Here is a 72,089-nt window from a genome sequence, read left to right as displayed (position 1 = left end):
CTTTGCGTTGCAACCATACTTTGATTTCAGAATAATAAGCTTTTACCAAATTTTCTTAATATTTTTTCCAAATAAAAATCATTTTTCGCCAGGTTTATTGGAATGTTAGCTATGGATGAGTTTAAGCTTCCAAAAGTACTGTTTAAAAACAACTTCTATTGCTGCTGTAAAAACTGTTGCTGATATAGGGTACTGATAAAGAGTTAAAAAACAATCTTTTTCTGTATGATGACCCAGAGTAAAGTGCCTTTTGTTTTCAGTCATTTTCTACTTAGCATTAAGATAAAGATTATAGTATTATCTCATACAATACACCATGTCCTTTGTTGAACACCTAATTTTATTTACTTAATTAGTGGTTTTACAGGTCATTGCATATAGGTGATATTAGGCTGTTGATACTGATGTCTTAGGTTTGATATGGATGGTAAAAGACCATCTTTGAACAATGATCAAATACTGAAACAGATTTAAGAGTTGCAAAGTTTGAGGGTGTATATCTAGATGTTTTCAGTACCATCCCAATGCATTGACCATAAATCTGAATCAAATAAGACATTCATAAAACCTAAATTTAATAGACAAATTAATTTTAATTTCTTTACAAATTTATGTATTTATCTCTCTTCCACAAAGTTTATTGATGGAGACAGCAGGGGATAAGGTGACACATTTCCAAATAAAGAATCTCTGAGCATTCATTTTAGGAGATGGCAAGGAACGACTACAAAAAGAATAGAAAGAAGTATCAATTTATAAAATTTCAATTATTCATATTATAGCATTGATTAAGCATTAATAAAATCATTATAGATCCTCATTGCATTACATTAGAGCTGAATTGAGATTTCATGAGTCGAAATTAACAAAACTCCAATGCTTTTATTGTCACTGTGCATATATAATATATGAAAAGTATAACAAAATGCATGGGGGTTGCAAATTTCAAGTACATGTCAAAAGCATAAAAAATCTGTTGTTCCACCTAAATAGGATCTTCTAACACTGCATCAAATTGGACTTCAACTCTTAAGTCACTGTCACTAAGGGGGACTGCTTCATCCAATTAAACCCCATGTGATCCTCCTATGTCTCCTTATCAATCTATATGGCATCCTCAAGATCAACATCATAATAGGTGGCCAGAGTTTATGGATCCTGATGTTGTGAAGGATTATGCACGGAAGCCAACTTTATTAATCATCTGTATATAAACCTGTTCCTTTTGATTGACTAGATGAAGTCATGTGGACTAATTCCTCTCCACAACAAAAGTATTAGAAACCTTCAAAAGGAGGTGAGTGACAAGCATCCTGAAGTCTAGCATATCCTTGGCATGCCAAGTCCACCATAGAGTTGGTTTGAGTTAATTTACCTCTGTATGTCCTCACGTCCGACTTACATAATGTTAGATCATGGAGTTCGGAAAAAGAAATCCATTGTTTATGAAGTAAATTCGCTTCCCCATTGATAAATATCTTTCAAAGGAACTTCATGAGCCCTTCTTTCAGTTCTTCATTAACAAAAAGAGGCACTCTCCTAAGCCTTGACGAATATCATTTCATATTTAGAGCATAGGTTGTCATACAAAGTGAAGTTTCATGGTGTTCCACAACTATAGAGATACTTGGAGAAGATTACAGATGCCTACAACCAGAGAGATATGCTCATAACTTTGATATCATCAACCCCTGATATAAAAACCATGCTTCAATGAGTTTTACATGTACTAGGAGACATTTTGAGGTTGCCTTCCATTGAATAGCATCCTTCCGAGGTCATTAATGGTGCTCTAAATGTACAATAGATAACACTCATCTCTATTGTCTGGGGTGTCGGAGTGAGGAAGATGTTGGGAGGGTTGGTGGGTGGAAGGGAGGAATCAGTGTCGTAGAAAAATTTCCATTTAATTCAAAGGCAAAATCTTTTTAAAGCTTTAAATTAAGTGTCTTGTTTAAACATGTGACTCCTCATAGATATTATGAAACATAAAATATGCAATAAGAAAGATAACATTAGAAATCACAAGCCCGCAAAAAAGTCGCAACACATTGTTTACATGAGCAGAAAACCATTAACGGAAAGAAAACCCACTCGTAAAATGCTTCACTGGCTTTATAAAGTGCCTCACCTGACAGAGAAACTAATTGGTTACACACTGCCTTACTGGCAAGATCAATCTGTCTCACTGACTTGATCATTTTCAACTTCAGTATACTTTTTTGATGAAGTCATTTATACAGAGCATCACTTTATTTCTCTAAAAATCATATTTCGCTTTCAATGTAATACATTTAATGTCTTAAAGATTTCATTTAATGGAATCTTAGAAATATCATATACATCAGTGATACAATCTGTTTTGCATTATAACTTTGCCCAGTCTGATATATATCATCAATCTTACCTTCATGACTTTGAATACAAGAATGACTACTTTGTTTACAAAATAAACTGTCTATTACAAATCATGTTTTTTAATATTCTGTCAAACAGAGTATATGTTTAATCGATAAATTTTCCACTCATCTAAAACTTTTCACATTGTGACTATAAATTCCATCAAAAACCTGATTCTACAAAACTGTTTTCTTAAACTGTTATAACTGCCATATCAACATTTTCATATATGGTTCATAACTGTCAAAGCATGCCATCAGAGAAACCCCAGCAATAACACATTCAAACTTTTAGGTTACAGCAAAAACTGTATAATATTTAGTAGCTTGATATTAGACACAGTCAAAAAACTACGGTTAGACAAAAACCAGTTGATGTCACCCGGAATGCCGAACAATCAGTGTCTGAAAACCATGCCTTGCAACTGTTTCTTCTTTTCCAAACAACCAATTTCAGCTTTGAAGCCCAAATTCATTACACCAATTATTCCTTCACAATTATAATAACCAAGAACATGTATTTTGATAGAATAATGCTTTCAACATGAACCTTCAATCTCACCATACCGCCAACCTATGAAATGTATTGTGATGGGAATTTTTTTCATGCCTTTGCCCTAGGTCACAAGGGTTCGCAGAAAAACAAACCTCAATTGTTTCTAAACATGTCCTTTTCAATGCCCTAAGGCATAATGAACCATAATCACATTTGAATGTCATCTTCACAATAATGCCTATAACAATTCAAACACATATATACACCTTTGCTGCCTTAAGAGCAATCCCTCATCAACACCCTCAAAGCAAGAGATACCAAACAAAACTGCCTTTTGTTACTCATCCCAAGTATTATGACTTACGAATCTTGCCCAGAGCACTTTATCATTGCCATTGTATGTCTCGTGAACACCATGATCACAACTTTATACAAAACTGATTTCACCGTTTATATCAAGATTAAGATGCAATGGTGTTTGCAAGTAAGTCAATGGTTAAGTATCTATTCTTGTATAACTTAAGTTATTGATAGCTTATCAATCTTGTATAGATAACTCATTGATAGCTTATCAATGAAACATTGATAAGACTATAATGTTCCGAAGTACAGAGGGATGAGACTGTACTGAAATGAACTACTTGATGCCCGTACAAGGTGTCTTGGTAGGGCCGTACAGTAAGCAAGGCATAGGAGTGACCATACGGAGTCTATGCTCTGGCATTATGGTAGCAAGATGACAGCAAAGGGGTACGGTGAATGATGGTCGTACGGTGGAGGGGGTCTATGATAGCCGTATGGTGGAGGGGGTTAATGATGGTCGTACGATGGAGGTGGAGGGGTGATGTATGGTAGGGAGTAGCAACCGTACGAAAGGGAGTTTAATGAGGTCGTACGGGTTGATGGGTAACCGTACAGTGAGGAATAGCAAGGTCATACAGTATGGAGAGTTGCAGGTCATATGATGTGGTGAGGGTGTGAAGAGGGATTGACTAGCCGGCCGTGCGAATGGGGGTAGAAAGCTGTACGGATGGGTTATGCCGTGGAATATGTGCTGCGTGTTGTGGATAGCAAATTGAGTACGGTTGGAAAGTGGTTCAGCCTCTCAAACATAAACTTGTAGTCCCGAATTCATCAGATTAAATCCAAACAATAATGAAAATCGAAAACGAATAATCCTTCAATATTAATATAAGCCAAAGATGGTGCTTTGATTTGCTAGATCCGAGCGAAGTGTTACAGGCGACAAAATAGGGTGAGGGTTGAATACCACCGAAACCGGAAAAACCAAATAGGGAAGGCATTTCACTTCCGAAATGGCAGCCAACAGAGAACTCCAATAGGAATTCGCAATACAGAGAAAAATAATCCAAATCGCATACCTACAACTACCTACATGTCGTGCTTAAAATACCCATTGGGAAAACCTTCCGAGGGTAAAGAAAGATAGCCGACGGCCAAACTACCTACGAAAACAATTAAATTAAAAATGGGTCCAACATATATTAAATCAATCAGCCCATTAACAAGTTTTAATTAAATACATTTATTTTATGACGAGGACATTACAGTCCTCCTATCCCAAAATTTTATTGTTCTTAAGCAAATGCAAATCCGACTGTAGGAAACCTTCTGTAATCAGCTTCTTCAGTCTCGAGTCAGGTATTAAGTAGATCTTCCTGCCAAAGTAAATGATGTTATCAATAATTTTGTATCTTTCATCGCATACACAACCATCCATCAACTAACATGCAAAAGTGTTCTTGGAGTACTCGACCAATAGATGGGCCCACCAATTATCCAAGGAATGAGGTAAGGTGTTGACTGTCATGTTTTTACTTGCAGTGTCTAGAATCCAATCATGACTGAAAATGGCCTCCATCTTCTTGATTCTCACTTCCCTTGATCCTTTATTTGACATTCCTCTTAGCAGTACCTTCTTGTCATCCGTCTCGAATGAAAAATCCATCCTTTTGAAACTTTGGGTGTACTGGTCAAGAGTTTCCAACCACTGGATGCCCAAAATGATATCAGTATCAACCAAATCTATGATAAAGAATTCATCTATCACGGTATAGTTTCCCATGGAAATTTCTAGCCGCGGGATCCCATGAGTGCAAGGAAACAAGGTTCCTCCTACAACCTTAACCTTAAATCCTCCATGCTCAACTACACAGAAGCCTTTACTAGTGACCAAAGATGAATTGATGAAATTGAGTGTGGCACCACTATCAATCATGATTGGGACTCGTTTTCTGTGAAGTGTGCCACGAACCCTGAAGATACCACTTCCAGTTGTTATAGTGACTTGTGAGGGTAGCAATGGAACCTCCTTTTTATATCAGGGCATTTATTCTTCCTACTAGGTAATTTCTTCGTTAGTTGTTGCAGGTATTTGTACTTCGTCGTTATCAGAAATCACCTCAATGTAATGAATTTTTCCCTTCCCAAGGCAACGATGACCAAGTCCCCATGGTTCTTTGCATGTGAAACAAAGCTTTTTCCTCCAAAGCTCTTGCCGAGAATCTTCATCAAGCTAAAGTTTTTCTAAATTGGCTCCTTGTCTTTTTCTTCTTGTGGGGATGGTGTTGATGTAGCTGCGTGAGTTTTGGAGGAAGATGCGGCCATGTCACACACCTTAATAGCTTCGTTGAGTGCACACGAGTTGAACCCTTTGACCTAGCCTCTCAAAGGCTCTCTCAGCCCATCCATGAATAACACAATTCGACGTCTTTCAAAGATGTTTATGACTAATACTGACAGCCTTTGGAACTTAGTGATGTAGTTGTCTACTATGCCCGTTTGCTTTAGTTGAGCTAGATCTTTAAAGTTTAGCTTAGGATCCTTTCCATTGAAGAGTCAATGAGTCTCTTAGTGAACTCGACGTAAGAAGTTACTTGGTCATGACCGAGAGTGACCAATCCATGATGCCACCACTCATGCGCCACTCCTAGTTGAAGTGTTGCGAATTTGATTGCTTCCTCTTCGAACATCGGATTGAGTTGGAAATAGGTATCTGCCTTCAGAACCCATGATTGTGCGATAATGGCTCCAGATCTGTCAAATGGCGATAAGTTTACCTTTCCAATTTTTCTCCTAAGATCATCATTAAACTAAATGTGGATTTGCCTGCCAAAATATCTCATTCTTAGATCAACATAGTTTGTAAGATATATCACCTTCCATATTCGTGTTCCGCCAATCTTCCTGAAGTTTTTCTTGTATTTCCTAAAAAGTGGGCTCTCTTTCTTTGCGCGGTGCTTTCGTCCTTGGAAGGAAGATGGGTATCAAGGGTCAAGAGCAAGAGAGTTGGAAGTTTGCCTTTCCTAAAACCGAATCGTCGCTATGCCCATTTTGTTCTCCTGTTGTCTTTCCCTCGGATAATTTTTGTAGTGTTTCCTGCATCAGCCTTTGGGTTTCATTGATTTGTATTTGATTTCTACTGAGCTCTCTTAAAAGATTCATGAGTTCTACCGTAGGATCCTAATTATCTGCCATTCTATCAATAGGGTTATTTTGCCTTCTCCTTCGAGTATAAACTTGCATTCACCTCCACAGGCTGGTAGAATCAAAAGCTCTAATACCACTGTAATGTTCCAAAGTACAGAGAGATGAGACTATACTGAAATGAACTGCTTGATGCTCGTACAAGGTGTCTTGGTAGGGTCGTACGGTATGCAAGGCACAAGAGTGACCATACGGAGTCTATGCTCTGGCCGTATGGTAGCAAGATGACAGCAAAGGGGTACGGTCAATGATGGTCATACAGTGGGAGGGGATCTATGATGGTCGTACGGTGGAGGGGGTCAATGACGGTCATACAGTGGAGGTGGAGGAGTGATGTATGGTAGGGAGTAGCAACCGTACAGAAAGGAGTTTAATGAGGTCGTATGGGTTGATGGGTAACCGTACAATGAGGAATACCAAGGTCGTACAATATGGAGAGTTGTTGGTTGTACGATGTGAGGGTGTGAAGAGGGATTGACTAGCCGGCTGTGCGGATGGGGATAGAAAGTCGTATGAATGGGTTATGCCATGGAAGATGTGTTGCATGTTGCAGATAGCAAATGGATTATGGTTGGAAAGTGGTTTCAATGTCTCAAACATAAACTTGTAGTCCCGAATTCATCAAATAAAATCCAAACAATAATGAAGATCGAAAATGAATAATCCTTCAATATTAATATATGCCAAAGATGGTGCTCCAATTTGCCAGATCCAAGCGAAGTGTTACAAGTGACGGGATAGGGTGTGGGCTGAATCCCACCGAAACTGGACAAACCAAATAGGGAAAGTCTTTCACTTCCAAAATGGAGAACAACAGAGAACTCCAACAGGAACTCACAGTATAGAGAAAAATAATCCAAATTGCATACCTACGACTACCTACATGTCGTGCTTACAATACTCGTCGAAAAAACCTTCCAAGGGTGTACAAAGATAGATGATAGCTAAACTACCTATGGAAACAATTAAATTAAAAATGAGTCCGAGATATATTAAATCAATCAGCCCATTAAAAAGGTTTAATTAAATACATATGTTTTATGACAAGTACATTACAAAGACATCAATTTCTCATTAATGACAAGATGTAAGATTTCAATACCTTCAAATTAAAAAGAACCTTTAATGAACCTTATGACAAAGGATGCAAACTAACTTATAACAACCAATAATACACAATATCAAAAATCCTTGTCATTGAAATCTGGCATATGCAAACAGAAATGTGTATTACCATGTTAGTGCCAAAAATTGATCATAGCATGTCAATACCAACCATAGCAATGAAGAATGCTTGTTGACCATATACCAATCAAGTTACCCTATGAATAAGCTTAATCCTATCTATATACCTAAAGCCACTACCTGTCCAAATTTTTTAATCTGTTGGCATACACATCACTATCAAATATGCAAGTATATACTAATGTCAAGTATGTGCCAACCAAAGATCACTTCCAACCAAATATGCAATAGTGTTGTGATACAAATACCAATCAAAGACCATGAACAAGAATGTGACAACCAAAGATATATATCTAAGATTTGAATGTGCCAAACAAGTTGATGCAAGAGCAACCTTGGGTTGTTAGCAATCTTGCATCACCTAGAAATATTGCCTTAAAGTTTGTTCCTATCAATCAATTTCTACGTTTTAGTGGTATTCCTTCAATCTGGCTCATTTCCTTCTGCAAACCTTAGGGATTGTTCTGGAAGCCATGTTTTACTTATGTCTAGGTCTACACCTCAATTGAATTCTTCGATGTGGAGATATCTAAGTTTCTTGTTTGAGCCTGAGTTCTACATGTTCTAACAATCAGTTGGATTTTTCTGATCGTGCAAAGTTAATCCCTGATTGGCGAAGCTTTGTGGCTCATATCACGATGTTCCTAGATCTTAGACCAACATCTCTCTTGTATCACGTATCATCTCAACAACCTGGCATCGAGATCTCTATGATTTGGGTCTTGACCTATATTTTTGTATTATGTTTTCTTGTTCTTAGAAAATGTGATTGATTTGGACCGACATGGTTCTTGTGAAGGCTCTATTTATTGAGGCATTTAATCTTTGTCTGGGGGGAGGAGATTTATAAGGAAAACCTTTGAGCACTGGGATTTTGGTCTGAACTTCTGTTGTAAAGCAAGCATGTGTGCCTAGAAGGTAAGTTGCAAGTTGCAATCCAATTTGAATGTAAATTCGTGATTATCCAAGAATGGAAACATCAAATTGAACATGTTTTCAGTTCATTATTGTCTTGTTGAATGCTTTTGCTATGTGACTCTAGCTGAAAGGTTTCGACCATCTCCATTGGGGAAACTCCTGTCATGAACACATCAAGTGGTATCAAAGCAAAATTGATGTTCTTGTGTTAGCAGATCCGTGTTCCTAAGCTTTCAAAGCCTTTGATGAGTTTGTTGTGGGGTGGCAAAGTGTGAACCTGACCCGCAATTGCAGAGGACTTACACAAGGGGATCATAGAGGAGTTGTTGGTTGAAAACTTGAAAGAGTGATTAAGTTTGCTAACATGCACCTAGGAGTAGCATATGATTGGTGGTATCATAGACATGTTTCTAGGATCATACCATGATCCAATCTTATGAAGAATTTGTCAATAGGCTGATTACACATTTTGACTAAAAGGACATAGAGGTGTACTATAGGGAATCAGCTTAGTTGAAGCAAAAAGGACACTTGGAATCTAATATCAATGAATTTTTTTAGAAAAAAATGTAATGGTTCCTAATATCCCTCAAAAAAGAGTTTGTTATTTGTGGAAGATCTAGGTGATAGGCTAAAAGGATTGCTTAAAGCCCATAAGCCCAGTTCTTTAGATGATACTATTGAACTAACATTGGTAAAAATTACAACACCCTACCAGCAAGAGAAGAAAAAATTCAGCCCTTGGAAATCTGACAAGAAGGGGCCAAATCAGCAAAGATAAACAAGTTTCAACCAACCAGAAAATACAACTTCAAAAGCTGATTAAGAAAGACAAAATGAACTTAGAAGAAAAAGATTGTGCTTCTCCTATAGAGAACCATTGGAAACGGGACATCGCTTCCTTGGAAAAGGCAAGCTACACTTGATTGAAACACGTTAAAAAGAGGAGGATCAAGCTAAGCCAGAGGACATATGTGAGGAAGAAGAACCTCAAGAAAACCAGCCTCAACAATTAGAACAAGAAGACAATACCGTTAAAGAGAGCTCGTGTACTGCTAGGTAGACCTTTCCAAATGAAAGGTGTTCTGAAGGGGCAGCAAATGATATGTTTAGTGGATAGCATAGCTATGCATAATTTTATTGATGAGGAATTGGTCAACAAATAGAATCTTCAAACTGAAAAATTTCCTGGAATTACTATTTTTGTGGCAGATGGTTTTCCTTTGCCTTGCACTACTATTATACCACAGCTAAGTATTCAAATGGGTCATTATGCTTCGATAGGTGATTTCTTTGTTCTTCACCTCAGCTATGTTGATGTTAATTTTGGGTCTTTTGTGGCTTTAATAATTAGAAAGATATGTTTATGACATCAAATAGATGCAGTTGGAGTTTTTGGTTTAAGGTAAGAAAACAATACTGAAAGCTATGGAAGACGGTGACCCAAGCGTAGTTTCAGCTAGAAGGATGGAAATTTTCTTCAGCCGTAATGATGTGGAATGGGCAGCCCATTGCTTTGTTTCTAATAAGTCTACTAAAGACAATAAGCCCTCTCACTATACTGATTTACACTTTGCGCTAAATAAACATGGTGCAGTGTTTGGGGATATTCCTCATGGGCGTCCTGATAAGGAATTTAAGCATGTGACTGAGCTTGAAGAAGGTTCACAGCCAGTTATCACCACTCCTTATAGGCATCCTTGTCATTTCAAAGAAGAAACTATAGAGACAATCAAGGAATAACTAAAAATGGGACACATACATCCAAGTTCCAGCCCTTTTACTTTACTATAGTGCTGATCAAGAATAAAGATGGCACATTATGTATGTGTATTGATTAAAGGACATTGAATAAAAGATTTATAAGAATAGATATCCCATGCCCAAGATAGATGAACTTTTGGGTGAGTTGCATGGTTTAGTTTTCTGTTCTAAGATTGATTTATAGTCTGGCTATCATCAAATAAATCACGGAAGAAGACATTCAAAGAACAGCATTTTGTTCTCACTGTGGACACTTTGAATTCCTTGTTATGCCTTTTAGACTCACAAATGCACTAGAAACTTTTCAGTCTTGCATGAATCATATCTTTCATGAACAATTGAGGAAGTCTGTGTTAGTATTTTTTGATGATATACTAATCTACAGTAGAACGTGGGATGAACATTTGCAGCACTTAGATGTTGTTCTAACTTCTAAGTATCATAGAGAAGCAGTCTTTGTTTGCAAAAGCTTCAATGTGAATTCGAGATGCCCGAGATTCCTTACATAGGAGATGTAATCGGAACCGAAGGGGTAAAAGTTCATCAATAAAAAATACTGGCAATCATTGATTGGACACCTCCCAGAAGCATATCTGATTTGAGAGGCTTCTTGGGTTTATGCTGCTATCACTAACGGTTTGTGTGAGGATTTTTCCACTTGGCTTCTCCATTGACTAATTTTACCAAGAAAGGGGCTTTCCACTAGTCTCCAGATGCACAAAATACATTTGATAGGCTCAAGAACATCATGAGCACATGTCCAGTATTAGCACTTCCTGATTTCACAGAACCTTTTATTGTATGTGATGCTTCTAGACCAGGAATTCAAGCATTGTTAATGCAGGATAAGCATTTCATTGTGTTTGAAAGCAAGAAGCTCAAAGATCTTAAAAAGTTATCTTCTAATTATGAAAAAAAGATGTTGGCTACCATGCATGCTTTAGCCAACTTCAGACAATATTTGGTAGGAGCAAATTTACTATCACAACTGATTTTTATAGTTTGAAGTATTTCTTGGAACAAAAGGATCTCAATGGAGGTCAACAAAAGTGCATAAGCAAAGTCCAAGCATATGATTTTGATGTAGAATATATTAAAGGGAATAAGAACATGGTTGTTGATACTCTTTCTAGGAGACCCACTCTTTGCTCACTCACAAAGATTTCAGCTGATTGGAATTCTAAACTATTGTCCGAGTATGCTAAGAATTTTTGTGCTTGTGATTTAGTAGATGGAAGAGTACAAGATGATAAATATTTAGTGATAGAGGACGTGATATATTACAAAAACAGAATCCAACTTGTATCTGAGTCTAAGTTGAAGCACAATATTTTAAGAGCATTACACAGTACTCCTCTTGTTGGACATCTAGGCTTCTTAAAAACTGATAGGCAGGTAAGAGAGATTTTATTGGGAGGGACTTGAGGATGATGTACTGCAACATGTTCGTGAATGTCTGATATGTCGGCAAAACAAATTTGAACATACTTTCCCTGCAAGTCTTCTACAACCACTACTTATTCCAGAATAGAAGTGGGAAGGCATATCAATGGATTTCATTACAAGGTTTCCACGAGTATAGCGAAAGGATTGTATATTCATGGTGGTGGACATGGTGCAGTGTTTGGCGATATTACTCCTAGATGTCATGATAGGGGATTTGAGCATGTGATTGAGCTTGAAGAAGGTTTGAAACCAGTTATCACAATCCTTACAAACATCCTCATCATTTCAAAGAGGAAATTAAAAAGACAATCAAGGAACTGCTGAAAAAGGTACACATACGACCAAGTTTCAACCCTTTTACTTCTACTATAGTGTTGATCAAGAAGAAAGATGGCACATTATGTGTGTGTATTGATTACAGAGCATTGAATAAAAGAACTATAAAGAATAGATATCCCATGCCCAGGATAAATGAACTTCTAGTTAAGCTGTGTGGTTTATATTTCTTTTCTAAGATTGATTTGCAGTCTAGCTATCATCAGATAAATCAGGGAAGAAGATATTCAAAAAACAGCATTTTGTTGTCACTATGGACACTTTGAATTCCTTGTTATGCCTTTTGGACTCACAAACGCACTACTAACTTTTCAATCTTGCATGAATCATCTCTTTCGTGAACAATTGGGGAAGTTTATGTTAGTATTCTTTGATGATATACTAATCTATAGTAGAGTGTGGGATGAACATTTGCAGCACCTAGATGTTCTAAGTATCATGGAGAAGCTGTCTTTGTTTGCAAACACTTCAGAGTATGAATTCGGGACATCTAGGATTCTTTACTTAGGGCATGTAATCAGGATTGAAGGGGTGAAAGTTCATCAGGAGAAAATACTCGCAATTATGGATAGGACGCCTCCCAAAATCATATCTGATGGAGAGGCTTCTTGGGTTTATGCTGTTATCACCGAAGGTTTGTGTTAGATTTTACCCAATTGGCTTCTCCATTGACCAATCTTACTAAGAAAGGGGCTTTCTAGTGGTCCCCAAAGGTAAAAAATACATTTGGTAGGCTCAAGGACATCATGAGCACATCCAAAATTAGAACTTCATAATTTCATAAAACCTTTTATTGTAGAGTGTGATGGTTCTGGACAAGGTATTGGAGTAGCGTTAATGCAGGATAGGCATTCCATTGTATTTGAAAGCAAGAAGCTCAGAGATCCATAAATGTTATATTCTACTTATGACAAAGAGATGTTGGCTATCATGCATGCTTTAGCCAAGTTCGGACAATATTTGGTAGGAGCAAATTTATTGTCAAACTTGATCATAATAGTCTGAAGTATTTCTTGGAATAGAAGGATCTCAATGAACGTCAACAAAAGTACATAAGCAAAATCCAAGCATATGACTTTGATGTAGAATATATTAAAGGGAACAAGAACATGGTTGTTGATGCTCTCTCTAGGAGACCCATTCTTTGCTCACCAAAGATTTTAGCTAATTGGAAATCTCAATTGTTGTCCGAGTATACTAAGAATTTCTATGCTTATGAGTTAGTGGATGGAAGAGTACAGCATGATAGATATTTTGTGATAGAGGATGTGATATATTACAAAAACAAAATCTGCCCTCTACCTGAGTCTAAGTTGAGGCCCAATATTTTGAGAGCATTACATGATACTCCTCTTGTTGAACATCTAGGCTTCTTGAAAGCTTACAGGCAGGTAAGAGAGAAATTTTCTTGGAAAGGACAAAAGGATGATGTGTTGCAACATGTTTGTAGACATTTGATATGTCCGCAGAACTAATCAAAACGCACCTTTCCTACAAGTCTTCTACAACCACTACTTATTCTGGAATAGAAGTGGGAAGGCATATCAATGGATTTCATGACAGGGCTTTGACAAGTATAGGGAAAGGATTGCATATTTGTGGTGGTGTTGACTAAATATTCCCATTTCAACTCTATTGGTACAGATTACATAGCTTCACAAGTTACTAATTTATTTTTTTGTAAAGTGTTCAAATTACACGGTCATCCTAAGATCATTGCCAGTAACAGGGATAATAGGTTTATCAACATGTTCTAGCAGGATTTGTTTCACTTGGCAAGGACAAAACTGACACCCAATACTAGTTACCATCCTTAGTCGTATGGACAGACTGAAATTGTGAACATATGAGTCGAAGGCTACCTCAGAAACTATATTTCAAGGCAGCAACGTGCTTGGGTCAAATGGCTACGTTAAGGTGAGTATTGTTACAATACTACCTATCATATGACTACTAGGATTTCTTCGTTAAGTGTAAAGACCCTACCCAAGATTCACCCTTAATTTGCTTCTAATTCTCAGATTTAGAATAGATCTTCTTTATATTGCATAAATATCATATATTTGGAATGAGAATGACAATATATTTTGTTATGGGATATACAATGTCTTTTTCATAATACAATATATCCTCTCAAAACTATAATAATTTCTTCATATATAAAGACTAAAAGTATTGAATTTATTTCCATCACAATAATAATAATATTAGAATGAGCTTATCCTTATCCACCTATTTATTTGAACTTGCCAACTTGCTTTAACTTTAATTCTTATACTCTTCCAAGAATATTCTTATATCCAATTTTTCCCTTTCCTAAATTTTATACATTTATACCCCCTTAACATTTTTTTATTAGCTTACATTCCCCTCTTTTTATTTCTCAACAACTTTATATCTTTTAAGGCTCCTTTGTTATAATTTCTATATGTATCTATCCACTTTATGGGCTGCCATGTTCCTTCCACATTAATTGGTTGTTATTTATATATTAAAAATATTCCATTAGAAACTCCCTTATTAGCTAGTAAAAAAAATTCTCAATTAATTGATTGCTTTTTATTCCTTGTCGAATCTTTCATTCTCTTTAGTGTTTGATTCCCCTCTTTGACTTCTATTCATTCCTTACTTCTGATTTAATTTTTAACTCTCCATCCCCCAAGTCTTCTTGACATGCTATCCGCACATAAATAGTCTCAATTGAATTGGCATCGTTATCTTGTGTGGGCCCCTAACCCAACGGGTGGCAGCTGTCCAATGCAATTTTTAGTTATATTTGAATGTAAGTTATTTTTAATAGGATATTATATGTATAATTAAAATATTATAATAAATGAATAAAGTGATAATAGTATTTAAATAAATTATTCGTATATTGCTTATTAATATTTATTTTTACTATAGAGTGTTATATATGGTTGAGTATATACATGTATTCTTAATGGTAATTATCTCATATATCTATGAGATATAATACTTGATATTATTTAACTCTATCTTTAATCGTATTAAAAAGATATGGCATTATAAATTTACTTAACCCTTTTAATCATTTATAATAGTTGGGTCATATTCTAAGAGGGGCCATGACAAGTCCATCTTCCCTTAAATTGCTTGCCCTTAAGCAATTCCTATTTCTCACAAGACATTTTATAACTTGAACTTATCCCTTAAAATCAATAGCTCTAATTTTCAATAAATTTCTATATCATTTTGAAATGTCTATAACAGGCATATGCATGAATATGTGAAGACATGAAGTACACCAATTGTGATGATCCTTATTAAAATACATGTTTTTGATGAGACGAGAAGTAAGAAAACATGAATTAGGAAAACGCCAACCATTTATTAAGTTGATATTACCAACAGTGATTCTAAATATTAAGTACTAAATGGATCTTTCTTGGTCATTTTTTCATTTCCATAATGAATGGTAGAATTACTGTGCCCAAGTATAAACAAGCTCCAATAGGCTCCCTCATGAACAAAATCCATTTTGGGGATCTTCTCCTCACTGTCCCCAAATTACTCCACCTTTCACGAACTCCCTCTTCATTATAAATATAGAAAACTCAGGTTGAATCTTGAAGAATTTATTGAGATATGTGAAGACAAAAAGCATACACAATGCATACACATAATACACATATTTCTAGATTCATTTTTATTTCATTAGAATATTTATTTTTTCTTTAATCTCTTACCCTACAAGATGGCAAGATCATGCTCTAATACCACTTGTAATGACCCTACTTAAGATTCACCCTATATTTGCTTCTAATTCTCGGATTTAGAATAGATCTTATTTATATTGCATAAATATCATATATTTGGAATGAGAATGACAATATATTGAGTTATGGGATATACAATGTCTACTTCATAATACAATATATCCTCTCAAAACTATAATAATTTCTTCATTTATAAAGACTAAAAATATTGAATTTATTTCTATAACAATAATAATAATATTAGAATGAGCTTATCCTTATCCACCTATTTATTTGAACTTCACCAACTCACTTAACTTTGATTCTTTTATACTCTTCCAAGAATATTCTTATATCCAATTTTTCCCTTTCATAAATTTTATAATTATCTCCCCTCAACATTTCTTTATTACCTTGTATTCCCCTCTTTTTATTTTTCAACACCTTTATATCTTTTAAGGCTCCTTTGTTATAATATATATATATATCCACTTTATGGGCAGCCATGTTCCTTCTACATTAATCATTTGCTATTTAAATTTAAAATATTCCATTACAAACTGCATTATTAGCTAGTAAAGTTTTTTCTACATAATTGGTTGCTTTTTATTCCTTGTCGAGTCTTTTGATTCCTTTAATGTTTGATTCCCCTCTTTGACTTTTATTCATTCCTTACTTCTGATTTAGTTTTATAACTCTTCATCCCCCGAATCTGATGGGGAACTTCTTCACTTAGAGCCTTTTTGCTCTACCAAGGCTACTTCTTAGCCTTCTTAGGGTCTCTTCTCTAACCCTAACCTAGAGGACTCTCTCCTAATCCCCTTCTTCCAAGAAACTCACCAATCAATTCAAGTTTCACTCCCAATCACCAAGAACTCCAAACTATGCACTTTTAGGCCTATCAAGCCAAAAGCCCACTAAATGCTATAAGCAAAGCAAAATCAAGTTTGAACCTCCCTTATGAGGTTCTTGGCTCATTCCAAGCCATTCTACATCATTTTGATAAGTCTCACACACCCACAATCCAATTTTGCTCTCTTTGCCCTTGTAGCCCTAAGAGCCCCTATTAGCCCTCCTAGAAACAAGGAACCTTCAATATCTTGCAAAATATCTTAACAAGGCCTATTGATGCCTTCTAGACTTTGTTTCCAATTGACCTAGGCTCAAGGATTTTCTAGGTCTTAGGTCTCCATGGTGTCTGTATAGCACATTTTCAGAAAACCCTACTTTCAAGGGTTTCAAGGGCAATGACAGCAACTATGCTTCTAACACAAGAAAATCTTCACTCCAGACTCCCTCATTTGGTTCTTGGACGCTAGATACCCCTTACTACCATTGCCCAACCAAGATTGGCACATGTCAATCCTTTGTTCCATCTAGAACTCACTTGCAAGCATCAATGCGCCTTGCCAAGCTTTCACTTGAAAGCTTGCCTAGGGCTCGCTTGCAAAAATGGCCAATTGACTCCCACAACCTCCAAAATGGTTATTTACATAGTATATACAAACCATTACTTGATTCCCAAAGGCTATAGGTTTTCAACCATGGGAACTCAAGCTTTGGCCATTTTATTGTTGTCTGCTCAAAACCAACCAGCAGGAAGAAAGAAACCAAATAATTTTGGAAACCTAGTAAAATGAATGCCAAAGATCAAAACAAGAATGCATAGAGTTAGCACATGATCCCAAGCATCTAATCCATTCAAAACAGCAATCAAATCAATCATGTTTGTTGGATCAAGCCTTCAAAACCACGTTTTCTGTCAACAATTCCTCCTCATCACATGAACTGTCCATACAAATGCATAACCAACCCTTAAAAATGAGTTGGATGATGCTTATATAGACTTCCCCTAACCACGCAGACCCTTGGGTCAAGTTACAAACACCCATCTTGCCCTTTCCTAAAAAAGTGCAAAAATTGTCATTGCAAGTCAATGAGCAATTTGACAATTTTGCATTCTAGGCCTCCAAACCTATCGAGTTTGGTTTCAACCATCATAAAATGACCCTAAAACAACTAAGGATCCTTCCTAAACACTTCTTGCCCTATTTTAGGCATTTTGCCATATTTTGCCCTTTAGAGCAATTTTGAACAATTTTAGGCTTAGCAGGGCCTAATTGCTTAAAACATGACTCAACCCTAACTCCTACTTAACTACACCTTCTAAACCTACCTTGGGAATTCATGTTTTAGTCCTTATTCACTAAATGGTTGGCTAGACCATTTAAAAGCCAAAATTTGTATTAGGGATTTGCCTCTCCCCAAGGTGCTCCTGCACCAGAATCTTCTTGACATACTATCCACATATAAATAGTGTGTCAATTGAATCCACAATGTTATCTTGCATGGGCCCCCCACCCAAAGGATGGCACTCCTCCAATGCAGTTTTTTATTATATTTGAATGTAAGTTATTTGTTATAGGATATTATATATGGATATTTAAATTATTATAATAAATGAATTAAGTGATAATGGTATTTAAATAAATTATTCATATATTACTTATTAATATTTATTTTTAGTATAGAGTGTTATATATGGTTAAGTATATACATGTATTCTTGATGGTAATTTTCTCATTTATCAATGAGATAATAATACTTGATATTATTTAATTGTGTCTTTAATCATATTAAAAAGATATGGCATGATAAATTTACTTAACCCGTTTAATCATTTATAATAGCTGGGTCATATTCTAAGAGGGGTCATGACATTAAGACATTGTACAGGTTTGAGGCTTTGTCATTTATAGACTTAGCTTTTAATTATAGCAAGATTCCACAGGCAAAGGAAATCATACGAAGTTACCAAGATGTTCTCAGAGCATTGAAAGTCAATATCTTGCAAGCACAAAATCAACGAAAAATGCATGCAAGCAGGCATAGAATCTGTTGGTTCCCAAAACTGCATATTGGAATCCTATGAGTGTTGCCAACTCGATGCTGAGATATCCAACCGGTTATGGCCAACTTGACAAGATTGATCAATGCAATCCAAATCCCTTACACTTTTGGCTCGGCAAGACCAAGGCGGATGCACCTGATCTTGAACAAAACACTTAGGTCCAAGACACTTATAGCAGATTTATTAGAATGCGAATGTTATGAAAGCTTCCAAAATGGCAAGAATTATCAAAAACTTCAAACTTGCGATTTATGAATTAAGAATAAAAGTAAATGATTGTATGAATATATGAATGTTTTTAAAATAAGAATAAGTATAGATTAATGCAACAAATGAATATATTAACTCTTCAAAGGAAAGATATGAAATAATTGCCAGCATATGGATACAAATTATGAAAAATATAAAGATTAGTGCTGAAGGGCAATAGAGTCAATATTATAAGTTTAAAACATACAAATTTATAAAATTCTATGCACATTAATTATAAACAATTTAGTAATCAAGATGTGATAGATCAAATATATGGATGCAATTTTAAAATAATCTGGAATGTATTTTAACTCCTGCGGTTCGTAGACAAACCAAGCATAGATTCGGAAACAATTAAATATTTCTCAATATCTATGATGTTTGATTTTAAAATGCTATAATTGATCTTGTCCACTTATCTATCATACAAACTATTTATAAAATTATAATAATTATTATAAAGGACGAAACTATATAATATTTTAACTCTAAAACTTCATGCAAATAAAATAAATATTTCTTATTGGTCATGTGGGAAATCAAATTACACTAGAGACACTCTTACGGATGATTTATCCAATACAGTTTGACTCTAGAATTGCATAAGAATTTATTCAATAATCCACGATCCACGGGCTTAATTCAAAAATTCATTATCTCCACCAATGAGAAAATCATATATCAAGTGTGCAATGATAACTTAACTTTGGTATTTTTTAAGGGAAAAATATATATTGTCAATTGTCTCTTACATCCCCTATTTATAAAGGATGCAGGGGCATAATTAACCATCGCACCCTTTTATAACAAATAACTGAAGACTTAATATAATTTTGATTTGACATAACAGGTGGTTTTATAACTTTGTGAATCATATTCATAGGCGGTGGCATGAATAATTTAAATAGTTTGCTCCATGCGTCAATAGTCTAGAATCCTCCACTCCATATCAATACAAGCGCTTCCTCGTTCCAACATGTATTTCCAAACACTCAACACATCTGCTGGGAATACCAACGCTGTAAACTCCAGATGATCCGCATGACGCGCTCCTGCAACAGATACACGAGAGAGTTAGATGTCATTTACACATAGTAAAATCCCCTTCTCATGTAGTCCCGTGAGAATTGAAAACTCCGCTATATATCGTGACTCTTTGTATTCATCTGCAGGCGTTTGAACTGTGTATGTAATCTGATGAAATTCTTTCACATCTACAATCTTTGGCTTATCGTTGCTGGTGTATTCCTTTCACAACACAAAACATGAATGATGTGTCTATTGCGCAAATAAAGAGTCGTGATATCTTTCCATCACACTTTTCTTCTTGTGGTTTATCCACAATTTTGAATATCGTTTGGGTCAAGAATATCAGATTCTTTGACCACTTTTGTCTTTGGAAGGATGCTATAGATCAATGTGTGAGGAACCTTTTCAATGTGTCAAAGCTGTTCTCTGTTCATGGTATGATTGATCATTGGTATGCCAAACACGATATTGCCCTTATCATCTTTTGCCCATTGATTTTACTTAACCTATTCTATATATATCACCTGTCAATCTGTTTGAATCCTGTAAATACTCCTGGTCATTTATACCCTAAGAACAATCATCCCAATTACTAGTATATCGACTGAAAATGATTCTAGACATAGACAACTAAAACTGGAGAGTCAATAACTTTAATTTTAATTGATTATTGACTTCATTGTTATCTCCATAACTGAATAACCATATTAAACATGAGCACAATTGTGATGTCCAAAGGGATTCTTGTAACATAGAAAGGTATGTATTCAGTTTTCTTATTGAACACCATATCAAGTTCTTGATAGTTGCTTTATGTTGGTCTATGGAACTTAATTTTATATATTTGATATTCATTAATGCTTCATTACTGTAGCAGCAGTGTCAATCAGTATAACAGACACATGACACAATATGGTAAATGCATGGATTGTTGTAGGATACTCTTCAATTGGCCAACACACGTATCTCTGTTATGTGATATAGTAGGATATTCCTTTGGCTAGGTGTGCTTCTGTAGAATAGGAAATTACATTATGAATCTCCAACATGCTCTCTCAAATGGAGGCAAAAATTTTGGGCTCCATCAGAGTCGAGAGGACCTTTCAGGTGGGAAACTTGTTTTTTCTACACTTACAGCCTTACAAGCAGTATCCGTTGAAGAGCAGTGGAGCAGAAAAGTTAAAACCAAGGTTTTGTCGACCTTGCAGGGTACATAGGAAGATTGGAGAAGTTGCATATGAACTTGAACAACCAACGAGAAGTAGGATCATAATATTTTCCATGTGTCTTCCCTAAAAAAGGTATTAGGACAACAGACAGTTGCCTCTCTTGAGTTCTCACAACTGGATGAAGAGGGAAAATTCATTCTAGATCGTGTACGTATTGTAGAATGGAAGGAAAAGAAGCTAAGGAATAAGATTGTTCATGAGTATCTCATAAACTGGAAGGGGATTGCCTATTTGATGATGCGTAATGGGAAGGATAGGAGATGCTACAACATCCTAATTTAGAATTGCTAGTGGACCAGCAATCTCAAGAAGGAAGGACTGCAATGTCCCCCCTCAATTGAAGAGTCAAACAGCAATAATCTCTTTACTAAGTCTGTTTTAGTTGTCCATCTCCCAGACTTGGTAAATTTTATGAAATAAAAGGAAAAATTTTATAAAACCAAAGTAGATGAGTGTGTGGAGCCAATTTCACTTAACTCACTTAAGTCACTCCTACTTTTCAGTCACGTTGAGTAGGGCCTTTGGGTTTTCCCTAATTGATGGGAAATTAATGAGTTAAGGCAACATAATTTTCTAACTAGAGTGGCAAGCTCATCTTCTGGAAAAATCACCTAAAATATAGGCTTTTGCAGTGGTTAGGTCTTTTTTGCATGGTGAAATCTTCATAAGGCATCGCTGAGGATTATTTGGTATTCTATTATCTATGTTTTCATATTTTCTTAGTCTACAATAAAATAAGGTTACAGTATTACCAGGACGAAACCCTTGGTAATTGGTTGACTTGGACATCCACCCGAGCTTCAACCATAGAGGAATACAAGTCACAAATACTGAGACACCCACATGATTCAAAAACTTAGCGTTTGGAAAGAAAGCGTGGGACAAATTGGGGGCTTGCATCTACTGGTTGCAGGGTTTCTTATTCAAGTATTTATCTTTCTCCAAACTTCTTCTGACAGTATGTTGTGGTTCTTGTTTCAAATTAAGCTTGGAATGAATAAGGAGGCTTCTATAAGGATAAATTGAATAAATTATGTAAGCCTTATTATGTTTTCAAAATAACCTGCAATAAGTTATATTCTTACTTGTCTTTATATTAATTCCTTAGAAAGGATGTTTCAGATTCAAACAACCTAGTTAAATCACAGCTTTTCAAGTTAGATAGGTGGCCTATTATGGGGTTCATGAACCTACTGTTACCTTACAGATCTACCCTATAGTGCTAAGTGCCCAGATTCAGGGCATCCTTCATTGATCTCAAGGCCTGCTTCCTTTTCTTAAGCCCACACATTACCTTATATGGCTTGATTTATGCTTCATTCATATTAAATTCTGTGCTCATACGTTTGGTATTGAGGTCCTACTTTTGATTGATGGGCCACACGTTTGATGCTAGAGGCCCTTTCCTTGAGCTTACAGCCTGCGTGTTTCATATTGGGGCTGCCTTGCATCCATTTTAGGCTCTAGCCTAGAGCTAAGAGCTAGGTGTTTGGTGATTGGGTTCTATTCCATACCCCATTTAGATCAAACTTGGGATTGAACATTCATAACAAGGACCACATGTTTTATTTTAATGCCTTGGTGATTGATTAAGGCCTCCTACCTGTTGTGAGGTTTCACAACATCACTTTATTTCAAATGGGAGCCCCTCTTTCTGCTTTAGGAGGAGTAGTAATCTTAGGTGCTTCTAGTTAGTAACATTTTCAAGTTTCCGAGTCCAAGAATGAGTTTGAGCAATTGTGGCCTGCTAGAAGTCAAGTCTATCTAGGATGTGAGTGAGAGTTGGAATAAGTGTGTCAAGGATTCGGAAATGAAATCAGGGGACTTGGAATGAAACGAGTTTTAAACATTAGAAAAACCATTTTTCAGCTTTAATTTCATCTTAGAAAGCCAAGGAAAGTTGTGGGAGGTAACACTGTTGAAGGCATGTTGAATCCTGAAATTTGGCTAAGTTCGGAATTTTCATAAACCCTCACTATCTAGAAACTTTATTTTAACTCTTATGAAGCTGAAACCTATCTCAAACATCTTGACAAAATTTATATAAATATAACTTGAAGTATAAGAAAGGAAATTTCTTATACTTTAATGTTATATTTATAAAAATCCTATCGTCCTCTGAGCTAAAAAATTGAGTAAATCTGGATGAAGAGAGCTAGAGATGGTTGAATTTCTCTTAGCCCAAGAATTCTGCCCAATATTTTTCCTCAAGTTTCAAAACCTCTAACCAAGTGAAAACACAACCTTTGAGGCAAATTGAGCGCCTAAGCCATGAGGATACAAAAGTGATGATCAAGCGATCACAATGGTCAAATTTTGAAGGCATATAGAAGATGGCAGAATTCCTCTCGACCTAGGAATTCCACCCATAATCATTCCTCTATTAAGAAAAACCCAGCCAATGAAGGACATAATTTTCTCCATGAGATTAAGTGGGCAATTTGTGAGGATTAAAGGTTGGTGATTAGAGAATTGAAAGAATGAAACAAAGTTCAGATTTTTTGGAACAAGGAAAGGCAAGGAAGGATAGCGCAATTCCTATCAACCCAGGAATTCCACCCATAATCATTCCTCTATCATAAAAACTCTACCCCAATAAAGAAGACAAATCTCGATGCAAATCAAGTGCCCAAGTGGAGGAGATAGATAATCAATGAAGCAAAAGAGCAAGTTGAAGAGGTTCGAAGACAAAATGTTGAGGGCAGATTGAAAAGTGTGACTAAGGCAAGGCATATAAAGGAGGCAGAATTCCTCTCTTCCAAGGAATTTTGCCCAAGGAAATTCATCTCATTTTGAAAACTTCACTCACAAAGAAGCAATGAATTTTGATGAAGATTTAAGCGCCTAAGCGAGGGAATAAAGATTTATGATCAAAATGATGAAATTGTGAGGTTAAGGGCAAGGTTTCTAGAGGCAAGACTAAATAAAGGTAAGCGAGACTAGGTAGAGGTTGAGAGCATGAGGTCTGGCCAAAATTTCTCTAATCAAAAGAATTCCACACATAATAATTGCTCAAAATCAAATTTCCCCGCCTATGAAAATCAGCCTCCTCTGTGAAGGCAAGCACCCATGTTGATAATGGTTGAAAATTAAAGGTAAGATGTGAAGGAACTGAGTGAAGAAGTATCATGGCAGAATTCATCTCAAAAAAGAAAATTTTTCCAAGGATTTTTCTCTAATTCAAAATATCTCTGCCTCGGAGAATTTCATTAGCAAAAGAGCCCAAAACTCAATTTTCTTCTCAGATTTTTTCAAGGCAAAATGGCGATTTTGTGCTACATGGAAGTAAAATAGCTACAATTGAACTCCTGAATGAGGACATATCTAGTGCTACATCTTTGATTTTGGTTGTTGGTGATCCGCCTAGGATCGTCTTGACAACTATACCATTGCAAAGTCAGCCTCCCTCACAATATGATCAAGATTGGGAGGACAACAATTTGCTAGCGGCCAATCTATGAGGTTGGAACCACATCTACACCTGTAGATTACCGATCATACATGTTCCCCCCACGCATATGTGTTTTTTTTTTTTTTATCTTTGTTCCCTCCCGGAGGACCCTTCTACTCCGTACATACTCGGAAACGGGATATTTTATATCATGAACCTTCTTCTATTTGTTGTTTGCTTCTTCTATGTGTCATGATCTTAGGTTTTGAATTTGGGGACAATGCAATGTATAGGGGGCATTTAGGATCCCTTTTTATGCTGACCCAAAATTTTATTTTTCGTTTTCATGTACTCTTCTTTAGATCCACACCACAAATGGCAATGATGATACGTCCCTTGAAAGTAGACATTCATCCTCACTTCTAGGTCCTAATGTCAATCCTATTGGATCCCCCTGTGTCCTTTGTGAAAGATGCAACATCGTCAGTGTCTCCCATTTTGCCTTTCTTGAGAAAGTCGTGCTCCCTCCTAAGCAACAAGGCTCCTCTCGAAGACTGGTCATGTTTTATATCTATGTATCTTACTCTTTTTCGTTGATGTCCTATCTATACCATTGGGTCTTTTCTTACATATTACTTGAAAGCAATTCGCTTTAGTAGAGGCCAAACCACCATCATGTCTTCGCAGGGGCCAATCTGTCATTGCTTTTGCATGGGCCAATCTATCGCCACTTGCCTTTTGTGGGGGGCAATCCACTCATTGGTATTCACAAAGTCACCCTATCATATGAATCAGCATAACACAACTTGACAACCCTATCAACGCACCTATTAGAGATATCGATCACAGGTACCATCATCATCTAGCATGCCTCGGCATGTTAGATCTAACTCAATATCATTACAGGGATTCTTGGTTGGGGGCAACTCCACGCGATGAAACACACTGCAAGAAAGTCAACTTATGTATTCCTTACTTTAGCTTCACATCTCTCACTATGCATGATATGCTCCCTAAAGTGGGGGCAAAATGTAATGGCTTAAAATTTACACCCTTGTGGGTGGGTCATTTGCGCATTGTGTTCCCCTTTAGCCTAGGACAAAAATCCACCACATGCATCCTCTTTTGTCATTAGCCAAGTTAGACTTTGGTCAAAAACCAAGTGGGCCCTAATGACCCTAGACATGTGCCTGCCGTACAAACATTCGCATGGCGTGCTCACATTTTTGAATCTGCAAACGTGTAGACAGTCATTTGAGCATTACAAATCTGCCACCCTGCATTTTGTAATGCCTAAAATGAAGACACCTACATGGATTCTCTCTAAGTTTTACAAAAACCCTTCATGGAGATCATTTTGGGTCTTCTATTCACACTATTCACTTCAATCACTCTCTCTCACAATTTTGGCAACCTTTTATATCACTTCACTCATTCATTTTTGCTATCATCCAAGCTCTCTTTGCACTATCAAGCTCTCTGTATCCATTTTACACTCAATATCCATCATTATTGCAAGTTTTCAACACCATTGTTGCAAGCTCAAGCTCTCTACTCAACTTTATGCTTCGTATCCATGTTGGGGTGTCTCTTTCATTCTCTTTTCACATATCATTAGTGTCTTTGAGCATATTGTAGTGTCTTATCATATTTCTCTTTACATCATAACATTTACATTTAGTGCCTTTGTTACTTTCAATCTAGTTATTTATCATTGGTGATCATATCGTATCTATTTTATCTATCTTTTTGGTCATTCGTGGAGGTGGAAACACCCAAAATGGGGGTGTGACTAAGGCAAGCCTCTCAATTGGCCCCAACATTTTTCTTCGTGCTTGTGCAAGTTGGAGCCTTTTCGCAATTTCATGGTTGCTCGTGAGGATCACATATCAACCACCAAACCAAGTTTATGCCCTAGTCTCTCTTCTTTCCATTTCATTTCATCTAATAATCATAAAAGCATCAAAACATCTTTTCATGATACTTAAATCTCTTTGTTTACTTGTTCTTGAGTTCATTAGCTTTTCCTGTGGTACTCTATTCATTTTGTTTTATCTAGTAGATCATCTATTTACTATCTAGTTAGTATTTTAGTTCTTATTTCGACAAAACCTTGATTCTAGAAACCTATCTGTACGAGACTCTTCTGCGTCACGCAAACATCCTTGAGTCGCGTTGTCGTCCATTAGACTCACATACTCATCTATGGTAGTGACCTTGCCGATTGTAGGGATTGTTCTCTGATTTGTGTATCTTTAGCCTTTGTGATCAAAATACCCATATTTGTCTAGTAACGCCTTGAACTCATGCACATACATCAAAACGCACTGAAACCCCACTTATGCAGCACTTAATCTCTTTAATCATTTAATCAATCAATCTACACATTGTCGAACTTAATTGAATACATATTAATCCACACTAGGTTAATTTAACCACACATGTCCACACTCATCTCATTCAAGTTTAACATCTACTTGCATTACTCTTAACTCTTGACGATATCTTCTTGATACTTCTAGTCGGCTAACTAAGGCGGTTAGAAGGGAATTGTGTATCCCTTTGAGATTTTAACTGGTCTTTAGGGGGTGCATTAATTTCTCCTCTAGATACTCAAAACTAACAAGATTATTGTGTACGAACTCTAGTGGAGTGTCCTTAATTTTCTCACACTAGCCCAAGTAGCATTGAGTCTTTGGTCAACATCCGCAAACAGCCAAACTCAGAATGTATCTTCAATCAACACCCGCATGTGGCTAGCTATTGTGTCTTTGATAACCATCCTCAGGTGGCTAGGTCTTGTGTCTTCAATCAACACATGCAAGTGTGATGAAGGGTACTCTCCTTACTAACACAAACACGTGCAACAAAATAGAAAAATAACATAAATTGCAAGAACATGAAATTGGCTTCTTATCGTCTCCACAAAAATGGAATTACAATATTCAAAAGTATGATATGCAAAGCCAAATGGGTAATTTCCCTTACAAGATTCTATAAGTTGGAGCCACCTTTTACACCCCAAAACTATCCTAGACTACCCTACGAGTCTTATATAGGCAACTTATAGCCACCCAAGAAGGTTCTAGAAATTTCAACAATAAATTTTAAGGTTGACCAACCCTAAGATATTATTATTCATCTTTAATTTCGTTGGAGTAGACCCTAACAACTTTCAAAACTCAAAAAAATATTTAAAGGAAATTAATTTTCATCCATTTTAGGTAGTGCAACTTCAAGAGACCATAATTCATCGTCAGTTTCTAACTAGCTATTATGACCCCATTTCAGAAATGTCACAAACTACTCTATAGCACATGACTGTGCAAGCTCTGGCCAGTCAAGGTTTGACCCCTTTTGGAAGCCTCTAAAGCCTTCAAAACTAAGTTCAAAGTTTTTATGCCCTATCGACAATACTGAAAATTTTCAATATCTTCAAAATAGACTTGATCTTGGAATGAAACTTTATTCGTAGGCTAATACACCCAAAGTAAACCTCCAAGGAAGAAATCAAAACATTCTAAGCTCTAACGACCACCCTACTAAAATAGCAACTCTGCATTGAGATAGCCCTTATTGAAAAGATAAACCACAAATACGTTTGAGTGATGCAAGATTGCCCTTACACCCAGGATGCTCCTACATCAATGTGGCAAGACATTTGACTTACCTTCGATCAAAACCCTAGCGTAGCCAGGTAGTCAATTGGTCTTATTTAAGTGTTTTAACCCAAACCCATTTATTATGTTTCCTCTTTATTAAGAACTCTTTTACAAGGCTTGTACCAACCACTTACAATTGGGATCCACATAAGGAGCCACTCTACTCCACTACCCAAACACCAAACATGCTTACTTTGGTACAATTATGGGGCACCAAGCAAACAAGTATAATGCAATAAGGAAAAACCAATAAACGACTCTCCAAGTCATAAACCGCAAAACATGGTAAAGTCTATTGGTCTCAAACACCAAGAGTGTATGGGTCACTCGAACCTTAGCATAGGAGCATAGCTCAACTACATGCCTAGATTTGGTCTCAAACACTATACATCCACGTATCACATGCGAGATCAACCTCAAGCATGAAAGATGCCAATACAAAGACAGCACAATAGAAAACATAAAAAGGCCAAAACCCAAGGGCAAGAAAGGTATGCACAAGCGCACTTTATTGGCCTCATCATGAAGGGCATAAATCCCAAGATGGTCCACATATATACACGGGATACCGTCCCTAAATGTTCCAAGAAGCATCTCACAACTCCAAAATCAAGGGAGGAGCTCAAAAGCATAAAAAATATCAATTTTTGGCACAATTAGGCAAGATACAAAAAAATCTATGATTTAACATCAAATGAGCACTTTTGGATTGAGATATAAAAATACCTGAAATGTCCTCTAACCATTTTAATTCTACAATCCTATTTTGCGTACCATAGACTACTAATTTCATAATTTGAATCAGGCCAAACATGGCAACTAATAGGTTCTATGGCATGCATAACAGTGCGGCGAAGAAAAAGACCAAAAATCAAACATCAAATAAATTGGTAGAATTAAAACCCATTTGTTTAAATCCACCCAACATCACACTTTTCAAATAACATTATGGATTCAAGCACTTCACGGAAACTCAGCAACATAACTGTGCTCCAATGTCAAAACCCAACACAGGAAAACAACAAATACTCATACCTACCCAACCGAGTGGAGGAAAACAAAAAAAGTGTGAGGGAATGCTAGTTCTCAGCCCATGAACTAACAGTAATTTATTTCATTCAAAAAGATGAAGTGAATCAAAAGAAGTAAAGAGCCCTACCTTACGCGAATGGTAAAAACCAAGAAAAGGAAGAAAATTAAGAAGTCTCCACCAAATTGGATGAAACCTTCTGTGAACCAGAGCGATTCTGACACAAATCCAACAAGCTGCTCCAAACACAAAACCTGCAACTGGATCACACAACAAATAAATCTCTAAAATGCCCACATGAGGATTTGAGCAAAAATAACAATCTCTAAAAAACATAATATGAGGTGTAAAGTCTCACTTTTGACAGTATAAGCCCTTATCCCAACTAAATAAATCGATCTCAAGAGTCTAGAATCCAACTACGGCAAATTAGCCTATAAGTAAAGTTAAGCATTAATATCAACATTTAAATCATCCATGACAACTCTGGGAGCTTCTAACTGCACAGACACACTCATCTATCACAAATACATAATGAATCCAGATTTACCAACATGAACCGAAGACAATTATTGTATAAATAGGATACGTTATTCATACAAGGATGACATTGGCTCAATATGCAAGGCCAAAGCTACTATCTCGTGTCGTTGTTGCAAACATAGACACACAATCCCTGCAACTCAGGATGAATATGCCTAGTACTTATTCACTAAAACATGCAAACATCATGTACAACTGCTCACAATATATAAATAGTCGAAGCATATATAACATCAATGAAAATGCCTCAATTAATAATAGTGAAAGCATACCAACACCAAGGGCAAAATGCATATCAGTGGTGTAGTGAGTCAATATACATCATATAATCACATTAATATTGCACTTAAGTAAACCATTTTACAACTATTCTAAGCATATATCAATGAAAGTGAGCAATTGAAATATCCAATAGCATATATGATAGAATACATCATAAAATCCCATAGATAAGATAAGGTAAGATAAACTGTTAATGTCCAACAAGAGACCACAAACAGGCCTAAGGGATTGAAAATACAAAAAGAGGCCAGAAGGCAACAAGACCACCAAATGGTGTCCGAGAAAAAGAAAGCAAACAACGAGAAACAACACTACAACAAAAGAGAGACTACGAGACCGTGAAACAACTAGTGATTCATAGTCATCAAAAAGAAGCCCAAAACCGAAGGGTAACAATTCATGAGCGAAGAGGTTTGAGCCTGTTGTCAGAGAGAGAGAGACCACTGGCGCTGATGGTGTATGTGCATATTATCTTTGCACGGCCTCACCAATCTAGTGAGTAACAGTGGACGAACTCCCAGCCCGCTTGGTTCCTAAGGGAGAGGTGACCAAAGTAAAGAAGGAAGTGATAAGTTGGTCAGGCCTCCCAAAGAGTGAAATCTCGAAGATGGAAGGCCTGTTGGAGATAGAGTGCAAGAAATCATTGATTATTATACCTGAAGAAGGAGGAGAGGGACCTGAACTCTCTGAAAAAGCAATGAAACCTCCCACGAATCTTGTAGTAGATCGGACAAGAGAATAGAAAATGGATCTCAGTCTCAGCCACACCCATGTTACATTGACAAATCCTCTCATCTAAGTTGGTCTAGTGATCTATTTGGATATGGAGCCGATAAGAGCCAACTCTGAAAGAGCCTAACTGGATACGTAAGGGCATAAGGCCACTACCGAGAAGAGCAATAAGGTTGAATAATGATGCCATCCTAAATTATAGTGCTCTGCATAAAAGACCATACAAAGGTGGAGGCACCCTCGCAAGTCAATCCAATTCACATGAATAAACTTCTTGTAGATGTCCATCTTGGTGATCTCATTCAGCTTCACCTATGGGGGAAGGAGGTGAGCAGGAGTGTCTAGGGTGTACTGAAACAAAGGAAGGTGGCCAATATCGATACCCACACAGCTGAGGAGACTGGAGACTTGGGCATACCATGATCTAGCACAACCAGTGGTATCAGAGGCCGCAATTGAGGCTGAGGAACAGTAGGAACAACGGTATCTACCATCAACATAGTCCACAAATCCCCTAAGTCTATGAAGTAACCAAACCAAATCAAAGATCGTGCAAAGTCTAAAAGGATGGGCACCAAACTCGGCCAAGATATATTGGTAGGAGTGGACAATTGACAGCAGACAAAGTGACGAAAAAGATTTTGCACCCTCTTCATAGAAGCTCAATCATTGGCCAACAAGGAGGGCCCCCAAACGGTTGAGCCATAAAGAACAGTAGGTTTTGATGGAGCCTAAAATTTGTGTCTCCATTTGTGAAACAATGTTGGGGTTTTTTGTCATTGGTATTTTTTGCAAGATATAAAAATTAGAAGTACCAACTGATAGTGGACAAATTTGTAAAGAGATTATAATCATTGTTGTAACAAGGTTGATGTTATGGTAATAACTAATTATATAAGCAGAGTTATAGTGCTAGAGGACTGAAGTAGAACTATGCAAGCAACTATAGCAGGGAGATATTTTTTAACTATTTCATCATTATGCCAGATTCAATGAGGGATGAGTGAGCGGTGTATTTGTTGATGTCAGTTTTATACCACTACATAACATATAGCAATTGAATACTTGATATGGAATATCAAACACTCAATCCCTCTCTTGAAAAGTAAATACTCGTGAAGACATGAGAAAAACTCCAATATTCCTTACACCTGTGGCTACTAACTCGGTTATATTAATGTGATTTGCTGGTTAATCACGTAGGCGGCCTTACGTTGTTCATTCAAAGATATTGGACTTTCGTTGTGATGGTGATGATGTATGGCTTTGTATAGTATATGAGCGCCAAATAATGTCAATGGTGATGATGATGGAAGGTATGTCTGCCAATGATTCTTCTCCTTTTCTAACTTCCTTCTTAAAAACTCCAACTACTAAACTACTTGCTGCTCTACTCCTACTCTTATGAATGGAAAGATTAGCAAATGGACGGGGATCAAATCTGATGAAAGCTTACCAATAGCTCTACCTCCATAGATGCAATGATTCAAAGAAAAACAAACACTAGATTACCACGCAAGGCTTCCTAACCAGCCACTAGGATGCTAGTGGCCTAGTTTATAGATCCCTATCAAACATCCACTAATATCACCATACAACTATCCATCTACTCTTACTCTTGACAACTTTCTTGAAATAAAATCTACTTTAACAACTCCAATGAAATTTAGCTCTAACTATTGCAAGTAGAAACCTTGCAATAACACCAAGTGTTCTTAATCACCATGCAAGTCACAAAAATGATAAAGAAGCAATTTTGGTATTATCTTAAGCAACAATTTTTTTGAACCTTTTACAAATGAGAGCAAATAACCTTATATAGGGGCCAAAATTACAACCAAGGGTAGAGATTAAGAAGCAAAATCAACGATCCACATCAAATCCCAAAATCCCTAATTAGGGTTGCCACCCCATCGGCCAATAAGAAGACACCACCTCATCAATGGACCAATGAAAAAAAAAGGAAAAGTGGCAACTAATGAGAAGACACCAAAATGGTAGCCAATCAGAATCAGACACCTATCCTACCCAAGAAAGAGAATTTGCCACTTGGGCTTACATTAAATGATCTTCTAATATAATTCTACCCTTTTCTTTCATCTTTTTAGCCAAGGCAATGAATTTGGCTAGCCTGTCGTTGACTTCCTTCATGGGAGGGCAAAGTGTGTACTTCATCTTGAGCTCAATTAAATTCATCATGTGGCTTGCTACTTGTAGTGTCTTCTCATGATGCTTCTCATATTCTTTCGCATATCCGATTAAAGGCATTGAGGGAGGCAAGGGTGCCCAAATGTTTCTTCTTGATGGCAACCTTCACCAACTCATCTAATCTCAAACCAAAATATGCCTCATTGACGTTCTCCTCTTTGATATCTTCAAAATCAAGTGCAACCCCAACATCACTCATCATGGTTGAAATGGAAGTGTCAAGGCCTGGGTTGTGTTGTGCAATCTCATTCCGTATCTCTTCAAGTATCCTTAATCTGATGGTCAAGGCAACAAACCAAGACTCCACCGTACTCATTCCTCCATCTATCAACTTGGCTCTCTCCAAATATCTCTCTGGTAGCTCAATAAATGCTTGTAGCCTAGGAATGGCTAAGTCCTTGACTGGAAGGAAATCCTTCCACTCACCTTCAAACGTTCTGAGTTTGTCTCTAATAGCCACCAATGACCTGAATGTCGAGATAAAGGAAGGCAAGAAATTTCGCCCATCTTGAATTATATCATGGATCCAATCCTTGACTTCGCGAAGCTGAGCTGATACCTCTTCTATATTGCTCTCGCTATCTTGTGGAAGAGTTGCCTAATGCAACTATAGGATAGGCTGGCAATCTCTCCAACACTTGTTTTCGGCATCCAACTCTGCAATCCTCTCATTTTCTTTCCTCAACCTTTCTCTAATTGTAACCATGCCTTCCTGGATATCCTCACATTCCATGTCATCTATGATTCTTCCCAAGTTATGCTCAACTATCTCATACTCTTGAGCTACAATCTCATCCACTGCCTTGCTAACCTTTGGTATAGCAATTTGGACCTTTCGGTGACCCTCATCATCGCTTCTGATTACCTTTGCCACCGTTTTTGCAATTTGTCTCTGTTTCTCGCTATCATCCTTTTCCAATAACCCTTAAATATCTTCAACCGTTTGCATAGTCACCACCTCACCTCTTGGCATAAGCATTTGCCTTGACCATAGCGGTGCAGTGCATCTCCCCAAATTTGAATTCGATTCAACTAGCAAAGCATCACCAACGGCCTCGGGTGCCTAGCTTATTTCCTCAATATCAATTGGTCTATCCTGTTCTTCACTAATGACTGTCACATCATCTCCATGTTGGTTCTCCGAAAGAGGAGAGTACTTGGTACTGTTGTTGTAACCGCTTGATTCCAAATCAGAGCTCACCTCTACTGCGGCCCCTTGTCCACTTGTATTATGCTCTTGGCCTCTAGCCTCAATTATGCTCTCCCTTGGCAGTGCTACATTCTGTCTCTTTGCTGGAGGTTCCTAATGTTCTTTACTTTTCTCAACCTCCAAACTTCTCTTCTTGCTCTTAACAGCTCTTTGTTGCTGGCTACTGCCTTCACCTTTCTATTCCACTGATTCCACTGGACCTTCTTCCGATTTCATCATCTCATAAGTAAGGTGTACCTTCCGACTTTGTAATTGCCTTAACTTCTCATTGTACCACGACTCAATGTGTAGATCAACTGTCCTTGTAACTACCTCTAAGGAAGGATCCTAATGATCATCCCAATCCACTGGACCCAATTTTGTTCCATCCACTGTATCATAATCTTCCCTTAGCACATTTTCATCATCTTCTAATTGATCAGGAATATCAAGGCCTCTCCATCTGATTGCCCTCATCATGCTCACTGATAACCTTGAGAAAGCTAGCTTCCTCACATGAAAGTCATCCTATGCATTGGCCCAAAAATCTTCTATAGTAGGAATATGTTTGAATGTGTTTTCGTGAGATGCCTTGATAAGAACATTAGGATCGAATCCTTGTCTTGCTCTATACCATCCTAGATGATACCATTCTAACTCCTCCGCAACTGCACAGGTGACAAGATTGGGGCAAGTATCATTGCCTATTCCAAATGAGAAAATAATCCCCGTCTCACCTTTAAGTTTCATCATCTTGTCGTAATGCTCAAATTGCCTAGCCGACTCCATGAAAACTATCTTCTCGGGTGGGTACCTTAGAAGTCTCTTGGGACAAACTATACTTCCTACTACTCTAATATATGTGAATTGCAGAAATCGGATGAACCAACTCCCATACTTCTTAACTTTTTCTTCCGCTTCTGATGAGAGCCTTTTAGCAGGTGTCCCTTGCAATATCCTTACTATCTTCATGGCAAAAGCATCATAAAACATCTTATAATCTTTGGTGTTGTGCAAATGAAGCTATGGATAACACTCATGCACCAAACATTGCCTCGGCCCATTGCCAATCACTCCTAAGGCCTTAAGTCCAGGATTTTCATATAGTCTCGCAATCAAATAGAAAAGATAGGACCCCATATAGAATTGCTTTTGATTTTGCATTGTCCTAAGTTGCAACTCTAAATTTTCACTTATGATTCTAGCCCAATCAAATTTTCTCTTTCCATTTTCAATTTCATCAATAAAGTAGTACATCCAGTTCTTGAATTGCATACCTTGAGCCACACCCATGACTCGGCTGAGAAGCACAATTAGATCGCCATACTCCGGCTTGAAATCTAACTTGATGAGCTTTGACGACTTGGTGACTCCCTTCTTGCCTTGGTGTAACCAATTATGTTTTAGATGAATGAAATAAGCCTCCTAATTATCCTGAAATAACTTAGCCGCCTGATCCATCATTACCACTGTCATGTTTTTATATTGGGAAATATTAAATACTTCTTCGACCACTTGTCCGCCAATGTTGGCTAACACTCTCTTTCCTTCATCAAAAATGGACTTAGTAACAATATCAAACTGGGATGCACATCCCATTACCGATTTCGGATAAGGCAAGGTAGGAGGGAAAGCCACCGCGTGTACAATTTCGCTCTTGTAGATCTTCTTTGCCATGGGGGATTGTCCTTCCTTCAATCTGTCCTTCAACTGTACCACGTTCACTATACCGATATTGGTATCAATTAATCGCCTCACTTTCAAGAAGAAGGTGGTCTTAGGCATCATGTCTTCTTTGTCTTTTTTGGTATTCGTTCCCTTTGGGTTCTTGTTTGCACTAACATCTACCATCCTCAACACTTATTTTTACCCTTTTGTTCTAAATGATATGGACTACACTTATCAATCTCCAACCTTCTTTCTATCGATGGAATCTAGCTTATTTCTACCTCTCCAAGTCCTATCTCTACACTTTCACTCTCCAAACTTCTTTCCTAGGGATGGGACTACCACTTATTTCTACCTCTTTGTTACCTTAGGATGGACTACATTTATATCTCCCAACTTCAATCCTAGGGTGGTCTAGCTTATTTTTGCCTCTCCAAGTGTCCTGTCATGAAATCTACACTTATATCTCCCAACTTCAGCCTATCAATGGAATGATGAAGTGGTGGATGATGAGTGCAAGAAACAAGCCAAGCAAGAACAAGGAATAAAATCCACCTTTAAAACCAATCTTCACCTCTAAAAATGAATAGAATTTTACCTTAAATCTGTCTTTACCAATCACCGAGCCCTTTTCAAGTTCGGATCAGATTTCGGAAATTTCAAGCTTCTTTCAAAATATGATGCTTTGGCAAAAATCAGAATTTCAACTTCCTTGAAATTGCCCACAGTTGCCAAAAATCAGACCTTGAATCACATTGCCCTTGCACCCAAATAAAATCGCCAAATTCTAGAAGGAGAAATCGCTGCCAAAGATAGAGAAATCAGACTCTAAAAAAAATCATCCAAGCTGAAAAAAATCAGATCTGCTCCAAAATTGTCCTAGGACAGAAGTTCACCCAAGTAGGAAGGGAAAAATTGCCGCCAAGAAATGGAGATCTACCCCAAAATTGCCCAAGTCAGAAATTCACCTCTAAAAGAAAATTGCACATCCAAGGAGGAGGAAAAAGGAATGAGGAAATAAGAGGGGAAGCCCCTCTTATACCACACTTTTGCCTCTCTAAGTGGGCCGATCTGCTTGGAGGGAAAACAAAATTAAATGAGCCCCTTAATTAATGGCCCAGATTTAAATGCAACATTAAATTTACTTAGCCCATAGTGAAATTGGCCCATTTAATTGTCAGTTTTAATCAGAAATTGCAAAATAAAAACAAAGTAAAACTACAAGATGTCAAAATTTTCATTTAATGATGTTTTGGCCATTAAAATATTACTAAAATCAAATTTAGCAAGCCAAAATCTATTTTCAATTCCAAATTACCAATTTCCTTTAACATTTTAAAAATTCTATAAGCAAAATTTCAACCCAATTAATGCAATTTTGCAATTTTATTCAATTTTAATTTTCCAAATATGATTTCAATTTTTTTTACAAATAAATCCTCTTCTTGGCACTTGAAGTTCAAGCTCTAAATCCAGTTTCACTATCAAAATTTCTTTTCAACAAAAAAAATTTCAAGATTTTCCAAAACAACTAAATCTAACAAATTCATTTTGAAAATGGTCAAGCTTATACAATTATGTCAAATTTTCAAAAAAAAAAATCTGAGTCCAAAATTTGCAATTTTATCCTACCGGGTATTCATTTTAACCATTGAAAAAATGTTGTTTTTGAATTTTGTTTGGCCTAAGGATAAAATTAGATGTTCTGAAAAATCGAGTTTCATACCAAGTGAAAAATAAACCAAATCAAATCCCTCTTGACCTGAAGGCGTCCAAGGTATAAAATTTTCAAATTGAAACCCTTTGGACACTTCCAAAACATTTGCTAAGGCAACCAAAAAAAGGGGATCCCCAAAAATTTTGGGGCGATGGTGTGAAATTCTCACAATTAGTATTCAGTTTATGAAGGATGCTCCTACTATACATGTAGCTATTCAAATTCTGTTATTACTCGGAATATGTGTTGAACCTTGAAGACAGGATAGTTTTTAAACTTGGATAAGCCTTGGTAAAGCATGTGAAGTCTAAAAGTGACTAATGTATGTTCTGGTATATTTATGAGAAAAACATCAGACTATTTGTTCTACTTGGCATTGATTGGGCATCAAACCATGGATAGTTTGCATTTGTTATATGAAGCCATGTACAAGATGAAGCATTTAAAGTATGTGGAACAAATGTGAGATCCTTGTTGGTGAATTAGATAGTATTCGAAGTAATCTGCACATGAGAAATATATCCCCAAAATTGGAAGGTGTTATACTTCACTTTGAAATTCTCCAAGGGATAATTGCATGTATTTTGTTCATGACTATGATAGAGGCACAAGCATTAATAAACAGAATTAATTCTGAGAGATTCAAAGGATTTCCAGTTAGATATCGTGAGCATCAGCGATAATGGATTTAAGGAAATTCTGGAATGAATATGAGGCGCTAGTCATAAACAAGAGTCACCAAGCACACAATATGTTGAGGTGTGGAGAGTAAATACGCACCTAATCAGATGCTACAGCTATATACAAAGTACCAAAGAAATAGCCATTTAAATTGAAAACGGATGCCTCCAAGGATGTAAAGAATGTTCTGAATTTAAGTACCTTTGTTGGGAAGAATAAATCTATGGATTCCTGAAGATCATTATTGGTAAATATCTTGTTTGAAGTGGCATATCTCACAACTTAAATCCAGTGAATAAGCCACAGTTTTTGGTATGCAAACATCATGAATGAAGATTATGAGTTCTAGACAGAGCATTTATATTCAATGTATCTCATATGTAACAGCAAGCCAATCCGTCATTTGCATTCTCAATGATGCCAAAATATCGAGCGGGAGTCAACAAGATGCTTGTCGTCATGTGCATAACATTTGATAAGAATTGTTGAATATAGACTATGAGATTTGAATAAGGTTTACTCTTGTAGACGATATTGGGAATGGGATTAGACACGCAAGTTGCCATCCCCAGAACGATAAGCACGATAATGAATATCTTAATTTTTGTATCTTGCAGAAGCCTCCCATGCAAGGTTTTTTACCAATCATTATGTGATGATTTATATCTAACTATAGTTTGTGTTTGATGCAGGTCCATGGTATGTTACGTTGGAAAAGGATAGCCTGTCTATAGACAAATGCACCCTTGGATCTCAAGCGGAATAGGATTTGAGGAGAAGAAAAGACATTCATTAAATTGGAGCAAAGGATTATAGTTCATGCCAAAGCTATGAAACTTTCTACTATATTAAATCAAAATTACATTATGAAGTTATATTGTTCAATTATTTGTTACAAAAAGGTGTGGTGCTTGGAAAAGCAACCGACGCCTTTTGGCTTCTTATAAAAATATGATAAAAAAAAGCAATTGAGATTCATATATTTTTTTACAATTTTTTATTAAAGGAGATATGCACTTGTGATATATTATCCGTCTATTGTCAAAGAATGAATTTTTGAACTAAGCCTGTGGATTGTGGATTATTGAATAATTTCTTATGCGATTTTGGAGTCAAACTGCATTGGATGGATCATCCATAAGGAGTGTCTCCACTGCAATTTTATTTCTGGCATGATCAGTAAGAAATATTTATTTTATTTTATTTGCATGAAGCTTTAGAGTTAAAATTTATATAGTTTTGTCCTTTATAATTAATATTTTAATCTTATAAATAATTTATATGATGGATAAGTGGACAGGATCATTTATAGCATTTTAAAATCAAATATCATAAATATTGAGAAATATTTAATGGTTTTCGAATATGTCTGGTTTGTCTCCAAACCACAAGAGTTAAAATACATTCTAGACTATTTTAAAATTGCGTCCATATATTTGATCTATCGCATCTTGATTACTAAATTGTTTATAATTGATGTGCGTAGAATTTTATAAAGTTGTACTTTAAACTTATAATATTGAAACTATCGCCCTTCAGCAATGGTCTTTATATTTTTCATAATTTGCAATCCATACGCTGGCAATTATTTTATATCTTTCCTTTGAAGCATTAATATATTCATTTGTTGCAATCATCTATAATAATTACTTTTATTTAAAACACTCACATATTCATTATTCTTAATTCATTATTTTCAAGTTTAAAGTTTTCTGTAATTCTTGTCCTTATGAAAATTTTCATTGCATTCGCATTCTAATTGATCTGGTATAAGCATCCTGGGCTTAAGTGTTTTGTTTAGGATTAGGTACACTCGCCTTGGTTTCGCAAAGCCAAAAGCACAAGGGATTTGGATCGTATCGATCAATCCTGTCAAGTTGGCCATAACCGGTTGGATATCCTAGCATCGAGTTGGCAAGACTCGTAGGATTCCAATCTACAGTTTTCAGAACCAACAGATTGGCGACTTTAGTGGGGAGAGTTGCAAAAAAAACCCTAAGAGTTTTTTATTTCAAGATCGGTGAGAGTTAGGTTCTATTTAATTTGTTGAAACATTTTGATATATTTGAAATTCTAAATTGATAAATTTTTTACAGTGCATTTAATTTCCTTGAAGATATTGAGCTCTCATAAAAAAAATTTATAAATCTTAAATTGCTTTATAAAGATTTGATCTTGTAGAAGCATTATATGTTTTTCTTTAAGCTTTTTCTACATTTAATATTTGGTGAGGTATACTCTGTTGGAAGAAAGAACTCAGATTCCTGAAGATTATTAATTTCCTCCATTTGAAGGTGGCAACTATATTGTATTTTGATGAAATTTTGATTGGTTCTTCAAGACAAGGGAGTACCTAGGTCATCAATGACTCTACTGAAGGAGTAGACTCAGAAGGAAATGGTAGATGGTCTTTCAAATGTATCGATCATTTGAAAGAAAGCCTTTTGTTCTAGATGGAATCAAGCCATTGGATTTCAGCAATTGTGATTATGAACTTGGCAGGTTATCTCCAAAGCTTTCACAAATGGTACCAAAGTTCCATCGAGAATGGGATGAATCGGCAATTCGACATTTGGATGCATTCTATACATTTATAGAAGAATATGAGATTTGTGCGGAAGATCAAGTGATGAAGTTGTTTGCCAAAACATTAAAGAACGATGCGAGACAAGCATACAAATCATTACCCAAACAGTGTATCTCGTCTTGGAAAGAGTTTGAACAATGGTTCCTATCTAAGTTTCATGATACAAGCGAGGATGATGAGATGTGTTACGAATAACATGAAGATTAGAATTGCAAAGAATTGCAACATGGAAGAGGACCAATACATGTCTCCATTGATGCATTTTTCAATACAGAGAGATATGAAGATGAATCCACAGTACAATTCTTCATGAGAGTGTTTAATGCCTATCAAGAAATACCTTCATCATATAGACCTCCATCCACTAATTTTTTCAATAGAGTACAAGAACTACGTCTTTTATATGATCAACAATTTCGTATCCTTCTCAAACTAATGGATAATGAATTGACAGTAGAAGAGAATGAGCAAACACATGAGTTGAGTGATGTTTCAGATTCAACTATGGAAGAAATTTTGGATCGCATTGAAGAGGAATCTGATCATGAAGAGACAGGTAAGGATTTAAATTATGGGGAATATGGAAATAAGGAAGAGGATTCTCTTATCATGGATGAAATTTCAGCCTTACTAGACACGGAATATAAGATGCATGTTGAAAAGAATGGCCCAAATTATTTATCAAAACAGAATAGTGGATAAACTCTTATTCAAAAAGTGTTTGATAAATCCCAAGAAGGTAAAATATTTGATGAACGTGTAAGTGGTCTTGAGAGTTTGTCAGATTTATTCCTGATAAGGCATGAAGAATTACTTTTCGAAAACAAAGCACCTTGTGAAGTCAATCCATGTTGCTTTCATGAGGAGGAAAACAATGAATCAAAAGGGGCATACATTTCTCAAAAGGATGACATGTTTTTTGAAGATGAGTATTGTGGTCCGAGTATAGAAAGAGATTTATTTGGATACGATTTCAAAGAATTTTCATATCGCATATATGATGGATTAGCAGAAGGGAATGAAGAATATAGCTCTTATACACTTCTAGATCTTGAGGAGAATGAGAACATTTATGAAGAGGAAGAAAGTACATCCGAGACAACATATGACTATGAAGAAGCTTCAGATGAAAGTTCTCATGAAGATATGCCCAAGGTCGATACTTTCTTGAATTCGTTGTTTGAAGATCTTTCATGCAATCAAATACATCACCACTATAACAAAGATAACATACCTAATGATTCTGAAGTTGATACAATTCATGGTATGCATGCACAAGGCGAGATATTTTTCAGTTCATCCTATGAGCCAGAATTATATCAGATATACGAGGATGAGATGAAATCAGACAAGCACAATGAGGAGAGTGTGTTGAACTTGAAACGTAGTTCTAATTTTTTTTCAAGTTTAATATCTAATCAGAGTCTTGGTCAGAAAAAACCTATATTTACTAAGAATGAGCTATTGCGAATTCCTTTTTGTGAAGAAAAACAGCATTTAGAATATGGAGATAGAGAAAATTGCATACTAGAAGATATCCAAGTAGGAAAAACTGATATGGATGCTTGTAGGACTGATCAAGAGCGTAATACAAGGGATTTCCAATATATTGAGGAACATATTGCACCTGATGATCTATCAAAGGCTAAAAAAGAGTCAAATACCACGGATTGCATTGATGAAACAGAGACAGTAAGTATTGCTCATGATTCTGATGCATGTGATACAGGTATGAATTATGAGCAGCCTACTGAGGTAAGTATCCTGAAGGTCCTATGATAATACTTGTTAACAATATGCTTAGGGAGATGTTTTTAAGTTTTCATCATCTTTCTTTTGAAGATTTTTCTTCCACATATATTGATCGAATCAATAAACCAAGAGATCAAGTTTTTGGATTAAATGATAATGAAATTTATTTCTTCTCAAATGATCCTATTGGTAAGGCAAATGTAAATTCTAATCTTGAACAAGGGATGCATATATCATGTGATGATAATTTGTTATTTTCTAACCGATCAGATTTTACTAGAGAACAACGTGATGCATCTACTTCAGCAAGGTTCAAAATGTTACATGATTAGAATCAGGTGTTTGATAGAGGAAAGAATCAATGTTCACTTTTTTGGGGGGCTTGGGGCCACCCAATTTCACCATGCATCATGTCAAGCATGGGTGTTTGGTCTGCTCCTCCAGAGATAGTTGAGATGCTCACTATGCCCACAAGGGATATGTGTCCCCAACTAGAGCCACTGATGGAGCCTAAAATTTGTGTCTCTGTTTGTGAAACAATGTTGGGGTTTTTTGTCATTGGTATTTTTTGCAAGATATAAAAATTAGAAGTACCAACTGATAGAGCAATCTTGAAGTAAATATATGAAAACCTTATGGACAAATTTGTAGAGAGATTATAATCACTGTTGTAACATGGTTGATGTTATGGTAATAACTGATTATATAAGCAGATTTATAGTGCTGGAGGATTGAAGTAGAACTATGCAAGCAACTACAGCAGGGAGATATTTTTCAAATATTTCATCATTATGCCAGATTCAATGTGGGATGAGTGAGCGGTGTATTCAATTTGTGAAGGATGCTCCTACTACACATGTAGCTATTCAGATTCTGTTATTACTCAGAATATGTGTTGAACCTTGAAGACAGGACAATTTTTAAACTTGGATAAGCCTTGGTAAAGCATGTGAAGTCTGGAAGTGACTAATGTATGTTCTGGTATATTTATGAGAAAGACATCAGACTATTTGTTCTGCTTGGCATTGATTGGGCATCAGATCATGCATAGTTTGCATTTGTTGTATGAAGCCATGTACGAGATGAAGCATTTAAGATATTTGGAACAAATGTGAGATCCTTGTTAGTGAATTAGATAGCATTCGAAGTAATCTGCACATGAGAAATATATCCCCAGGATTGGAAGGTGTTATACTTCTTTCACTTTGAAATTCTCCAATGGATAATTGCATGGATTTTGTTCATGACTACGACAGAGGCACAAGCATGAATAAACAGAATTAAATCTGAGAGATTCAAAGGATTTCCAGTTAGATATCGTGAGCATCAGCAGTAATGGATTTAAGGAAATTCTGGAATGAATATGAGGTGCCAGTCATAAACAGAAGTCACCAAGTACACAATATGTTGAGGTGTAGAGAGTAAATACGCACCTAATCAGATGCTACAGCTATATACAAAGTAGCAAAGAAATAGCCATTTAAATTGAAAACGGATGCCTCCAAGGATGTAAAGAATGTTCTGAATTGAGTACCTTCATTGGGAAGAATAATTATGTGGATTTCTGAAGATCATTATTGGTAAATATCTTGTTTGAAGTGGCATATCTCATGACTTAAATCCAGTTAATAAGCCACAGTTTTTGGTACGCAAACATCATGAATGAAGATTATGAATTGCAGACAGAGCATGTATATTCAATGTATCTCATATATAACAGCAAGCCCATCCGTCATTTGCATTCTCAATGATGTCAAAATATCGAATGGGAGTCAACGAGATGCTTGCCGTCATGTGCATAACATTCAATAAGAACTGTTGAATATAGACTATGAGATTTGAATAAAGTTTTCTCTTGTAGATGATATTGGGAATCGGATTAGACACACAAGTTGCCATCTCAGAATGATGAGCACGATAATGGATATCTTAATTTTTGTATCTTGTAGAAGCCTCCCATGCAAGGTTTTTTACCAATCATTATGTGATGATTTATATCTAACGGTAGTTTGTGTTTGATATAGGTCCATGGTATGTTACATTGGAAAAGGATAGCCTATGTATAGACAAATGCACCCTTGGCTCTCAAGTGGAATAGGATTTGAGGAGAAGAAAAGACATTCATAAAATTGGAGCGGAGGATTATAGTTCATGCCAAAGTTACGAAACTTCCTACTATATTAAATCAAAATTACATTATGAAGTTATATCGTTCGGTTATTTGTTACAAAAAGGTGTGGTGCTTGGAAAAGCAACCAACGGCTTTTGGCTTCTTATTAATATATGATAGAAAAAAGCAATTGAGATTCATCTATACTCTTACAAATTTTTATTAAGGAGATATGCACTCTTGATATATTATTCGTCTATTGGCAAAGAATGAATTTTTGAACTAAGCCTATGGATTGTGGATTACTGAATAATTTCTTGTGCAGTTCTAGAGTCAAACTGCATTGGATGGATCATCCGTAAGAAGTGTCTCCACTGCAATTTTATTTCCGGCATGATCAATAAGAAATATTTATTTTATTTTATTTGCATGAAGCTTTAGAGTTAAAATATTATATAGTTTCGTCCTTTATAATTATTATTTTAATTTTATAAATAATTTATATGATAGATAAGTGGACAAGATCATTTATAGCATTTTAAAATCGAATATCATAGATATTGAGAAATATTTTAATTGTTTCCGAATCTATGTATGGTTTGTCTCCAAATCACAGGAGTTAAAATACATTCTAGACTATTTTAAAATTGCGTCCATATATTTGATCTATTGCATCTTTTTTTTTTTGCAAAAAGAGGGGTAAAAATTTATTAAGACAGAAAGGAATACAACAAGGAGAGCTCAACAAGGAGCTCGATCCTGAGCAACAAGATCATCAAATTCTTGCACCATCTCAAAGGACAGTTGCCCCCTATCCCTAATATTCCAACCCGGATCATGACTAGAAGCCCATTTGGCTAAACAATCAGCAATTCTATTCCATTCATGAGGAATATATATGAACCTAATGAACTGAAAAGAGGAAGAGAAGAAAAGAATCTGCTTAACAACAGTGGCCAGCTGCCAACTAACATCCCCAAGCTCTTGCGAAGAAAGCATGTTCACCACCACCTGGGAATCAGACTCACAAATAATCTTACTTCATCCCCGCAAGCAACACTATTCCACAGCATATAAAATAGCCTGAGCTTCCATGAGATTGTTAGTATAATCACCCTTATGAACTGAGAAGAAAAATTTAACATCCCCAGAACTACAACGAGCCACTCCGCCAATACCAGCCGGACCAGGATTCCCACGGGAAGAACCATCAGTGTTAATTTTCAGAACTCCACAGGGAGGAGGAGTCCAGTGCCCATCCCGGTTAACCCGACCCTTCCTCTGATGGTGAAGCTACCTGGACATAGAAGGAAACCTATGAGCTGCAACCCCATCCTGCAGATGAAAATTGAGGCAATTATAGATAGCAAGATCAACCGGATCCATACCCCCATCAAGCTCACACTTCACAAGAATAGTTTCCTGAAGAGAATGTGATATTTTCCACCAAAGATGCAAAACACCAAGCCGAACATCTTGGAATATGCGAGGATTCCTCTCCAACCAGATATGCCAAAGCATGAAAGATGGGCCAGCAATCCAAGCAGCATGGAGAGAAGAAGACTTGGAGGGAGCACTACCCAAGCGGGCCCAGAACTCAGGCAAAGAGGAAGCATGCCGACAAGAGCAACCCCAAGCGCTCCACCAAAGGTGCCATATCTGAGTAGAATAGGAGCAATGGAAGAACAGATGGGAGACAGACTCCTCGCCATTACCACACAAAACACAATAAGAGGGGCCCTGAAATCCAGGTTTGCAAATATTATCCCAGGTAAGACAACGGTTGTGAGCCACTAGCCACATGAAAAAATTGCACTTGGACCAAGAAACTTTATTCCAAACTTGCTTCCACCAAGGGACCTCAGCATCCCCAAATAATTGTCTAGTTATCTCCTGATACCCAGCAGAGACATGATATTTACCAGACAAGGTACCGCCCCAAGCCAAAACATCTGGACCAAGCAAAGAAGAACACTCTCTAGAGGCCAGAATTTGAGAAAGCTCCTGACGATCCATGTCTGTACCTCCAGGAGGCCAATCAGAGGAATGCTTCCATCTGTAACCAACAACAGGTCCCAATTGATAAGGAGTCTTGTAATGAGCCACTTTATCCCATCCAGCGGCAAGAAAAGAGTCACAAAGAGGCTGAAGATGAGGGTATATGGATAAAATGGAGGGGAATCCATCCCAAGCATCAGACCAAAACAAAGCCTGAGAACCTCCTTTACATATCCAGAACAGACCCCTCTTCACCAACATCGCACCTGTCTTCAAAGTATGCCAAACCATTGAGCCACGACCTTCAAGAGGAAGTGCAGAAACAGAGCAAGGATCAGCACCATGAAAATATTTATGAGTGATAATACGAGCCCAAAGTTGATGTTGTCCAGAGCACCATCGCCAATAAAGTTTAGCAGCCAAAGCTTGACTACTCAATAGAGCAGATCGAAGACCAAGACCACCCTCCTATTTAGGCCTACAAACAGTTGCCCAATTAACCAAGCTCCATTTAGTACTACGCAAATTACCACTCCAAAGGAATTGTCGAGAAAGAGCATCAAACTCCTTGAGAAAGTAAATAGGTGCAACATGAACCATGCTTCTATAAGTAGGAAGAGCTTGGATAACAGCTTGAAGAAGAGTAACCCGGGCAGCAGTAGAAAGCCATCTATGAGTCCAATGATTTACCTTATCCTGAAGCTTGGTAATCAAATTTTGCCAGAAGAGACGTGGCTGCCTGGAAACAGCAATAAGAATGCCAAGATAAGTCAAAGGAAGTGAACCTATCTGAAACCGTAGGATACCAACAATCCTGTGCTGAATAGAATCAGGAGTGTTAAAAAAGTAAATGAAAGATTTGTGCTCATTAACTTTCTGGCCTAAAGCTGCCAAATAAACCTCCAAAGCATGTCGAAAGGCTTCAGCTTCCTTGATCCTAGCAAGACCGGCAAGAGCAGAATCATCAACAAATTGAAGATGGGAAAGAGAAGGTAAGCCATTACCCCACCGCCAGCCTTGAATAGAATTCTGGGACACCTGATGCTTAATGAATCTGCCCAAGCCTTCAGCCATGATGATGAATAGATATGGGGAGAGAGGGTCACCCTGGCGGAGGCCTCTAGAAGCACCAAATAGTTGTGAAGGTTGACCATTAATAAGAACAGAAAAAGAGGCAGAAGTAACACAACTCATAATCCAACTCACCCAGTCAGAGCTAAATCCAAAAGAAAGAAGAATACTCCTTAGGAAGCTCCATTTACCTCTATCATAGGCCTTAGCCATATCCAGCTTAACAAACATGGCTCTCTCCCTTGAAGTAGCCATAGAGTGAATAGCCTCAGTAGCAATAACCACCCCATCCAAAATTTGTCTGCCAGCAACAAAACCACCTTGTTCTTCTGAGATAATAATGGGAAGCCACCTTTTCAGTCTCTCAGCAATCAGCTTAGTAATAACTTTATAAACCACATTACATAAGGCAATTGGTCTAAAAAACTCCAATTGATTAGCACCCTCTCTCTTAGGAATAAGAGTCAAGAATGTAGAGTTCAAAGCTCGAAGCATCTGCTTGCTAGCATAGGATTCTTTAACCACCTCCAACAAATCATGATTAATGATGTCCCAAAATTCTTGAAAGAATTCAACTGGAAAGCCATCAGGACCAGGAGCCTTCCCCTTAGGCATGCCAAAGACCACCTCCTCCAACTCTTCCAAAGAGATAGGACGCATGAGATAATCATTCATTTCCTAAGTGATAAGGGAAGGAATACAGGACAAAATAATATTTTCTTCATTATCAGCAGGAGGAGAGTCCTCAGAGAAGAGGGTAGAGAAGTACGAAAGAGCCTCCTGGAACAAAGCTGGCAAGGAATTCAGTTGGATACCTTGAGAATTAACCAAAGAAGAGATAGTGCTCTGATTCCGGCGAGACTGCACTGTTTTATGGAAAAAGGCAGTGTTTCGATCACCTTCCTGGAGCCAATCAACTCGAGCCTTTTGCTTCCAAAAAATTTCCTCTTGAAGTTCCCATTCTTCTAGAGCTCTAGAAGCAAGGGATTCAACCTGGCCAAGATCCTCTGAGAAACCTCGATCTCTAATCTCCCTTGTGATGACATCAAGATTTTCTTGAGCAAGCCTCTTCATAAAGTGAAGGTTCCCAAAGCATTCCCTATTCCATATCTTGAGCTGCCTTTTAACATATTGAAGCCTTTTAGAAAATGAGAACATTGCAGTACCATATGCAGGAGCACCATCTTTCCACCAACAAAAAACAAAATCATGAAGAGAGGAGTCACGAAGCCACATCAACTGGAACTTAAAAGGAGGATGCTTCGGAACATAAGCCCCTATAGCGGAAAATTTGATTGGCCAATGATCTGAACCCCTCCAATCAAGGATTTCTGAAGAGATAGTAAGGGTGCCACTAAGCCAGAAGCAAGAAACAAGAAATCTATCCAGACATTCTGAGATAGCAGCAACACCAGTCCTGCGATTATTCCAGGTATAGAGGCCATTAGAAGGCTTAACATCAAAGAGATGCAAAAGAGATATGTGTTGCCGAAGAAGAGCAGAAGAAGGCCCCAATCTAGCCAAACCACCATGCTTCTCTTCCAGACTTAAAACTGAATTGAAGTCCCCTGCTAACACCCAAGGATGATAAGGATGACAATTTCTAACATATTGAATATGTTCCCAAAGTTCCTCCTTTCCCGCAAGATCAACAGGTGCATACACATTAGTAACCATGATTACCTCTCCTGAGTCTAGAGCAGAAGCTACCATAGAGAGAGCTGAGCGAGAAGACATCCAACCAAGAGGAGAAATTTTTTGAGGATCCCAAAATATAGCTAAACCACCAGCACTGCCTATTGCCCCAACACACTGGCATTGGCCACGAAACCAAATACTAGAGGCATGTTGGACCATAGACTACACAGAGAGCTTAGTCTCTTGGATACAAAAAACATCAGGACTATGATCAACCACCAAGTTATGAATAGCTTTTTGTCTAGGGATGCTATTCAACCCCCTTACATTCCATGAGAGAATAATCATCATTGGGTAGAATTGGGAAAATGAGAATCCAAAGGTTTCACTGAACCAGACTCAATCAATATATCTCCTGTGAGTTTAATCTTCTCTTGGTCTGTTTTGCGCCCACTCCTTAGAGGGGGAGTAGAAGAAGCCCGCTTAAAGGGTCGAGGCAACAACCCCAAGGGGAGAGGAGATCCCTTTCCCTTACCTGATGGTAGCACATCCTTAACCAAGTCAGCCAAAACAACATCATTATCTTCCAACACTGCAGGAGTCACCAGAGCCTCTGTCACGGGAGCTACAGGAACCTCACAGTTCTGATATACTACAACTTGAGATGCCCCACAAGCATCATTAGGAACAGATCTCTCATCTAGGCAAACTGGATCAGAAGAGATAGGAGGACTAGAACCATACTATCCAGCACCTCAAAGTGGTTAAAACCTGAATCAGATAATCTTTCTTTCAAAGGCCTCTTTTGACCACGTCCCTTAGCTCGAGGGCGAACAGGGGTAAATCCATCCTTATCCTACATTTGAGCCTTACCCTTACCTGTAGCATCTTGTGGATTCATCCCCTTGGTAGTATTAACCATTTGAGATTGTCCTTTCCCTGTAGTATCTGCCAAACCACCAGCATTGCCAGCTGTAGAACGATCCACTCCTTTGAAACTCGAGTTACGGGGGCACTGCCGCAGTAAATGACCATACTCATGACAAATCCGGCAACGGAAAGGGAGGGATTCATAATCTAACTGCTGCACCCAAGAAGAATCCCCCAGACAAATTTCCAAAGAATCTGGTAATGGGTTATTCAAATTAATTTCAACACAAATTCTAGCATAAGAAATAACCTTTTTATTGAGGGATTGATGTGCGATCGCAGCCGGCTTCCCCAACAAAGCAGCAATTTGTCGAAGGATGTCTTCACGCCAAAATTCCAAGGGAAGACGAGGCAAGCGAACCCAAACTGGGACTGTTGAAGGGAGATCCTCAGCAGAATTAAAACCTGAATGCCAAGGTTTGACAAATAACCCCACATGGTTGTAGAAATAAGGGCCTCCTTCAAAAACACGATCACGATCAGAAATGCAAGAGAATACAACAAAAAAATAACTATTCCCTGCCAACATAATCTCCATATCGCCTTCCACCTGCCAAGAGCGGCGGATCCATGCCTCAAGAGCGGATAGGGAAATTCGGATTCCAAGAAATTTGCATATCAAAGCATGCTTGGTCCAATAATCAATGTCCTCCATTACAGCCGTTGGAGGAATAACCAGAACAGGGCGATCATGGCTACGCGGAAAACAACCATTAACTTTTTTCAGCTTGGAGCTCTCCCCTGAATAAAACGATTCAGATCGCATTGCATGCATAGTTGGAGAAGAACCATCTGTTCTCACCAACGGAGAAGAAATCCCAGGCCCTGCCATGCAAACAATAAAACCCCAATCCAAAATTGACTGCAGAAGATCTCCAAAAACACCGACGCAAATTATGTCCAGTAGCTAGCAATCCAAACAAAACAGAAAAATAGTAAAGATCAAACACCAAGAACAGGCTAGGGGAAAAACCCTAGCCCAGCCGGCAGCCAACGCTTCTCCACATCCTCCAGCCAACGCTCCCACCCAAATAAAACATTAAAATCAAAAGGGCTAACTAACGAATATAATCCATCTATCGCATCTTGATTACTAAATTGTTTATAATTAATGTGCATAGAATTTTATAAAGTTGTATGTTCTAAACTTATTATACTAACTCTATCACCCTTCGGCACTGGTCTTTATATTTTTCATAATTCGCAATCCATACGCTGGCAATTATTTCATATCTTTCCTTTGAAGCATTAATATATTCATTTGTTGCAATCATCTATAATAATTACTTTTATTTAAAGCACTCATATATTCATTATTTGCAAGTTTAAAGCTTTTTGTAATTCTTGCCGTTATGAAAACTTTCATCACATTCACATTCTAATCGATCTTCTATAAGAATCCTGGGCCTAAGTGTTTTGTTCAGGATTGGTACACCCACCTTGGTTTCGCAGAGCCAGAATCGCAGGGGATTTGGATCGTATCGATCAATCCCATCAAGTTGGCCATAATTGGTTGGATATCCCAGCATCGAGTTGGCAAGACCCATAGGATTCCAATCTGCAGTTTTGGGAACCAACAGGTCGAACCAAGGAGTCTAAGATAGACATCTTGGACGTGGTATCCTAAAAATGGTGTTTGAAGCACTGTCTCTCAAGTAAAGCAAGTGAACCAAGCCCTTTATTGACCTGCAGCATCATGGTTGGTCTCAAATTGAAGCGTGGCCCAGAGAACCTAATGCACAAATAGGTGTAGCCGGAAGTCATCTCAATCTTAGTCCCTCTGAAGAAGTAAAGATGTGAGGTTTTCAAGCAGTTGAAAACTATAACATCTTGTCCAAGTTAACCACCAACTGCCAAGAATCATAGGAGGCAAGATTGTCCAAAAGACGTTGTAACCCATCAAGAAAGGAGGACAACACCACAATGTTGTCAGCAATGAGAAGGATGAATATCAAGACCTGATGAACATAACAACCGTCCTCGAGAAGGGTGAATCTTCTCAGGTTAGTCTCAAGCTCATCAATGTAGATACCAAACAACATAGGAGAGGGCATCCCGACTTCACCCAATAGAACTCTGAATGAAATCGGAGAAGCCCAGAGGAGTACTAAGACGACCAACAACCCTCTCATAAAGTCTCGTGATAGCCACGAGCAAAACCTGTGAAACCCCAATATCTCTAAGTCGTTGAAATAACGCCAAGTGAGGGACAGAGTCAAACAGCAGTAGACTTTTGTCGAGTGATGCCTAGCCTCCTCAATAATGGCCCTAAGGGTGAATATGGTTCGTAGTCTCAAAATCAGCTCTGAAGCTAGCCTGAATTCTACAACCCAATCTATCCAGTTGTCTCATGAGAAAAATGTGCAGAACTATGGCATAAAGTTTGGCAAAGGTATGCCTGATCATAATGGTCCTATAGTTTCTCAGATCAGTGTGGTGAGACCAAGACAGCAAAAAGCCAGTACACACCACTCTGTTGAAGAGAGCAGCAAGAGACGAACCAAGAACAAAAATCCCTACCTTTAAGAGCTCCGCCTGGAACCCTTCCTCATTAGCAACCTTGCTACAACCCATTGCTCTAATGGCCTCGGAAACAGTGGATATGGAAAAGAGGTGGCAATGGTAGGTATGTAAAGCAAAGGGAAGGTTGACTAGGGAATGTCATAAAGGGTGATGATGTGAAATAAAGTCATCCTAAGACATAATCACTAATCTTGAATGCAAAATACACTAGATCACCATAAGGCATCATTATGCACATCTGGTCAAAACACTAATAACAGCATAGTCTAACATATAATTCCACAATACTGCAGCAACTAAAATAAGGTGTGGTAATCAAATACATAACACAACACAATTACTGATCACATCACATGAGTACTCATGAAATAATATCATGGTACAATCAAAATCCAGGTAAACATTGGCACATACCTAAGTGAAACCATCAAATCACATCATAAGCCTCATAAGGAAAACACCAAGCACAACCACAACAGCAATCTCAAAGTGAGCATAAGAATCAACCATATTGGGTGCATCTCACAATGCCAACCTAAAAGAAAAGAATGGGAGTAGTCACCGCACCACAAGATCAACTCAAACAATCACATAGGAGCAGCAATTCACATCCAAAGCCAAAGTAAGGCATCACGAATCAAGCATACAACCAGTCACAACGCAATGGTTCTCACAACCAAGTGTAAAGGATAAACAACTTACCGATGCAACGGCATAAATCAGATCACCCCAAGGTAGAAGCCTCACACGGGCCTAACATAACCACACATACAAGCATGAAAGTCGGAGATACATCCATCAAGATGTCATGCACAAAGCAAATGGGAGAGGCACTGCATTAATGCAATTTCCCTTTTTAGTTTTGCAAGGTAAATTGTTGAAGGAGAGGCTAGGAGGACAAAAGATAGAGATGATGGTGAGGTCAAGCTAAAAACTTCAAGCAAGAGGATGCTCGTGGACTTCAAAATGAGAAGCAGGTTCAATTCAAATTATCAAAGACAAATTCGAAGATTGAGATTAAAATGGAGAAAGAACAAATTTGCAAGCCTACAAGAACAATCAGAGAACAAATTTATCAACTTGAATTTCCTTCGAAAAGCCAAGTTCATTTTGAAGGATCTAGCTACTTGAAGACTTCATCACTTCAAGAAGTTCAAGAATCAAGTTTGCATGAACAATCAAGGTTGGAATCGTGGCAAGGAGAAAATTTCCGAGAAGATGAAGAAATGTTGAGAAGATTAAGTAATTTGGGAATATGCCATCACAAATAAAGGCTTGATAATATGAGTATCAATAGATATTTTCTCATCACCAAAAGATTGATCAAGTCTACAAGATGAGGAAGTTGAGGTGGTGCCCACTTGTCTTCTACCAATCAAAAAATTCCAGTTTCAAGCACATATTTTAATCATATTATGCCAAGTGTACAATTTCCTCATTGGATCTCAAAAGCATTGTAAATTTCTTACTGGCCCACAAGGTGGTGCCTTCATTTAATTGGATGATAATGTGCCAACCCTGATTAGGATTTTTAGGAATAAATCTTGGTCCTTGATCTTAAAATGATCTTGGCACTTCATTATAATTGAACTATGAAAGGCCAACGCCGTTTTTCATTTGTATAGACTTAGACATTAAGGTTAGAGAGAGCTAGGAGTAGAAGTAGGCTACCTAGGGGAGACACTTGTTGAAATTGTTGCCATAATGCTATTAAAGTGATTAATGGTTCATTGCTGGTCTTCGTGATGAATCACTTAATGTTGTTTTGGAGTGTTGCATAATTTCTTCAATCACTTCGAGTAGATTTCTTTTCATGTTGTTTAGAAGTTGCTTGACTCAAATATAAACTAGGCCACTAGCCTCTTGCTGATTGTAAGTGTGTCTTGTGTGGTTAGCTAGTGATTTTACTCAACTTCAATTGATAGTCTAACTTTAGTTTCCATTTATTTGATGGGATTGAAGGGGAGATGTTGATTTGAAAATCATTTGAGTATATCTTAGAATTTTGCCCTAGGTGGGTGGAGTCGCTGAAAAGATTACATCTAGTAGACTCCAACTTCATCCATGTTTCCTTTAATTCATATTTAGATGTAGAGGTAGAAGCTAAGTTTAAGTTCATGTTGAAGGTTCCAGACTTGGAAGTCAAAAGCTATATTTTCATTGCAATTGTGAAGCTAAATATATTGAAGTAGTTTATATCCATTGAATGAATTGTGTGAGACCCTTTGTGATAACCAGCAATCACATCATCAAAACCGAGTGATAGTCCACAAAAAAAAAAGGAACCTTGAGGTTGTCTCATTCGACCACACAATTTATCTACATTGCTCTGCATATGAACATCCTTATTCAAGAGGGAATTGGAAATTCAATATTTCATCTTGGAATATTAAGTCTTCGATTCCATATGTTGAAGTGGAACAAAACTCACACCAACACTACCCTTCCATTTTTGCATTATTTCTCCCTTCATTAAATCCTTTAAATTCTTTGTCCAATAGAAATTAATTTCTTCCTTTGCCACATGAGGAGGTGGAATCCACCCCTTGATGTGGAAACCTCGCCACTTGAGAAGGGGGAGTGCACTCCTTGATGTGTCAATCTCCAGATGAGAAGGTGAAGTCCACTCCCCAAAGCGGAAACCTCGTCACTTGAAGAGGTGGAATTCACTTCTTGATATGTCAATGCCACTTGAAGAAGCGGAATCCACTCCTTGATGTGGCGGCCTTGCTACTTGAGGAAGTGAAATCCACTTCTTGAGGTGTCAACACTAAACGAGGAAATATTATTTTAATTTTAACAGTTGTTTTCTTTGTATTTCCCCTTCATGGAAATCTACTAGGGCAATTTTTTATATTTTTGGCTCAAATTTAATTTTGATTTATCAATTTTCACAATTAGCCAAAATTTGCCAAATTTCCCAGTTCTTTACATTTGGCCAAATTTTACCAGTTTTTCCAATTCTTCACACTTGGCCAAATTTTCTTTTTTTTACACTTGACCAACTTTTACCATTTTTGCAACTTGATTTTTTGGGAAGGCTTACAAAATTCCAACTTGTTGATCAAACTTGTTCTACCACCTAAACCTATCAAAGCGAAAAGAGAGGGTCCCCATTTGAAATGGGGCGATGATGTGAAAACCACACAACATTTCCCTTTGATAGAACCCTCTCTCATTTAACTATCAACATCCAAATTTTGGGTACAAAATGTCTTACAAGGTCATGTAGTTTCTATTGGTTCTTAAAACAGATCTCTAAAATCCTAGCACTTTTTTAACTTCAAGACAAGGATTTGTGATGAAGGTAAACAAAACCTCATCAACAAACTTATGATGGTTAAAAGCCAACATTGGGAGGGGTGATCTCTACTGCACTTTGGGTTTAGTTCAAGCTTGGTATTATTAAAAGCTAGGATTGTCATTGCACAAAAAGATCAACATGTTAATGCTTGATACAACCACTAGACTTATAGAAGACACAAGAGGTTGTTAAACCATGTCGCAAATCTAGCAAGGGATATTGGCCCACTACCAACAACCCCCCTCCCAGCATTACTCATCATGGCCTGCAAGAATTCGAACATGTGACCAAGCTCTGATACCACATTTTAACTACTAGGTTTGTCGTTGCATCAAAAGATCGACCTGCTAATGCCTGATACAACCACTAGACTTATAGAAGACACAGGAAGAAATTAAGCCATGTCATGAACTACCTCATGTGTCTTTTATAAGTCTAGTGATTGTATCAGGCATTCACAGGTTGATCTTTTGGTTCAATGGCAACCCTAGCAGTTAACAGGTATATCTTTATAGTCGTTTGATCAAATGAAATGAACAATTAAGATGACAATAACCATAGCCAAATTGCATATTTGACCCAAAATTTGTCACTGGATCAAGTAAAACTACCTGCAATAACCTCTCTTGCAGTTGATATCATACATTGCACATGCTTCCATAAGTAAAAACTTCATTAATCCCTTAAGATATATTAATTTATACTGCATACACATTGGCAAGGTGTTGGCATACTGGACATGATCCTCTAAAGATTTATTCATTAAGATTACTCGAAATTGTTCATTGGTTGGTTTACTGGATCAATAAACATCCAAATCTACACTACTACAACAAATAACATGGTAGAAAAGTGATTGAGTAGTGCATTGATTGATCCTTCACCAATGTGGACCTGAGCTTGCGACATTGGGCAACAAAGTCATGAACAACATAGAGGAAAAAAATAAAACATGTATGGCATCAACCAAAGTAGACTGCATACATGTATAATCGCAGGTTTAAATTTCATGCAACAACAAAAACATAATAATCTATAACTAAACTATTAATACTCGCATGAAATAAAGGAATGACATAAAGCATTTGTAATTTATCAGGTGTTGTCATACACAATCAAACCCTCATTACAATTGTACTAGCAAATATGGCAAGAGGAATTATAGTGTCCCTAAATTTAGCAAACAACCATGGAGATATACGTTCCATGAACATATATTACGATATTTTTCACACGCTATTCCCTTCATTTAGACAAGCATCATGTGATGCCCTAGAACAATCTATAGACTCAACATGCCCAAGCCCAATGACCAACCCTTCAAAATGAACCTCAAATTCGCATTCAACCATGTGGGGCTTGCCCTAGACAACAAGAGTGTAGCAATTCAAAATTAATAGCCCAAATCAGCTCTCTTGAAAATCAACACCCTATATCAAAAGGAAACTAGACGAATTAATGCAAGTCAGTAAAAGGACATACACTAATGGTAGGGAGGCTCTTCAATGAGCTACCCTAAGCTCTTGTCCACGTCACTTCTAAGACATTCTAGGGATTCTTTTCAACTACAAACCCTACTACCTTAAGAGGTTCAAACTTACTTCCCTCCTCTCCTAGAGCTTCTCTATCAAGTCAGATTTCACACACTACTAACTTAAGCTCACAAGGGTAAGCTTAACTACCAACTTCCAAGCCATTCTACATTCATCTTGCAGGAGCCTAGGGCTTCCAAATCAATCATTTCAATCACCAAACACTACATGTTGCTTGATCTTTTAGCCATTTTTCTATCGATTCCAAGTTTCCTTTTTATTAGACCTACTAGCCCTAGTAGGTCACAATTAGGCCTCCAACTTGGGTTTTTGGGTTCTAGTTTTAAAAGTGCCAAACAACCCTACAAACAAATCACTGCAGCTGATACCCATTACGGTGTTCTTTAATATTTTGGAGGTTTCAAGATTTTGACTATCCTTACAATGGCCAAACCCTAATATAGTTGATTTACAAAGGGAACAAGCTTGTGTTCAATCTTTCAATTGGAAATCAACTCAAATGGATTCAACTACTCTTCAACTCTTCACGAAGGCTCTGTATGAACCCCATGCACATCTCCATGTCATTGGATTTTCTCATCAATCTGCTCCTGCAAGTTTTAACCTCTAATAACTCTTTCTTCCTAGTTGGGCTAGAGCAGAGCTCACCTAGGGCAGGAGTTTAAAAATAGAAAACATCATTTTTTGGCCTCCAACAAAACGGAAAATAATATACACTAACTCTACTTTCATACCTCCAAGAGCCGTGAAGTTCCCAAGGTGGGGTTTTAGAGTAGAGTCATTTTATTGGACCCAACTCTGTCCAGTCCAATGAACAGGAATCAAAGATTGGAATTTTATTTACTCAAACAAAACTTAACAAGATTCGATACCAAAGCACACAATGCAAGGAAATAGTCTACTCTATCTACAGTGGAAAATTAGCAAGTTCAATCCATTAAGCATGAATTGCACCAATTGCAAAGGATCTATAGAAAGTTTGTCAGAAAATTGCCAACTGTTCTTTATTGAAATTCATGCCAAATGTTAACCAACCTACTTACAATGCCATAGAAGGCCCTATACATGCCCTCACATCATGTTTCTACCATTGGTTCAGACCCATAAATATTTTTGAGTGAGATGCTCATTTTTGCCTAAATGACAACAGTAAACCCTCTAGAAACTTATAATCTGCATAGTCACTATGGAACTGATTTTCAAACTCCTTAGATACTTTGTAGACTGCAGCAAAGTTTTCATCTTCTTTATAAAGTTCCTTAAAACTCTCAATTCAAATACTCTTTAATTGGATTTCTCGGACTGTCAACAACCTCCTACTCAAAGCATCAGCAACTTATTGCATTGACCTTTCTTGTGCTTAATGGTGAATGTATAGGGCTGCAAATACTTAACCCATTTGATATGTCAATGACTCAACTTATCTTGTGAATTAAGGAAACTAAGTGCTTGATTGCTTGTATTAACAACAAATTCCTTTGACAAAAGGTAATACTTCCAGTTTCTTAGTGCTTGAACAAGAGCACATAATTCTGAGTCTTAAGATGAGTACTTTTCTTAGCCTCATTGCTGATTCTCACTGAAAAATGCTACAGGTCTACTTTATTGGCTAAAAACTGCCCCTACTACAATGTTACTCGCATCACACTCTACTGTGAAGAGTTTGTCAAAGCTTGGTAGCATTAACACAGGTTGTGTAACCACCACCTTCTTCAATAGCTCAAAGCCTTTATCTGCCCTCTCAGTCCATTGGAACTTGGTCTTTACACCTCCTTTTATTGTGTCAAGAATTGGAGCACAAAAATAACTGAAATTCCTTATGAACTTCCTATAAAGCTGAGCTAATCAATGGAAAATGCTCACCTCACTAGAAGTCTTTGGATTGGGCCAACTGAGTATTGCTTCAACCTTTGAGGGGTCCATCTTCAAATCACCTTTTGAAACTACAAAGCCAAGGTTGGCCAACTCCTGTTTCATAAACTCAGATGTCCTTTTGCTCAACGGTAGGGATGGAAGTCAATATTGCTAGAACTAAAGTCATTGTCTTTTCTTTGAAAAAGAAAAAAGAGCAACACACATTCATATTTGAGGACAACCCATTAGAAATAGTAAAGGAGTACAAATATCTTGGAATTGACTTCCATTATAGATTAAGCTGGGAGACATGCAGATCAAAAAAAATTCAAGGGTGATGGAAGGTCTCTTACCTTCTTCAAAATAGATGCAGGAAAGCAGAACTATGGGATTGGAAAACTAGGAAGACCCTCTTCAGTCTTTTGGTGGTTTTGATTATTCTTTATAGGTGTGAGGTTTGGGGGAGCTACATATCAAATCAAAAATGGCAGCAAATAGAGAGAATCCAGAAACATCTCATTACTATTAACCTCAGGTCAAGTCATTGGTTCCTTACGAGATCTTTTTGGCGGAGGCGGGCATGTTTACAATTACGGCCTTAGCAATTATCCAATTGCTAAGCTATCCAAAAAAAGTGGGAAATATGGATAAACATCGCTGGCCTAAATTGGTGGCTAAGGAGGAGCTAAAACGTAGGAAAAAAAACATCCAAGAAACAAAATAGCAAGTGGTTGAACAAAATGGAACATTATCCCTCAGGAGTGTCCAAACACCACTATAGAAATAAAGAAATGGGTGTTAGAGAAATTCAGAACTTCCATGTGAACAAATTTGATAGGTAGAAAAAAGCCTCCTATGTCAAAGAATTTAATCAAACATGGGAATATGGGGATAAAGAATATTTAGGATCTGCAACTAAAAAAAAGCCAAAATTTTAATTGCTCGGTTAAGGACCAGCTCTCATCATTTACGATGTGAAACTAGTAGATGGAAGGTCCCTAAAGAAGAGTGGGAAGAGAGAATCTGTACTTTTTGCAGCAAAGGAGTGGTGGAAATGGAATGGCACTTTATCAAAGAATGTGTTGCGTATGAAGATATTCGTAACACGTACAAGAATAGCCTATAGGCGAGCAGCATGAAGGAACTTTTTGAAGAGCCAAGATTACACAAGACAGCTAGCTTCCTAATTCGGATCCACAACAAAAGGAACAACATGGAGAAATTATAGCAGGCTGCTTAACTGGCCTTTTGGTCCCTTAGACTGGCAGTCTCATGGACGTCATTAAAATCTTTCATGTCATCTCATTTCAACTCTTCACCAAGGCTTTGTATGAACCCCATGCACATCTCCATGTCATTGGATTTGCTCATCCAATCTGCTCCTGCAAATTTAAAACCTCTGATAACATCACTTTCTGGCCTCCAACAAAAGCGAAAATAATGTACACTGACTGTACTTTCATACCTCCAAGGGCTGTGAAGTTCTCACGGTGGGGTTTCAAAGTAAAGTCATTTTATTGGACCCAACTCTATTTGGTCTAGTGAAAAGTCAAAGATTGGGATTATATCTACACAAACAAAACTTAACAAGATTCAATACCAAAGCACACAATGCAAGGATATAGTCTACTCTAACTATCTACAGAAGAAAATTAGCAAGTTCAATCCATTAAGCACAAATTGCACCAGTTGCAAAGGATCTGCAGAGAATTTGCCAGAAAACTATCAACTATTCTTTATTTAAATTTGTGCCAAATGTTAACCAACCTACATGCAATGCCATAGAAGGCCTTATATTTGTCTTCCCATCAGGTTTCCACTGTTGGTTCAGACCCATAACTGTTTTTTGGGCAAGATGCTCATTTTTGCCTAAATGTTGTCATGACAACATTTTAAAATGCAAAAGTTGTCATGACAACTTTTTGCTCACTATGCAACTTTTGTGTTCCCCTTACAAACTTGCACTCTATTGATGCAAAATAGCATCTTGACACCTATCAAACACATCAACATGCAAAAAACGACCTTCTATGCACTTTTGATCCATTTCCCATACTATGCCCTGTAATGTTCCTTTCCAGCGATGCCCAAAGGAGTCCTTCCTCTAGTCCAAAATGCACCTTAGGAGTCAAGTTCTGCTATGCCTGGAGGTAAAGCAAGTGTTCGTACAGTGAGAAGAAGAGTAGCGGTCATACAGTGGCAACAAGGCAGGACCGTACAATGGAGGAATGCAAGTCGTACAATGGGAAATGCAAGTTGTACGGTATCCATAAGCAGGCTCATAGGGTTGATGATGCAGGTTGTACAATGGATTGTATGGTAGCGCTACTGCAAGTCCGTACGGTGATGGGGGAATGCGTACAAAATGAGGGTTGTTGGAGGGTGATAAGGGAATGCATATGGAATAATGCAATTGTTGATCAATCACAGAGGAATTAATAAAACATGGATTGCACACTGCCACACACGAATTAAGATAGATATATTCCAAAAACAATGATATTTGCACATAAGAATGCTTCGATTTGCCAATTCTGAGCCAAGAATACACAGATGGAATAGCTTAAGGGTTGAATCCCAATGAAATCGGAATAGCCAAGTAGGGAAGGTCTTTCACTTCCGAAATGGTGAACACAGAGAACTCCAACAGGAATTCGCAATACAGAGAGAATAATCCAAATTGCATACCAACTACTACCTACATGTCATGCTTAAATACCTTTCGGAGGAACTTTTTAAGGGTTTACAAAGATAGCCGACGATCACACCTACGGAAACAATTAAATAAATATGGGTCCGCATTATACTAAATCAATCGGCCCATACACAAAGGTTTGATTAATTATTTATTTTATGACGGGAACTTTACATGCCCAAGTTTGGCTCACATGGCAACTTTTGGCCAATACATTGACAAGTTTTGCCCAATTTTGGCAGTTACATGCAAACACATTCAAACCTTCACAAACTTACCTATTGGACTCGTGGCTAGTCCTTATTCTCACCATGATCCTTATTGGATCTTACATACCAAAATTTGAGGGTTGAAAACAAATAACCCCTAGGTGCTCCTACACCAACTAATGGCGAGCATATTGAATGGATCGAGTAGAAAAGAAGCCATTTCATTTGTTTCTCAGCAATTAAAATCAGGTGTTGGTGTGCAAAACATTTTGATATTTCCTTTCTTGCATTGTTGCTTGCTAGATTTTTTGGCCTTCCATGAACTGTCACACTAAGTTTTGCAAACTTACATATTGCAAACATTTAGAATTTAGCCACGTTTCTTTATTCTTTCTCTATCTTCTTCTATTTCTCTTCAATGTGTTAAACTTTAGGTTCGGAAATTAGCAAACTTAACAACATCAAGAACCTTGCAAATTTCTTTGTTTCCTTCTTCAATCATTTGGACTTGTTGCCAACATGGTGAACAATATCAAACTTCTGCACTTTTTGAAAACTTAAGAACTCTGTCAACCTTTTGGCAAGTCCATGAAGTTAAACTTGTTGAGACTTAAACACATTTGTTTCCCTTGTCTCACATTCAGCAAGTTTACAAACTACATTCATAGCATTTTGTCACCATTTTGCTAACTTCCCTAGTTTGCAAACTTGGTGACCTTCACTCTTTCATTTCTCATGGATTCAGGAGGTTTACCGACTCACGAACTTCTTGAATTTTGCAATAGAATCCAGAAGGTAAACAATTAGCCAATTTTGGATTTTGACAACATAGCTGATTTACAGAAGGAGGGGGAACACACCAGAAAGATACTTCTCTTGTATTGAAAACTTAGATGATTACTGAAGGGGTGAAAAAAACACAATAGAAAGATCCGTCTTTTAAGATCTCTTGGATTGGTTATAAACTTATAAACAATGGGTCAAATATGACCAACAGACATGATGGCAGGAACTCAAGAAAGATTGACACTACAATTTAGATCCCAACAGTCCCCAAATGGCATTCCCTTATTTGTCACTTCATCCTACATGTACAATCTACCCTTGACCTTTTAAACTATGGTTATTTTTTCACAACCTTTTGCACTTCATTCACTTTTGTATTAGAAATAAACTCTACTTCCCCCTGAAATTTTTTTTTTGTCTGTCTATGGCTGCCGAAAATCATAAAAAGGGTCTTTTAAGATCGAATGAACCCTTTGAAAAATCCTTTAGAAAAAAGGGAAAAAATCGATGCTTTCAACAAACTTTCAGGAAAAAGTAAAGGCGTCTGAGTGGATCATTTGAACTCACAGTCCCAGCAACAATCCCACTCCCGAAAGCCCCCTTTCACCTGCACTACTAATTGATTTGTTTTTTGTTATTTTGAAAACCAAAACATAGTTGAAAAGCAAAAAGCAAAAGAACACCACTTATTTTAAACTTTGAAAAAGACAAAAAACAAGATAATTTGTGCAAATGAACAATAGATGGTAAACTTAACTCAAATTATGTAGATTTGGATGCTCTCTTACATTTTTCTCACGGTCTTTCTCTTCTATTCTCACAGTTTTCCTCTTTCTTTGTCTTTTACTTCACTAAATGCTCAATGACAAATATAGAGAGCGTTCTGTTTTCCATGTCTGTGGGGTTGTTTAAGTTTTAGGGTGATTATGGAGCACACTTATGGGTTCCAAACCCCTTCTTTAAAATTTGGAATTACAAATTTATATTTTACTAGGTTGTAGAGGATGGTCAGGCAAGCCATCCTTGGCATAATTGGAGGATGTCTAGGAATTCCCTAGCTGTCTCCTGACACTTCTAAACGTTTCCTACAAGCATTTCATGTCCCAGTCATATCTCTAGTTTTTCAACAAATCGAGGACAAGTAGGGGACATTACCAACCCATCCATGTGTCCTCAAAACATATCTGGTGCGCAATGAGATCTGAAAATGTAGGGATACATCCCCAAGGTACATAGATAATTATAGTAATACTTATAATAATTATAATAGAAAAGAATAATAATGCTTGCATTAAGAGACAAATTCTTAACTGGAGAATCAGATATATCATGACTAAAATCTGGAACTTGATTGATTCGTTTGAAATTTGCCACATTTCACATACCTACAGAGAAGGCAACACTGCTGCTGATTTATTAGCAAAATGGGGGTCTGATGGTATCAATCTTGATTCCACAAGACTAAGTATTTATGTGAATGACTTTCCAGACTTAGCGCATTTAATTGCTATAGATAAAGATTACAGTGTTGCTCCCTAGAAATACTTTCACCAGCTGTAATTGTATTTGATGTTGAATTATTCATTTGTATTGGCTGTGAATTGGGGTTTTCTTTCCAGATTCTTTCCCTAATAAGCACTTGAATCCGGTTACTTATTTTATATATATATATATATATATATATATATTCTTGTGCCTCGTCTACCTTTGCCCTTAAAATAAATATATATGCATACATACATATACACTGGTGCCTCGTCCACCTTTGCCCTTAAAATAAATATACATACATACATACATATATATAAAATCAATTATTAAATTGATTCTATTGTTTTCACCTTTTCTTATCAAGAATTCTTTGTCCAGATACAAATTTGAGCCTGGTTCAGAACCATAGTCATGATGTTGATCCTCGGTTTCAAAATCAAATTCAACTATAGGCCTTAGCACAACAACATTTGTTGCATTACATGTCCAAAGTTAACTATGATCCATTAGAAATAAAATCTTCCGCTCTAATTACAAAGTTTTAGAAAGAATATGGCCCCATGCTTTAGAAAGGGCATCCAATTTCTATTCTTGCTTGAAGCGTAGTCTTAAAAAATTACTTTACCGTTAATTAACTTCTGCTACTTTTTTCTTCGGTCATACTCTCTGGTAATATTATTTTAATCTTCTGCCATTTCTGATTTTGAAATGTGACTCCAAACACAAATTATATGCTCAAAGTGAAGGCAGGAACTGGACATAATGTGTCTCTTGTTAGAAAAGGCAATATAGTTGTTTAAAGATTTTTCTACATAATGACAGATTGTTATACTGTATACCTACTAGACGCTTGTTACAATCTTGATGGAAAAATAATTTTTTTTACTAGAAGGCTCTCAAGTTAGAAATTCCAGCGTCATACAACGTAACTTGATCACTTGTGCTTAATAAGTTTACTACAACTATTTCAGAAATCGGAATTGAAATCTACCTGCAATTATTTCTGTCTCGTAGTTTCTGTTGTTCAGATTCAGCCTTTTCCCCCTCCGAACCTAAGGTTCCTTTGATGAGCCTTTCAGAAGTCTTATTAACTAAAATTCATTCATACATATCAAAGATCACTCTTAAAAACTTCAGAAATTTAGTTAAAAGTTTTTCCGACTAAACAGCAGGTTCCATTTGATAGCCTACTCTTCCGAAAAACTGGACAGGACTAGAAACTACATCTTCATTCATAGAATGCCAAGATAAAGGTTAAGCCTACTCAGATGTAAGTGCTCCACCTAAACCTAAATCATGCATAGGTAAATATGAAGACAGTCTGGTATTAATTATGTAAGTCAACAGAACATCTATTTGTTATCATCAACTGCTAAGCAAATTCCCAATACTTTGTAAGAATTGTAGACAGACACTTTACTTTTGTCATCAAAATCACACAAAGAATTGAAGTTTAAAAAATATGATGGTAACATCTAGACTAAATAAGTAAATACTGAAAACCAGTTTTTTTTAACCAGGTTGGAAGAGGATTCACACATTGACAGGACATAAATTAATAATAAATTTAGCACCTAAAATGCACAATAAAGTAGAGATGTGAACACTCGCGGACATTAATGTATTTGATCTTCAAAAACAAAAAGTTTGGAGAAAGCCCTTCTCAGTGACCATCATGCACGACCAAAAAAATTAGTGTTCTTCGTTTCATTGTTCGATGCTACTTTCATCTTCATGATATTTCTATTTTGTAAGCACTTACAAAACTTGTTTGTGAAGAAGGAAACCTTGGACCAAATGGAAAAATCCAGTGAGCTCCTTCTCGCCTGAATCAGTCCACTGTTTGCATCTTGCAGAAGAATTGGATATGCAGTTGTATCCTACCAAAATGGAGACAACACACGTTTCTCCTCAATGAGCTTCTGTGAAAGTTGATCAAATTCCCTCAGTTGCCAAGTATGTCATGTTATTTTCTGATGTACTTAAAAGGGCTGTGAAGAAAGGGAAATCAAGGAACATTTTCTCAATGTTCAATTCTGCTAAACACAGGCATATCTTGTTTAGCTATATTTCATAATAATATTGCTATAGCAGCATTCAGAATCATTTGAAGGCTTTCGATATGGTTTGCATATAGAAAGCATGGAGGGGCTGCAGCTGTTTCTCCTCATCATCATACTATTTCTCAGACAGTGTATAACTCTGACTAAAAATGTGCAGCCGACTTTATCACTTAAAACTGCAACTTATTGCATCAGGAGAAGAAAACCAAAAGCCTGCATTATCATCAACTTACTTTTCTTCTTGATCAGCAATTGCTTCATCTCCAATGTCAGTATCATCTTTTATCATATCTTCAGTGTTCATGTCCCTTCTGATACTGCTTCCTTCTTCTGAAGAATCACTGTCCATTTCAGTTCATTTTTCCTTATCCTGCTCCTCACGGCCCTCACTTAGAAGTTGACAGAATTTCTCTTTTATGAGGAGCAAGGGGTCTTTATCAATCAAATCTGCCCTGTCATATGCCTCTCGCAACATTACTGTTTTGATACCACCCTTATGGCACAAATAAAAGATTCCCGGATGTCTTGTGAAAATCTTTGGATATGCATTCGGCAATCTTAAGTCATTACAAAATTTTCCCAATGTTGGAACAGCCATCCTTCGAAGTACAGTAAGGGAAAGTAGTTCATGTAAAACACCCACCATTCGCTTTTCCATTTCAGGCGAAGCCGGATCTAAATGAGTTGAATCTATATAAGGTGATATATAAGGACGCTCCATCCAGTTTCTTGTCCACTCCATCATTCCCTTCTTCAACATCATCCCAGGGGGAAAGCAGATACTGAAAGAGGGAGTGTAAGGTCTCCCAGTCTTAAGGGATTCTTCTTGTGCCCTCCTCTCTACTGCAGAGAGAGAAGCGGTATTGGCACTGGTATTGGAAAGTTCTGATGACGCAAGTTGCACATAGGGAGGAGTAGGACCGTCATCATCACTGACAACAACGCTAAACAGATTAGGGTATTTGGAAGATAAAGTGGATATAAGGTCATCCGGAAAGCCAAACTCTCTTTTCACATCAGCGAGCTTCTGAACACTAAGGCTTTTCTGTTGAGTGAGCATAAGTAACCTTCTCAACCGATCAATCAGAAGTAACTCATTATCATTCTTAATCCTCTTTTCTTCCTCCAAAAATTGAGCCAGTCGATCACTGATGCGCAGAAATGGAACAGGCTGAGTTTTGGGTTTGATTCTATCCATGTACATTTCAAATAGACCAGGATACTGCTTCAGAAAGGTTTGCACCTTATAAGGCAAATGTAACCTCTCTCTCCTTTTCTCCAGGTATCTGAGGGGAATTACTTGTCCAGGCTCTTTAACCACTTCTCTCACTATTTTATCACAAAACTTCCATCTTTTATCATTCTTTATAGCCTCGTCCATTCCATAATCCCTCCGCCACTTCACTTTGAGGGATGACACGCGTAATGTATGAACGTAACTGCAAGCATTTGGGCACTTCATGAATAATATTTCTTTGTTGATTTTAGAGGCACCCATCATGGAGATCAGTATTGCTGGTTAAATAATAATCATGCTTAATTGTAGACTAGATACCCCAATCTAGCTTTAATATTTATCTCAATGTTCAATGATAGATGACAGAGTATGATCCCAATGTTAAAGAAAATTAAATGTACGACTTTTTCAAGAACTTCAATACTATATCCATACATCCCAATCTGTTTCGCAGCCCTTAATTTGCAGAAGGCGATTATGAATCATGCAGAAGTTTCATTGTCAATCACTAGCACCAACACTTCAAAAACTCAAGTTTCTACACAATCGAAGAGCAAGAATCATCATACCTCGACTAGGAATCGGATGAGAGGTTATTCGAAACTTCTGGATTGAGTGTTGGTGACCTGAACTCTACTACCTAATCCAAAGTTTAGAGAAACAGAAAAAATCATCCTGTTTCACTCAATACAATGATGAATATATTTTTGGTGAATTTTAAGAGTCTTTGGTAGGGAAAAGGAACAGCAAAGTGTTTTTTCTGAATTTCATGTTCAGAGCCATTTATAACTAGTTTCGAGGGTTTTCAGAGACTGCAAAAGCCCTGCGATGATGCAAATAATACAAGTGTCACTTGTACTTTTCTTTTACTAAATAATTATAATTATAATTTAATTAAATAATGAAAATTTATTTTTTAAATATAATTATAATAAGTTGTAGTTGATTTTATAAAAAACATTAAAAGTATTAAACTGATTCTTTTACTTAATCTTTATTAATCTATAATCTATATATTAGGTATGATTTAAAATTAAAGAATTAAATATATAAATAAAAATAAATATATTATATTATATATTTAATAATTTTAAAGCTAATTGATTTTATGTGGTTCCTAAAAATTCACACTTTAATTTTCTCTTATTTTTAATTTTATTTTCTTTTATAAAACTCATAAAAAAATAAATTGATTTAATTTTTAGTTTTTTAAGTTTTTTTTTTTTTTTTTTTTTTTAAATTACTTTAATTGTCAATTACTGGTGACGCTGAATGGCTCACAAAGAGCCCACCAAGGATTAAGTCTTGTTGAGTGCAAGGATCGAAGACATCATAGGGGATGAGGCCGGGATCATGCCCCGAGCAAATTTGGCAGCATGGATGCTCCTTAGTCCTTAGTTCTTAGCCAAAGGTTTCAGGCAAGCGGAGGCCTGTATTGGATACCTAAAATTTGTTTGTGGATAACCTCCACCCAAAAAAAATAGTTTAATTTTTAGATTTTGAATTAGTTTAGTTTTAAGTTTTTACAATTGTTTTAGTTTTTTTTTCTCCTAAAAATTAATCTATGTTTTCTTTTAGAAAGTTATAATTTGATTTTCATTTTTTTAAATTGAATTAGTTTGTAGTTTTCTAAAAGGATTAATTAGTTTAGTTTTTAGCTTTTTAAATTATTATTATTTTTTATATAATTATTTTAGTTTTTTTTCGCTCTTATATTTATAATACTATTTTTTCATATTATTTTCCTATTTATCTTCTAATAGAAATTTCGTATTTATTCTATATACCAAAATCAATCCACATCTTCCTTTATTCAATCATGTGATAAGGAAGTGCTTACTCCACCTCCATTTGAGATGAGAAGAGGCTTCATCTCACTTTCCTTGGGACAAAGAGGTGTCTCATCTTTTTTCTTGGTACAAAGAGGTGTATTATCTCCTTCTCACTTGGAACAAAGAGGTAACACATCTCCTTTTCGATTAGATTGAAGAAGTGCCTCGTCTCCTTTTCATAGTTAGTTAAAATCTCCCAAATTTTCTCCATATTGACACTTAGCATTTTTTTCTCAAGTTTCCCTCAAATTTTGACATTTGTCAAATATCACCATTTTTGCTCACTTTTCCCATTTGACACTCTAAGGAGACTTCTTATATTCTAGATTGTTTTTGAAATTGCTCTACTACCCTAGACCTACCAACAAAGAAGGGGGTTTGCAATTGCAATGGGGCAGTGATGTGAAAACCTCACAATACAACTATCAATATGTAAGTCAAGGTTTAGACTCCTTATAATTATATGACCAATCCAAAAAAGTGATTTCTTGGTAAGTAGGAAGATCATTATATGAAACACCAAATAAATTTGGACTCAAAAAAGTTCTTATCATGAGTTGGATTTAGAATTGCATTTCTTAGTCCCTAGAAATATCATCCTCTTCTACTAAACTAAATAGTTCACCCCTAAACTTTAATTTAGAAGAATACTCATCCTCACATTTTTGGCACCACTTTCAAGTTTGGTTCTTGTCACTACAAATAATGTAAATGAAACCACCGAACAAGGATTTATCGATCACTAGGAATATCATCATACAAGACACCAAATAAAGCTGGATTAAAAGAAGTTCTTATCATAAGTTGGATGAAGATTTGAATTTCATGGTCACTAGGAAGATCATCCTCTTCCATTCAACTATATAGTTCACCCTAAACTTAGATTCAAGACAATCCTCATCCTCACATTTTTGGCAGTCTTATATTTTTGAGACCACTGTCAAGTTTGGTTCTTGTCACTATAGGTAATGTGAATGGAATCACCAAGCAAGACCATTATTTTATGCTAATTAGTTAATATTTTCTCCTACTTCATTACACAAGTCGAGGATTCCACCTATGTGCAACTCTTGTTAAGCTTGTTTTTGGGTTTTTTTTTTTTTAAATCATTGATTATAAGACTCAATTTAGGGTAATAATATCATTGTTTAGAATAAAACAAAAATAGGTTTTAAAGGGACCCAAAACCCTTTAACAAAAGCTAAAGATCAACATTAAGCACCAACAAGTTTTAAAAGGACCTAAAACCTAAAGTTTACCAACAAACATAAAAAAAAACTAGGTTTTACAAGGACCTGAAACCTCAAGAGTAAACCAAACAAAAAAAAAACCTAGGTTTTACAAGGACCTAGAACCTAAAGTTTAAACAAAAAGCTGAAAATAAAAACACAAAACTAGCAACACAACATGGACCAGCAACCAACACACCAGCGACCCCGACCAGTTCCTACAACAACTCTTTAAGGATCTTCACTACCTCCTTTTCTACCTCCGCAATACTCTGGATAATATCAACCATGGCAGAAACAAGAGCCTTAGGAGCCTCAATAACCTTTTTCTTCATACTCTACCTAGTCCTCTTACTTGGACCTCCTAGACTCTTCACCCCAACAGTATTTGGAGGCATAATCTCCTTATTGCTTTTCTTTCCCAAATTGGCCACCACAGCACATAAATTGGAGGTAACAAGCTCCATCCTCTACCCACTACCCTTCATTAATTGACAGAGTGTGTAGCTCATACTTCTTAAGTTAGTTGGCAATAATAACAACTTAGCTTTCCATATGGGCTCTCATAACATGTTCATGTTCCAGCTCTTTCTGCATATCCCCAACTTTTTTCTTAAGCACCATAAACTCATTGTAGAGCCACGAATCACCTTGAAGAGACACATCAACTTTAAGCTTGGCAGTATGAAGGAAAGATAAATTTGCCTAATGAGAATCATCCCTACAATCATCATCAGCCTTATTCACAGAGTCAATAGTAGTATCCTTATTCTCCTTTATATTGACCTAGATCTCAATGTTTGCATCTTGCTTCTCATTAAGCTCCTCTTTATTCTCCTTACTCAACCTATGTTCTTTCATGACAATGGCTTTACC

At 36.9% G+C, this 72,089-nt stretch overlaps 1 protein-coding gene across 3 annotated transcripts; it reads right to left on the bottom strand.

The window, feature by feature from the left end:
- Window positions 1–19,485: 19,485 nt before the first annotated feature.
- Window positions 19,486–68,974, bottom strand: LOC149535091 (Ubiquitin carboxyl-terminal hydrolase family protein). 3 transcript variants are annotated; one of them, XR_016356976.1, is made up of 3 exons: window positions 66,640–68,974; window positions 29,461–29,591; window positions 19,486–20,042 (listed from the first exon to the last, which is right to left on the bottom strand). XR_016356976.1 is itself a non-coding variant. In XM_089804466.1 (2 exons), exon 2 carries the CDS (start codon window positions 68,294–68,296, stop codon window positions 67,271–67,273), a length of 1,026 nt encoding a protein of 341 aa, XP_089660592.1. In that variant the 5' UTR covers window positions 68,297–68,354; window positions 68,722–68,974; the 3' UTR covers window positions 66,399–67,270. The 3 variants fall into 3 exon arrangements, 1 of the variants encoding a protein (XP_089660592.1); XR_016356977.1 differs by lacking the exon at window positions 29,461–29,591; XM_089804466.1 differs by lacking the exons at window positions 19,486–20,042; window positions 29,461–29,591 and having other exon boundaries at window positions 66,399–68,354; window positions 68,722–68,974.
- Between the last annotated feature and the right edge of the window lie 3,115 nt (window positions 68,975–72,089).

The sequence above is a fragment of the Cupressus sempervirens genome, chromosome 10, assembly GCF_028749045.1.
Source record: "Cupressus sempervirens isolate cs-2001-9-10 chromosome 10, ASM2874904v1, whole genome shotgun sequence".
Taxonomy (NCBI): domain Eukaryota; kingdom Viridiplantae; phylum Streptophyta; class Pinopsida; order Cupressales; family Cupressaceae; genus Cupressus; species Cupressus sempervirens.
The sequence above is the reverse complement of the archived record's forward strand: the minus strand, read 5'-3'. Positions and strand labels throughout refer to the sequence as shown.

What these genes read in the sequence shown, in the direction of transcription:
- LOC149535091 (XM_089804466.1), bottom strand. Translation starts at nt 68,296, where the DNA reads ATGGACGAGGCTATAAAGAATGATAAAAGATGGAAGTTTTGTGATAAA.